This window comes from Oncorhynchus mykiss, chromosome 25 (assembly GCF_057628025.1).
Source record: "Oncorhynchus mykiss isolate SJ-2025 chromosome 25, ASM5762802v1, whole genome shotgun sequence".
Lineage (NCBI taxonomy): Eukaryota > Metazoa > Chordata > Actinopteri > Salmoniformes > Salmonidae > Oncorhynchus > Oncorhynchus mykiss.
The window spans coordinates 89623621-89695709 of NC_143046.1; the positions used below are offsets into that span (position 1 = coordinate 89623621).

The 72089-nt window shown below is 42.7% G+C and overlaps 2 protein-coding genes across 3 annotated transcripts in view; both read left to right on the plus strand.

Annotated features, from left to right (window-relative positions):
* Positions 1-9951, plus strand: part of LOC110505947 (zinc transporter ZIP9) — a 20877-nt gene extending 10926 nt beyond the window's left edge. Inside the window, exons 6-7 of the mRNA XM_036962272.2 lie at positions 5626-5760; positions 5996-9951. Coding sequence (XP_036818167.2) covers positions 5626-5760; positions 5996-6232 — 372 coding nt within the window. The 3' untranslated portion in view covers positions 6233-9951. The remainder of the gene's footprint in view (positions 1-5625; positions 5761-5995) is intronic.
* An 11450-nt stretch (positions 9952-21401) lies between these two features.
* On the plus strand, positions 21402-45824 carry plekhd1 (pleckstrin homology and coiled-coil domain containing D1). Of its 2 annotated transcripts, none has more exons than XM_021585425.3 (12): positions 21402-21727; positions 31853-31946; positions 32061-32150; positions 34961-35037; positions 36090-36181; positions 36402-36549; positions 37350-37443; positions 37531-37721; positions 40202-40334; positions 41637-41781; positions 44276-44419; positions 44663-45824. In XM_021585425.3, exons 1-12 carry the CDS (start codon positions 21573-21575, stop codon positions 44824-44826), a joined length of 1527 nt encoding a protein of 508 aa, XP_021441100.1. In that variant the 5' UTR covers positions 21402-21572; the 3' UTR covers positions 44827-45824. The 2 variants fall into 2 exon arrangements, with proteins under 2 accessions (XP_021441100.1, XP_021441101.1); XM_021585426.3 differs by lacking the exon at positions 21402-21727 and adding an exon at positions 30504-30585.
* The last annotated feature ends 26265 nt before the right edge of the window (positions 45825-72089 follow it).

Here is a 72089-nt window from a genome sequence, read left to right on the forward strand (position 1 = left end):
AAGCCCCAGGACCAGCCTCTAACTACATGGAGGGAAAAGTGCATTCAGGACCACGGACAGAACTCTTAACGGGTATCAACAAAAACGCAAGAGAGAGAGAGAGCTCAGCATTACGTTTAAACTACTCAATCAGTGTGAGAAGTGAAGTGACCATCCTACCAATCCTCGACGATGTCATTTACAAATTAGCCTCCAATACCCTACTCAACAAATTGGATGCAACCTATGACAGTGCCATCCGTTTTGTCACTAAAGCCCCATACACTACCCACCATTGCGACCTGTACGCTCTCATTGGTTGGCCCTCGCTTCATACTCGTCGCCAAACCCACTGGCTCCATGTCATCTACAAGACCCTGCTAGTTAAAGTCCCCCCTTATCTCAGCTTACTAGTCACCATAGCATCACCCACCTGTAGCACGCGCTCCAGCAGGTATATCTCTCTGGTCACCCCCAGAACCAATTCCTCCTTTGGCCGCCTCTCTTTCCAGTTCTCTGCTGCCAATGACTGGAACGAACTACAAAAATCTCTGAAACTGGAAACACTTATCTCCCTCACTAGCTTTAAGCACCAACTGTCAGAGCAGCTCACAGATTATTGCACCTGTACATAGCCCACCTATAATTTAGCCCTATCAACTACCTCTTTCCCAACTGTATTTAATTTATTTATTTATTTTGCTCCTTTGCACCCCATTATTTTTATTTCTACTTTGCACATTCTCCCATTGCAAATCTACCATTCCAGTGTTTTACTTGCTATATTGTATTTACTTTGCCACCATGGCCTTTTTTTTGCCTTTACCTCCCTTATCTCACCTCATTTGATCACATTATATATAGACTTGTTTATACTGTATTATTGACTGTATGTTTGTTTTACTCCATGTGTAACTCTGTTGTTGTTGTATGTGTCGAACTGCTTTGCTTTATCTTGGCCAGGTCGCAATTGTAAATGAGAACTTGTTCTCAACTGGCCTAGCTGGTTAAATAAAGGTGTTCTCAACTAGCCTACCTGGTTAAATAAAGGTGTTCTCAACTAGCCTACCTGGTTAAATAAAGGTGTTCTCAACTAGCCTACCTGGTTAAATAAAGGTGTTCTCAACTAGCCTACCTGGTTAAATAAAGGTGTTCTCAACTAGCCTACCTGGTTAAATAAAGGTGTTCTCAACTAGCCTAGCTGGTTAAATAAAGGTGTTCTCAACTAGCCTACCTGGTTAAATAAAGGTGTTCTCAACTAGCCTACCTGGTTAAATAAAGGTGTTCTCAACTAGCCTAGCTGGTTAAATAAAGGTGTTCTCAACTAGCCTACCTGGTTAAATAAAGGTGTTCTCAACTGGCCTACCTGGTTAAATAAAGGTGTTCTCAACTAGCCTACCTGGTTAAATAAAGGTGTTCTCAACTAGCCTACCTGGTTAAATAAAGGTGTTCTCAACTAGCCTACCTGGTTAAATAAAGGTGTTCTCAACTAGCCTACCTGGTTAAATAAAGGTGTTCTCAACTAGCCTACCTGGTTAAATAAAGGTGTTCTCAACTAGCCTACCTGGTTAAATAAAGGTGTTCTCAACTAGCTTACCTGGTTAAATAAAGGTGTTCTCAACTGGCCTACCTGGTTAAATAAAGGTGTTCTCAACTAGCCTACCTGGTTAAATAAAGGTGTTCTCAACTAGCCTACCTGGTTAAATAAAGGTGTTCTCAACTAGCCTAGCTGGTTAAATAAAGGTGTTCTCAACTAGCCTACCTGGTTAAATAATAAATAAATAAAGAAGTCTCTGATGGGCTAGAGCAGTGAAGTCAGATATCATTTCTGACGTCACTATGCGCAGGATTGCTGAGAGGTGAGAGTCAGTAAGAGATGATCTGTGCCTTAAACTTGTTATATTTCATCACTGAAAATTTCTGTGCACGTACAACACTACCGTTCACTACCTTGTTTTCCATGAAAACGTACATCAAATGAAATGAACAGGAAATATAGTCAAGACGTTGACAAGGTTATAAATAATGACTGAGTTGAAATAATAATTGTGTCCTTCAAACTTTGTTTTAGTCAAAGAATCCTCCATTTGCAGCAATTACAGCCTTGCAGTTGTTTGGCGTTCTAGTTGTCAATTTGTTGAGGTGATCTGAAGAGATTTCACCCCATGCTTCCTGAAGCACCTCCCACCAGTTGGATTGGCTTGATGGGCACTTCTTACGTACCTTACGGTCAAGCTGCTCCCACAACAGCTCAAAAGGGTTGAGATCTGCCTCCCATTATAGACAGAATACCAGCTGACTGCTTCTTCCCTGAATAGTTGTTGCGTAGTTTGGAGCTGTGATTTGGGTCATTGTCCTGTTGTTGGAGGAAATTGGCTCCAATTAAGTGCCGTCCACAGGGCATAGCGTTGCAAAATGGAGTGATACACTTCTGTCTTCAACATCCCTTTTGCCCTGTACAAATCTCCCATTTTACCTCCACCAAAGCACCCCCAAGGTATCACATCGCCTCCAGACAGATGGCGTCAAGCAGTCCTCCAACATCTTTTCATTTTTTATGTGTCTCACGAATGTTATTCTTTGTGATCCGAACACCTCAAACTTAGATTTGTCTGTCCATTTTTCAATCTTCCTCTGTCCAGTGCCTGTGTTCCTTTGCCCATCTTAATCTTTTATTTTTATTGGCCAGTCTGAGATAAGGCTTTTTCATTTGCAACTCTGCCTAGAAGGCCAGCATCCCGGAGTCGCCTCTTCACTGTTGACGTTGAGACTGGTGTTTTGCGGGTACTATTTAATGAAGCTGCCAGTTGAGGACTTGTGAGGGGTCTGTTCCTCTGTACGCCTATGTAGATATTCCATAAGAAATCAGCCGTTTCCAGCTACAACAGTCATTTACAACATTAACAATGTCTACACTGTATTTCTGATCAATTTGATGTTATTTTAATGGACCAGACTAGTAGTGTCATCTGATAGGGAACAGACTAGTAATGTCAGAACGTGGTCTGATAGGGGACAGACTAGTAGTGTCAGAAGGTCGTCTGATAGGGAACAGACTAGTTGTGTCAGAACGTGGTCTGATAGGGAACAGACTAGTAGTGTCGGAAGGTGGGTCAGGAGGAGTAGTTTTCCCTTGAAGGCTTTGACAAGGCTGTACATCTGATGTGTAAAAAGGCCCTTCCTTCCCTTGTAGTTTGGAGTTCAGTTCATTCATGAGGCCATGATGTCCACTGGGAAGGCAAAATCAACCAACCAACCATTCTTCATCTGGCAGTTGAGGGAAATCCACCTATTCTTTTCATTTGAAAAAAACTCAGCCATCTCCGACTTCAGGTGCCACACCCTTTTAAGCACCTTCCCCAAACTTAGCCATCTCTCACGTTTGTGTGGTAGGGGAGATCTGCATTACCTGACTCTGTCTCTTCCGACAGTGAGACAAAAACTGCCTGTGGTTTAAAGATTTTGCTCATTTTCATTTGGCTTTCAAGAGGCCCAATCTGCCTGTGCAACAAGGCCCATCTGCTAGAGCAACAAGGTCATTAACCAAAAAAGCCCATTTTAAGTTGATTTGAAAACCTGGAAAACACTAGCTATTCTGTTAAGGTTGTATGGAAGTGTATATAAATGTACACAAACTTTAATTAGACTTTTAATCGGGAAAGTATTCAGACACCTATTTCCTCATGTTACGTTAGTTTTATTCAAAATATTGATTAAATAAAACATTTTCCTCATCCATCTACACACAATACCCCATAATGACATCACAATACCCCATAATGACATCACAATACCCCATAATGACATCACAATTCCCCATAATGACATCACAATAACCCATAATGACATCACACTACCCCATAATGACATCACAATACCCCATAATGACATCACAATACCCCATAATGAAAAAGCGAAAAACAGTTTTTTTTATACATTTTTGCACATTTATTACAAAGAAAAAAAACCTTATTTTCAGACTCTTTGCTATGAGACTCGAAATGGAGCTCCAGTGCGTCCTGCTTCTGATGGTGATGGGGAGTCCCATAGGGTGGCGCACAATTGGCCCAGTATTGTCCGGGTCTGGCCGTCATTGTAAATAAGAATTTATTCTTAACTGACTTGCCTAGTTAAATAAAATAATTAAAAGAAGTGTGGCAATTTGGCAGCCGGGAGAAGGGAATTATAATGATTATTTTCAGCACAACGGCCGCTTTGACCGCAAGAAATGCATATTTTTTTTAGGCCACTGGGAAATTTGAAGCACTACACACTGCCCTTACCCACCTGGATAAAAGGAATGCATATGTGAGGATGCTGTTCATCGACGACAACTCGGTCTTTAATACCATAGTGCCCTCTAAACTCACCACAAAGCTCATGGCCCCTGGGACTGGACTTCCTGTCTATGCAACTGTCCTGGATTGAACTTCCTGTCTATGCATCTGTCCTGGACTGGACTTCCTGTCTATGCAACTGTCCTGGATTGGACTTCCTGTCTATGCAACTGTCCTGGACTGGACTTCCTGTCTATGCAACTGTCCTGGACTGGACTTCCTGCCTATGCAACATTACTACCTCGACACTGATTCTCAACACGTGGGCCCCACAAGGGTGAAATCCTGTACTCCCTGTATACCCATGACACAGTTCCAACTTTTAAAAAAAATAACATTTATTTTTATTTAACTGGGAGGAGGTAGGTACTCTGACAGCGTGGTGCCAGGTCAACATCTGCACCCTCGACCTCAGCAAAACAAAGGAGAGGATTGTGGACTTCAGGAGGAACCATGTCGGGCTCGCCCCCATTCTCATCAACGGGCGTAATTCAAAAGGCAGTTTCTTGGTAACAGTTGAATAAAATGAGAGAAAATAAGAAACCCGCTATTGATAGTAACACTGCTCTTTAATAAGTTTTACATATCGGCCTCAAGGCCCTCGTCAAGCTTCTTTTTTCCCCCCTCGATGTTCCTTTGCGAACACGTCTCCGAGGAGCTGAAATATCAAACCGCACTGACGTCGTGGCGAAGAAGGCAGGACAGCGACTCCTCGAGATCAGGATGCTGAAGAAATGTGTTCTGTCCCCGAGGACCGTCGGTGTTGTTCAGGGGCTGTTGGTACAGTAACTCGCAGACCGCATGGCGCTACAGAGAGTGGAACGCTCAGCCCAACGCTCCATTGCCTGCTCACCGCCTGCCCTCCAGGACAACTACATCACCAGGTGTCGCCGGAAGGCCAAGAAGATCATCAGGGACTTCAACCACCCGAGCCAAGGCCTGTTCTCCCCGCTTCCATCACTCAGACATGGGCAGTACAGGAGCATCATGTCAGACTGGCCAATAGTTTCTTCCCTCAGACCATCAGACTGCTGAATAGCCACCACTAGGCAGCTCCCTAATCCACCTACTCTCCTGATTTACAAATCCTTATTTAACCCGTCTCCTCCCCTTCATCTACACTGATTTGAAGTGGATGTAACAGGTGACATCAATAAGGGATCATATCTTTCACCTGGATTCACCTGGTCAGTCTGTCACGGAAAGAGCAGGCGTTCTTAATGTTTGTACACACCGTCTCTATTTGTAGGTGTGTCTGTTCTCTGTAATTCCTCTCGTAATTAAACCCTGTCTCTTTCTTTCCCCCCAGGCCCCAGCAGCCTTTGGCCTGGTCTCTTTCCTGATGCATGCTGGTCTGGAGAGGAATCGGATCCGTAAACACCTGCTGGCCTTCGCCCTGGCAGCACCTGTCCTCGCCATGGTTACCTTCGTAGGACTCAGCCAGGTCAGTTGGTTGTCTATGATCTCTTCCAATATCCCACTACCTTTTCTCCCCACTACCACCTCCCCAATACCCTTTCTCCCCACTACCACCTCCCCAATACCCCTTGTCCCCACTATCACCTCCCCAATACCCCTTCTCCCCACTACCACTACCCCCCCCCCCCCCCTCCCCAATACCCAGCCAACCCCCTCCCTATTCTAACTACCCCCAATTGTTTTGTCCTCTCTACCTCCAGAGCAGTAAAGAGGCACTGTCCAACGTGAACGCCACAGGCGTGGCCATGCTGTTCTCTGCCGGGACCTTCCTGTATGTTGCCACCGTACACGTTCTGCCTGAGGTGGGCGGGACCGGACACAGCCACTCCCCCACACCGGGGAAGGAAGCAGCGAAGGGACTGAGCAAGGTGGAGGTTGGGGCTCTGGTTCTGGGCTGTCTGCTACCGCTGGTGCTGTCTGTGGGACACCACCACTAGACACACACCGCTAGTAGACACAAAGGAGACCGAGGGGAGGAGAGGAAAGGAGGGATGTAGTAATGAGAGGAAGAGTGGGTTTAGAGGGAAAGCAGCCTAACGGACATCTCTATCACACATCTCAAATGTCTTATGTACCTGTTCTGTTGATGGACTTCTGATTTGGTTGGATTGCGGTTGTTGTGTCCTCGTTGCCGGGACAACGACCTGCGGGTGGAATCGGAACCGCGCTGGACAACACAAAGGGATGATGATGATGATGTCATAACCATAGTAATAATCAAATCAAATCAAATCAAAGGACCTCCCACTTGTTCAACACTCTAAAGGAAGTGCTATCTGCTGATACTGATGACACAAGACTGCTACCATGGTTTCTGCTTCTTTTAAGCAGACATTTCTTTTTCTATTTTGGGGGGGGGTGGGGGGGGTCTCTCTAGGTAGGCTTTACATGAACTCATGTTAATGTACCTGCTTTTGTTCTGTTGCTGAGGACTGGGCTGTGAGAAATGAAGGGATAGTTGTGACATCTTGCAGTAAAAGTAAAGGTTTTAAATCAAGAGTGATTTTTCACTCTCACTTTTCAGAGCATTGTTTATGTGCTACGTTGAGCTTGCACTCTGACACACGGTGTTCTTACTGTGAGATTAAATGTAGTCTATATTCAAATTCTTGCTAGTGCAATCAGTAACTAATTAGAAGTTTACATGTGAGTAGTTGCACTTCTATGACTTGTGGCCTGATCTATAGGCTATTTATTTATCTACCGTACTGTTAAAGGACATCGGACATTTGAGAGACATGTTGTCTATAAGACTGCTGTCCACAGACTCTAGCAAACCTGTTAACTGAGGCTTATTAAAGGGGAAATCCGCAGTTCAAACGATAACCAAAGGAATCCCCGCCACCTTGTTGGGTAAACAGCTTGAAGGATGACTGTCTTGCTTCAGACTCACAATGGAAGCCCCAGGACCAGCCTCTAAATTATACACCGTAATGGAAGCCCTGGCCCCCAGGACCAGCCTCTAAATTATACACTGTAATGGAAGCCCTGGTCCCAGGATCAGCCTCTAAATTATACACTGTAATGGAAGCCCCAGGACCAGCCTCTAAATTATACACCATAATGGAAGCCCCAGGACCAGCCTCTAAATTATACACCATAATGGAAGCCCCAGGACCAGCCTCTAAATTATACACCGTAATGGAAGCCCTGGTCCCAGGATCAGCCTCTAAATTATACACTGTAATGGAAGCCCCAGGACCAGCCTCTAAATTATACACCATAATGGAAGCCCCAGGACCAGCCTCTAAATTATACACCATAATGGAAGCCCCAGGACCAGCCTCTAAATTATACACCGTAATGGAAGCCCTGGTCCCAGGACCAGCCTCTAAATTATACACCGTAATGGAAGCCCCAGGACCAGCCTCTAAATTATACACCGTAATGGAAGCCCCAGGACCAGCCTCTAAATTATACACTGTAATGGAAGCCCTGGCCCCCAGGACCAGCCTCTAAATTATACACTGTAATGGAAGCCCTGGTCCCAGGACCAGCCTCTAAATTATACACGTAATGGAAGCCCCAGGACCAGCCTCTAAATGATACACCGTAATGGAAGCCCCAGGACCAGCCTCTAAATTATACACCGTAATGGAAGCCCTGGCCCCCAGGACCAGCCTCTAAATTATACACTGTAATGGAAGCCCTGGTCCCAGGACCAGCCTCTAAATTATACACCGTAATGGAAGCCCCAGGACCAGCCTCTAAATTATACACCGTAATGGAAGCCCTGGTCCCAGGACCAGCCTCTAAATTATACACCGTAATGGAAGCCCCAGGACCAGCCTCTAAATTATACACCGTAATGGAAGCCCCAGGACCAGCCTCTAAATTATACACCGTAATGGAAGCCCTGGCCCCCAGGACCAGCCTCTAAATTATACACTGTAATGGAAGCCCTGGTCCCAGGACCAGTCTCTAAATTATACACCGTAATGGAAGCCCCAGGACCAGCCTCTAAATTATACACCGTAATGGAAGCCCCAGGACCAGCCTCTAAATTATACACCGTAATGGAAGCCCTGGCCCCCAGGACCAGCCTCTAAATTATACACTGTAATGGAAGCCCTGGTCCCAGGACCAGCCTCTAAATTATACACCGTAATGGAAGCCCCAGGACCAGCCTCTAAATTATACACCGTAATGGAAGCCCCAGGACCAGCCTCTAAATTATACACCGTAATGGAAGCCCTGGTCCCAGGACTAGCCTCTAAATTATACACCGTAATGGAAGCCCTGGCCCCAGGACCAGCCTCTAAATTATACACTGTAATGGAAGCCCTGGTCCCAGGACCATCCTCTAAATTATACACCGTAATGGAAGCCCCAGGACCAGCCTCTAAATTATACACCGTAATGGAAGCCCCAGGACCATCCTCTAAATTATACACCGTAATGGAAGCCCTGGTCCCAGGACTAGCCTCTAAATTATACACCGTAATGGAAGCCCTGGCCCCAGGACCAGCCTCTAAATTATACACTGTAATGGAAGCCCTGGTCCCAGGACCAGCCTCTATGCACCATAAAATCTAAACTTATATCAACCCATGAATTACCCTGCTTTCTTTTACGTTTGGTTTCAAATGTGGTTCTCTTCAGACCTGTTTTCCTGAGTGATTGCAGGATAGCTACTGGTCTACTTGATGGCAAGTAGACTGGGTACTGGTCTACCTGATGACAAGTAGACTGGCGACTGGTCTATTTGATGGTGGTAGACTGGGGACTGGTCTACCTGATGACAAGTAGACTGGGTACTGGTCTATTTAATGCTGGTAGACTGGTACTGGTCTATTTGATGGTGGTAGACTGGTACTGGTCTATTTGATGGTGGTAGACTGGTACTGGTCTATTTAATGGTGGTAGACTGGTACTGGTCTATTTAATGGTGGTAGACTGGTACTGGTCTATTTGATGGTGGTAGACTGGTACTGGTCTATTTGATGGTGGTAGACTGGGTACTGGTCTATTTGATGGTGGTAGACTAGTACTGGTCTATTTAATGGTGGTAGACTGGGTACTGGTCTATTTGATGGTGGTAGACTGGTACTGGTCTATTTAATGGTGGTAGACTGGTACTGGTCTATTTGATGGTGGTAGACTGGTACTGGTCTATTTAATGGTGGTAGACTGGTACTGGTCTATTTGATGGTGGTAGACTGGTACTGGTCTATTTGATGGTGGTAGACTGGGTGATTTTAGGGTACATGACATTAGGCATTGTTCCGTGAGTAGTCAGACCAATAGATGCATTATAATGAACTCTGAACTGAGGGACCAGTAATATGGAGTGTAGACCAACAGACAGTCGCCGGTAGATGTTCAGACTGATGGCTTTGTCTGGATCACCTCGTGTCTGTCTGTGAAGAGGGACTTAGTTATTTGCATTTGGGTCAAACAAAACAGCAGTTGTGACGTAATGACTTTAGATTTATTTTTTTATTTTTTTTCTGATTTGCTTTTAATTTATCTTCTGTCCTTATCAATGTTATAAAATCTCAGCAATAAGCATGTTAATTTTGTGAGCTCTGGTGTCCGTGTCTACCCACACAGAGTTATCCATTATATTGACCAGGTGGTTGAGTGGTCATCTCTAACAATTGAAAGAGATGCCACTCAATGCCCCTATTCGATCAAATAAACCACACGTAGAAAATAAGCCTTATGTTGTTTTTTAAAACCAAATTTAACACTCATTAACCTCTGTACAAAACCTCCTGGTTTAGTGAGTGAAACATTTTATACGAAACACCACCTGCTGGAGAAAACAGATTTTGGGCCCAGTTATCCCTCTCTCTTCTCTTCTTCTGTGGTTGTGGAGGTGGTTGTGCGTGCAGTACCTTCAGCTGCAGACTGTTTTTTTTTCATTCATGAGATTTCATGGAACCAAACTAAGTCTGTTCTAAAGGGATATCATCCCTACTGGTTCTTAGTGAAATAGTGGATCTCTTGAAGCTTCTTGGTTCTAGTCGAAAGACGTGTGTGTGTGTGCGCATGCGTGTGTGTGTGTGAGAGAGAGAGAGTTGAGGGGCATCAGGGGTTAGCAGTAGACATCATGCTTCGGGGATTGTCATGTGATCATTCCATAAGGAGTCAGACATTTTTCCATCTGTTGATAGTGGAAAGTTCAATCTGTTGCAAAACTGTGTTTTTATGTTTTATTTAAATAAATCAAAATGAATGGGTGCAATGTGTCCCGACTCTGATTGGTCACCTGTCCTGGCCAGATTTGGTCACCTGACCCGACTCTGATTGGTCACCTGTCCTGGCCAGATTTGGTCACCTGTCCCGACTCTGATTGGTCACCTGTCCTGGCCAGATTTGGTTCACCTGTCCTGTCCAGATTTGGTCACCTGTCCTGGCCAGATTTGGACACCTGTCCTGGCCAGATTTGGTCACCTGTCCTGGACAGATTTGGTCACCTGTCCTGGCCAGATTTGGTCACCTGTCCTGGCCAGATCAAACCCACCCCTGAGCTATCCCACAACTGGCCACGCAGGGCTCTCCAGAGGGTGGTGAGGTCTGCCCAACGCATCACCGGGGGCAAACTACCTGCCCTCCAGGACACCTACACCACCCGATGTCACAGGAAGGCCAAAAAGATCATCAAGGACATCAACCACCCGAGCCACTGCCTGTTCACCCCGCTACCATCCAAAAGGCGAGGTCAGTACAGGTGCATCAAAGCTGGGACCGAGAGACTGAAGAACAGCTTCTATCTCAGGGCCATCAGACTGTTAAACAGCCACCACTAACACAGAGAGGCTAAATAGCCATCCACTAGCGGGCTACCACCCGGTTACTAAACCTTACGTGCTGACCGTACCGCTCGTCCGCCATCGTGCACAGGTTGATTTAGTCCACCCACACCAGACGCGACCAGGACACGCGGGTTGATTTAGTCCACCCACACCAGACGCGACCAGGACACGCAGGTTGAAAGGCAGGCCCTACCTATGTGTTCTGGTGCCATAAATGTTAAGAAATTTGAAATGTTTTATACTTTTTACTTTTCATACTGAAGTATATTTTAAATCAAATGCTTTTAGAATTTGACTCAAGTAGCATTTTACTGGGTGACTTTTACTTGAGTCGTTTTCTATTAAGGTATCTTTGCTTTTACTCAAGTATGACAGTTGGGTACTTTCTCCACCGCTGTCATTAAGCCTACACATCCTCCGAGAGCAACTTCTCCCAAAAGTTTTGAGAATGACACAAATATTAATTTCCACAAAGTTTGCTGCTTCAGTGTCTTTAGATATTTTTGTCAGATGTTACTATGGAATAGTGAAGTATAATTACAAGCATTTCGTAAGTGTCAAAGGCTTTTATTGACAATTACATGAAGTTGATGCAAAGAGTCAATATTTGCAGTGTTGACCCTTCTTTTTCAAGACCTCTGCAATCCGCCCTGGCATGCTGTCAATTCACTTCTGGGCCACATCCTGACTGATGGCAGCCCATTCTGGCATAATCAATTCTTGGAGTTTGTCAGAATTTGTGGATTTTTGTTTTGTTTACCCACATCTTTAAGAATTGACAACAAGTTGTCAATGGGATTAAGGTCTGGGGAGTTTCCTGGCCATTGTTAGGGAAGATTCAGAATTTGTTGGTAACATATGTAAGATGTTTTATATTCATCAAATGTGTGTAAGTTAATTCTCATCAGAATGGTATTTTTGTGTTATTCTGTGGTGAGGGTTGCAGTATCTGTTCTATGTCAAGACTAAGTTGCATGGCCGCTGAGAGGGGAGAGGTCAAAGTGTCATCATGTGTAAACATATCTTTCACTCTCTACCTTTCCCATAGTGGGGAAAGGAAGGTTGCAGTGTCTGGAATCATTCTATGCTCCCTTTTATGTTGTTTCTATCTTAACCTATAGCCTCACCCTCCTCTCCGTGTTACGGTGCGTGAATGAGGACCCAAAAGCGAATTAACGTAAACAGAGCTTCTTTAATAACAAAACAAAACGTAGGCTCAGATGGACCGGCAGGTTCCGACAGGACAGGACAAGGTTGCAGCAAACATGACGATAGTCTGGTTCAGGCATGAACAACACAAACAAGAATCCGACAAAGACAGGAGCAGAAACAGAGAGAGATATAGAGGACTAATCAGAGGGAAAAAAGGGAACAGGTGGGAAAAGGGGTGACGAGGTAGTTAGGAGGAGACAAGGCACAGCTGGGGGAAAGAGGGGGAGAAAAGGTAACCTAACAACGACCAGCAGAGGGAGACAGGGTGAAGGGAAAGGACAGAAACAAGACACAACATGACAGTACATGACACTCCGTGAGTTTGTCCAGGAGTTTGTATTTAGAGTGGGTTGTATCTAAATGACAATTTGATATATGCCTGTTGTAATGGAGGATTGGTTTATGGTTTGGGAAAGGAGACAAAGCTGAACGATGAGTTATGTCTATGCTGTCTGACTATGTGGGTCTTTGCTATTAAAGGAACTCAGTTGCATTGTAAGGGGGCTCTCAGAGGATTCACTGGGAGACACTGAATCAATCTGAGAGTCACAGGGTTGTGATAGAGCTCATATAATTAAAGATGGACTTTTATAACTAACTCTGACTTGTGTGTGTGGTTTGCTCCCATGATTTGGTAAATAGAGGAAATTTCCACGACATTTGGCGACGAGGAGGGGATGTGAATCTTCACTCGGTGACCGTTCCTACGATCTAGGTAAATAAATCGTGCACGAGGGATCCCCTAAACTTGGGATCTCAGGGAGAACCACACTTCGGGAAACGGAGCAGATGGACCAACCTTTGATCTAAGAGGAAGCGAGCCGAGTGGATACCACATCTCGAACTGAGTTTTTTTTAAAGAAAAAGGTGAGCGAACCACACACAGATTTGAAGTAGAGTTTTTTAATTATGCCTGTTATACTCTGAGCGTGAATTCCTTTGTAAGGAAGGCACCTTGGCGGCGTAAGCAGGGCCGAGTCAGAGGAGAGTAATCTGGGGGTTTTGTGGACTCAAAAGATACTCTGCGCTGTCCGGTTGCCAGTGACCAAGAGCCCTCCTGACACTGAATTGATCACAGTGGGGATTTGGTGAGGTCTGTCGGGGTGAGGGGCCAGGGGGTCTGTGTGTTCTAGGTGAAACACAGCACTTGGTGAAGCCCTATTGGAAGAAGGACCTCATTCTGTGTGTCTGTGTGATTTGTCTAAGTGACCCTCAGATGTGGTGAATTCCAATTATTTTAAATGTGCTAGCCAGGTATGCCCTAGGTTTACTCTGTGTGAGTCGGACCGTTCTGTGTGAGCGGGGCAGGTTTACTCTGTGTGAGTCGGACCGTTCTGTGTGAGCGGGGTAGGGTTTACTCTGTGTGGGCAAACCTTTTGATGTTCTGTGTGGACGTCAGAAAAGTTCTATGTGAAAAAATCTGACCAATCCTGTGTGGATGATCCTGAAAGTTCTGTGTGAGTAACTAAGATTTCTTAAATTTTATATGGATTCTGTGAATTATTTGAAATTATGATAAATGGTATGTGTGTATAAAGTAATGCTGAAAATGATTAGATACAATTTAAACCACCCATTCGTAGACGTACGTAGGTTTTGAGTTGATATCTTAAATGGATAATTTGATAAAGATTAAGTTTTTAAGCACTGTTACAATAATCTACAAAATCTGGGAAATTGAGCTCTAGAAACTGATTAGAGTGTGTCCACTTTTGGTTATTTTACCCTAACGATGTAACTATAGAACGCATATTGGAGTATCTCCGTCTGGGTGAAACATTTCAAATTAAACTGCCCTTAAGGTCTGAACATGTTATACTTTTTCTTCCCAGTATGAGAGAAGTTGCGGGATTTATTGAATAAACTGTTTTCCATAAAGTTAAAGAGAATTCGAGGGATGCTCGATGTAATTTATAATGTTGTACAAAGCCTAAGGTTTTCCATCAAGCTAATTATCATTGCGTGATTAAAGTGATGTAGTAAAGTAATTGAAATACGTTGCATAAGTAAACATAATCTACTTTTACTGTTTCCTAGTCATTAGTGTCGATTTTTTTATTTGATTGCTAATATATTCATTTGGAATTTGAGAATCATAGCTGGAGCAATGTTTGTACTATTAAAATTGGGCTATTATTCTTCTGGGAATTACCGATAGTGACGTGTTTTGATTTTACTTTGTAAATCGGGTTTATATCCGGAGAGTTTTTGCTATTGGCAATAGCATTGTTGGTTCGGTGGTAGTATTCTCGCCTGCAACGCGGGAGGCCCGAGTTCCATTCCCAGTCACGGCGCTGGCTGAATTCAGACTTTATGACTGTAAATAATCTATTTGTATGTTTTGCCTGGAAAGTTATGGTCGCTAGTGTTTGTATAAGAGATAAATTGAACGTTTTCAATAGATTGTTTAGGTTAAATTGATAGGCTAATTCAATTTAAAACAATAACGAAGCGAATTCTGATGCAAGACGATGTCTGTTCACTAAATTATCTGCTGGAATAATGTATTGAGAATTGGGTCGTATTTAAATTACTGTATCAATAGAGAAGACAGTTACCTAAGTTAAAGACACTCTGAATGATAGCGGGGAGAGAATGGCGATAGGAAAGTGGTTACCGAAATGTTTTTCATTCTTATAGATTGACTGACGCATGTTATAATTTTGGCGCTGTGTGTGTTATTTTTAAAGAAATATGATACATTTCATAAGTGTGGAGAGCAAAGAGAAGAGGAAGTTATAAAGTTGAGGTTTTAATCTTACGATAGAGGTAAGGGAAAAACGTTGAAATGAGAGGGGTTATATTTTTGCCCAACTGGGGGAAAAAGAAGTAGGAAAGTTGAGTTGAAAGTATGTAAGAGAGTGAGTTGTTATGTTGGCTGCTCATTGTCAGGGAAAGTTGCTGGAGGAAGGTAGATTGTTGTAGAATAACGTACATTTGCGTTATTAGTTTGAATATACAATAACCTTACTCTAATTGTTTTGACCGTTGTTCAGGTCCATTTTTTTTTCTGTATTTCTAGCAGCTGATTCGCTAGGTGGGCATCATAGATTTGTGGCGTTTATATTTACTGTATTAGGCTATGAGAATTGGGAGACTGGATGTCTGAATCATAAAACATCGTAAGGATAGCTTCTGATTGTTATTGATTCTTGGTTTGATTGTTTAAGTAACACCAGTAAATTTGAGCAGGAAAGTTCATGTACTCTAAGGTTATGGTATGTTTCCATTATGTGGAACAATGTCAGGTCATTAAAGGTGATTGCTGGATTGAATAGTACGCCAACCTGTTGACAGAAGGCTGAATGGGTATGAATGTTGAAAAGCAAGATTGGGCCAAAGACTAAACTAGTATGTTAAGTGGGGGAGTATCATAGATTTTAATTATAGTGTTGTTATAGTAGTTATATAGTGTAGTCAAAACAATTTCATATGTTTTGGTAAATTAGCTAGGTTGAATTTGGTATTTGAGTTCCTTTATTATTTGCTTTTTAAAAGAAAGGTTGGAATCAAGTATGATGCCTTGGCACTTAAAATCAGATACCACCAGGAGCGTTTTACATCAGTACTTGTTTTTTGAGGAACATGCAGACTGTGTTTTATTTTATTGAGATGTAAACATGAGTCTCTGAGCAATTTTGTCATCTGAATCATTATAGTAGTGAGTTTTTGTGTAGTTTGTTATTTGCATGAATTTATCACAGTATCATCTGCATACATTGGAACTTCAGACCCTGTACAGACTAAAGGAAGATCATTAATGGATGTGCTGAACAGTATTGACCTTTGTGGATATCAGTGGGGAAAAAATTAAGTTTATTTTTATTTACGATGATGAGACAGCACCGACTTTTGAAGGATTTTAGATTTGTTTTAAAAAATCAGGATTGGTTTTTTACTAAATTTATATCAACAGATTGAAATTATTAGGTTGCTGATTAAGAGTTTTTTTTAGGAGTTGATTTAACTTGATTAAACATTGTATCATGCATATACATTGATTTGATTAAAACTTATGATTAATGATTTGAGGTACAGTGGAATTATCATTAGGTTTGGTTTATAGTTCACGTTTGAGTTTCTGAATCAATGTAGTGTAAATTAATACTAAGTGTTTTTGTGTTTTCTTCGGGAAAATTGATATTTCACTGTCTCTCTCTGGAATGTGTCCAGGGAATATACTCTTGGGGAGAGTGAGTGAAATTGGGGCACTCACCACATTGGGATTGTAATGAGTTTTTATTTTCTGACTTTTCATTACACACGCAAATTCTTTTGATAAAGGAATGTTCTGGGAACATGGAATTACGAAAATGTTTGGAACTAGTTGATTATTGTTTGCAATTTGTTTAATATAGTGAAAAACACTGCTTTGAAGGGTTTTGTATGACCTATGACCTGCTGATGACTTTCCGTTGTGGCTTGATCACCCGCATTGGAAAGTCATTTGGAAAATAAATGTATGGTAATTTGTAATACTGCTTTCAAAATAATTTGTGTAATTGGTAAATATGTTTCTTAATCCATATTTGTAATTTGGACCAGTGTGAAGAGGGCATTGCTTTTAACTAAGCTTTAAGTCTATTTTCCTATGACCATAGGGGTTAAATAATTTTTCTTTGTGGAGTGTTTTTTTTTTTCTTCTTCAGTTTAGTGATTTTAATTTGATTAGGTTAGCTGAAATTTTGTTTTACATTACTCTCATACGGAGAGATGTGTGTAAAACATGGGGGAGGATTCAGTTTTTTGAGGGTTTGAATTGAAGTTATACAACTTAAGTGATATGTGAATGAGTGTATTGTATTGTTGAGTGTATTGTATTGTTGTGTTTGTTTTGTTCTATTCCCGAGGGGTATAGGTCTAATTTCTTGATCCTTGGCTCTACGATGGAGTTGACAGTGAGATGGGGAGTATAAACCAATTTGAAAGAATAGTTTCAATAGAATGTTTTGATATTCTCTGTGAAATATGTTTAGATATGTGTGTTAAGAATAATTGGTAAAAGTAATCATTTATCATGTAGTTAATGAACTGAACTAAACTGTTGTTCTGATCTGTTCTTTCGGGGTTATCATGAAGGGTGACATCAGACGGTATCTTAATGCATGGAAGAGATCATTTGGACCGAATGGTGTATGTACCTCAAAACCCCCTCTAACTGGCTGAAGAAGAGAGACAAAGGCATTGAAGGAGGCTTTCCAAACCACTTCTACCGAGAGAAAAGAACCAAGCCAGAAATTGGTGTACAGTATCAGATCTAAGCTATCAACTGCTTTTCTTTCATGGTTCTGTCATACTGTGAGGAGTCCACTTGGAGTGATCATGGAGAAAGATCTGTTCTGACATTTTCTTATGATGCTGGTATGTTGGTTGACGAATGGACAAGACATGAGTGGTAAAGATGAGACATTGAAATTGGGACATTATCATGGGCCGTCCATTTTGAACTGTAAAGCTATTTGAAGAAAAACGAAGATGCCAGAAGATGCCGTGCCTGAGAGGGGGGGGGGTTTAATCTAACTGTGCCATTAAAATTGTTTATACTTTTGTGGTATCAGATTGATTGAAGAGGTCTACACCATGTAAATTGTAGTAATTTAGATTAAGAATGCATTGAGATACTGATCTGTATTAAAATCATGATTAAAAAAGTTAATAGTAGAATTATGGGATAATTATACTGTATGTAAATCTGCTAATATTGATGTGTGTTAAATTGAGGTTTTACTTTGAGTGATAAGACAAATTTGAATCACTGAGGAGTGCTAAATATTCTAAATATTGGTTTGATAAATAGTTGGGTTGTTACTTATGATTTGTAATATGAATGATTTCAATGACCTATTCTCTATTCCTAAGTATATTTCTGAGCATGAGTACTTAGAGGGATGTCTGTCCTATATGTTGTGAGGAGGCCTGTGTTTAGACACTGGTTCTTATGTAATTGAAAGAGCATAAATATGTTATGTTTTTATTTTCCTCAAATGGATTATTCTGTGTTATTAAAACATGTGCAAGTTTGTCTTGTAGAATAAGGGTTGTAAACTTAGTTTCAGAAGGGAGAAAGTTTACATATAAGCTAAGGTATTTGACATTGAGGGGATTTGAATGTTAAAATATTGAGTATGTTACTATTCTGATTCTTCAAAAGGAACTGAGTCCCTTGAGAGGGGAATGTTAGGGAAGATTCAGAATTTGTTGGTAACATATGTAAGATGTTTTATATTCATCAAATGTGTGTAAGTTAATTCTCATCAGAATGGTATTTTTGTGTTATTCTGTGGTGAGGGTTGCAGTATCTGTTCTATGTCAAGACTAAGTTGCATGGCCGCTGAGAGGGGAGAGGTCAAAGTGTCATCATGTGTAAACATATCTTTCACTCTCTACCTTTCCCATAGTGGGGAAAGGAAGGTTGCAGTGTCTGGAATCATTCTATGCTCCCTTTTATGTTGTTTCTATCTTAACCTATAGCCTCACCCTCCTCTCCGTGTTACGGTGCGTGAATGAGGACCCAAAAGCGAATTAACGTAAACAGAGCTTCTTTAATAACAAAACAAAACGTAGGCTCAGATGGACCGGCAGGTTCCGACAGGACAGGACAAGGTTGCAGCAAACATGACGATAGTCTGGTTCAGGCATGAACAACACAAACAAGAATCCGACAAAGACAGGAGCAGAAACAGAGAGAGATATAGAGGACTAATCAGAGGGAAAAAAGGGAACAGGTGGGAAAAGGGGTGACGAGGTAGTTAGGAGGAGACAAGGCACAGCTGGGGGAAAGAGGGGGAGAAAAGGTAACCTAACAACGACCAGCAGAGGGAGACAGGGTGAAGGGAAAGGACAGAAACAAGACACAACATGACAGTACATGACACTCCGTGAGTTTGTCCAGGAGTTTGTATTTAGAGTGGGTTGTATCTAAATGACAATTTGATATATGCCTGTTGTAATGGAGGATTGGTTTATGGTTTGGGAAAGGAGACAAAGCTGAACGATGAGTTATGTCTATGCTGTCTGACTATGTGGGTCTTTGCTATTAAAGGAACTCAGTTGCATTGTAAGGGGGCTCTCAGAGGATTCACTGGGAGACACTGAATCAATCTGAGAGTCACAGGGTTGTGATAGAGCTCATATAATTAAAGATGGACTTTTATAACTAACTCTGACTTGTGTGTGTGGTTTGCTCCCATGATTTGGTAAATAGAGGAAATTTCCACGACACCATGGACCCAAAATATTGATGTTTTGTTCCCGAGCCACTTAGTTAACACTTTCGCCTTATGGCGAAGGTGCTCCATCATGCTGGAAAAAGGCATTGTTCTTCACCAAACTGTTCCTGGAAGGTTGGGAGAAGTTGCTCTCGGAGGATGTGTTGGTGCCATTCTTTATTCATGGCTGTGTTCTTAGACAAAATTGTGAGTGAGCCCACTCCCTTGGCTGAGAAGCAACCCCACACATGAATGGTCTCAGGATGCTTTACTGTTGGCATGACACAGGACCGATGGTAGCGCTCACCTTGTCTTCTCCGGACAAGCTTTTATCCGGATGCCCCAAACAATCGGAAAGGGGATTCGTCCGAGAAAATGACTTTACCCCAGTCCTCAGCAGTCCAATCCCTGTAACTTATGCAGAATATCAGTCTGTCCCTGATGTTTTTCCTTGAGAGAAGTGGCTTCTTTGCTGTTCTTCTTTACACCAGGCCATCCTCCAAAAGTCTTCTCCTCACTGTGCGTGCAGATGTACTCACACCTGCCTGCTGCCATTCCTGAGCAAGCTCTGTACTGGTGATGCCCCGATCCCACAGCTGAATCAACTTTAGGAGACGGTCCTGGCGCTTGCTGGACTTTCTTTGGTGCCCTGAAGCCTTCTTCACAACAATTGAACCGCTCTCCTTGGAAGTTCTTGATGATTCGATAAATGGTTGATTTAGGTGCAATCTTACCGGCAGCAATATCCTTGCCTGTGAAGCCCTTTTTGTGCAAAGCAATGATGACGGCACGTGTTTCCTTGCAGGTAACCATGGTTGACAGAGGAAGAACGATGATTCCAAGCACCACCCTCCTTTTGAAGCTTTCCTGTCTGTTATTCAAACTCAATCAGCATGACAGAGTGATCTCCAGCCTTGTCCTCATCAATATCATAAAATCCACATAGCGGTCATATAGGATGGCTGCAGAGACATATAGATTTGAACATCCTGTCCATTAAAAGACATACACACACTAAATAACCATTCAGATGTATACATCTTTAACACCACAGTAAGTTTACCCATAACGTATCGTGATCTCCATTTTACTATGTAACATGCTCTTTGCTAGAATGTAGTGTAGCGTGTTCATGTCGAGCATCAGTTTACACTCCTACGAGCCCTGGTCAACAGTAGAATAGTGCCATTTGGGACACATGCCTGCCCTACTTTGTTCTCTACAGGAAGCTGCTCAGAGAGAGAGAGAGAGAGAGAGGGAGAGAGAGATGACAGGGATGTATTGACCTAGCAACAGATTTACTAAAACGAATTTCTAAAGCCTCTGTCTCTCTCTCTCTGTCTCTCTCTCTCTGTCTCTCTCTCTCTCTCTCTCTGTGTCTCTCTCTCTCTATCTCTCTCTGTCTCTCTCTCTCTCTCCTGCCCTCCCCCACTCTCTCTCTCTCTCCTGCCCTCCCCCTCTCTCTCCTGCCCTCACTCTCTCTCCTGCCCTCCTCCACTCTCTCTCTCTCCTGCCCTCCCCCACTCTCTCTCTCTCCTGCCATCACTCTCTCTCCTGCCCTCACTCTCTCTCTCTCTCTCCTGCCCTCACTCTCTCTCTCTCTCATGCCCTCACTCTCTCTCTCTCTCTCCTGCCCTCACTCTCTCTCTCTCTCTCTCCTGCCCTCACTCTCTCTCCTGCCCTCACTCTCTCTCTCCTGCCCTCCCCCACTCTCTCTCTCTCCTGCCCTCACTCTCCCTCCTGCCCTCCCCCACTCTCTCTCTCTCCTGCCCTCACTCTCTCTCCTGCCCTCACTCTCTCTCCTGCCCTCACTCTCTCTCTCTCCTGCCCTCCCTCACCCGTCTCTCTTCATCCTCTCTGCCCCTCCTCTCTGTCCAGTAGTCTGCCTCCAGCTGATGCTGATGTATTGGCAGCTTGATCATTCCACCCCGCTGAGTTTGGTATCAGGATGTGTGTGTTACTTTGTCTGTGAGTGTGTGTCGTGTCCACAACTGTGTGTGTGTGTGTGTACTTCCTAGTTCCTCATTTCTATTTTTGTTCCATTGATATTTTGTCCAACTCCACGCCCCTCTGTGGAAGGGTTAGGAGGGTTAGCGATGTTCTCCTCGTCCTCCAAACCCTCTCTCTTCTCCTACTGGACGTCCATGGATCAGACAGACTCTGAAGTGCTGGACATTAGCACCAAGGTGCAGCTGCATGGGGTGCTCTGGAAGAGGCCCTTCGGACGGTCCTCCGCCAAGTGGTCCCGCAGGTAGGGCATTATCACCTGTCTAGTTAATTCTACCTAGCAGCAGGTAGGGCATTATCACCTGCCTAGTTATTTCTACCTAGCAGCAGGTAGGGCCTGGCATGGTGACACAAGTACTGGCAGTGTATATAGAAGGGGGGAAAAAAGGACAATGTTAACTTTGGTTTACAGATGAACAACTTTAATCGTGTACTAAAAAAAGTCATTTTACACAACAGCATAGTCCCTGAGGTTAAAAAACACGAATATATATTGATTAGATAAGTGTTCATCCCCCTCGATACATGTTAGATTCACCTTTGGCAGCGACCACAGCTGTGGGTCTTTCTGGGTAAGTCTCTAAGAACATTGCACACCTGGATGGTACAAAATTTGCTAATTATTCTTTAAAAAATTCTTCAAACTCTGTCAAATTTGGTTGTTGATTATTGCTAGACAGCCATTTGTTTCCCAGTGTCTGTTGGAAAGCAGACTGAACTGGGTTTTCCCTTAGGATTTTGCCTGTGCATTTTCATCCCCAAAAAAACTCTTAACATGATGCAGCCAACACCACCATGCTTGACAATATGAAGAGTGGTATTTTAGTCATTTGTTTTTGTTTGATTTGCCCCAAACATAACGCTTTGTATTCAGGACATAACGTTCAATCAGGTTAGTATTGTGGAGTAACTACAATATGTAATGTTAAATCAGGTTAGTATTGTGGAGTAACTACAATATGTAATGTTAAATCAGGTTAGTATTGTGGAGTAACTATAATATGTAATGTTCAATCAGGTTAGTATTGTGGAGTAACTATAATATGTAATGTTCAATCAGGTTAGTATTGTTGAGTAACTACAATATGTGATGTTAAATCAGGTTAGTATTGTGGAGTAACTACAATATGTAATGTTAAATCAGGTTAGTATTGTGGAGTAACTATAATATGTAATGTTCAATCAGGTTAGTATTGTGGAGTAACTACAATATGTAATGTTCAATCAGGTTAGTATTGTTGAGTAACTACAATATGTGATGTTAAATCAGGTTAGTATTGTGGAGTAACTACAATATGTAATGTTAAATCAGGTTAGTATTGTGGAGTAACTACAATATGTAATGTTCAATCAGGTTAGTATTGTTGAGTAACTACAATATGTGATGTTAAATCAGGTTAGTATTGTGGAGTAACTACAATATGTAATGTTAAATCAGGTTAGTATTGTGGAGTAACTACAATATGTAATGTTAAATCAGGTTAGTATTGTTGAGTAACTACAATATGTAATGTTCAATCAGGTTAGTATTGTGGAGTAACTACAATATGTAATGTTCAATCAGGTTAGTATTGTGGAGTAACTACAATATGTAATGTTCAATCAGGTTAGTATTGTTGAGTAACTACAATATGTAATGTTCAATCAGGTTAGTATTGTGGAGTAACTACAATATGTAATGTTCAATCAGGTTAGTATTGTGGAGTAACTATAATATGTAATGTTCAATCAGGTTAGTATTGTGGAGTAACTACAATATGTGATGTTAAATCAGGTTAGTATTGTGGAGTAACTACAATATGTAATGTTCAATCAGGTTAGTATTGTGGAGTAACTACAATATGTAATGTTCAATCAGGTTAGTATTGTGGAGTAACTACAATATGTAATGTTCAATCAGGTTAGTATTGTGGAGTAACTACAATATGTAATGTTCAATCAGGTTAGTATTGTGGAGTAACTACAATATGTAATGTTAAATCAGGTTAGTATTGTTGAGTAACTACAATATGTGATGTTAAATCAGGTTAGTATTGTGGAGTAACTACAATATGTAATGTTAAATCAGGTTAGTATTGTGGAGTAACTATAATATGTAATGTTCAATCAGATTAGTATTGAGGAGTAACTACAATATGGTTCCATTTACTCTCTGACAACTGGGCTGCTGTGGGATCGGCCTCTTCCAAGTTCAGTACTGTCTTCGTCCCCCCATATAGAATAATCTGTTGTGCTCTACTCCTGCCATGATAAAAGCTCACAGTCAAAAAACCCTTGGCTCAGATCCATCATGATTTTCCCGCACCACATTAAGTGCTATCTATGATCAACAATCGGAACAACCGAGTCCTGTTTCTCATTGGATCCCCAACGTACCACTTAGCCTTGCACAGAATAGCACTATCGCATCGATAAAACATTCCACGCAGTATCGGCTTTAAACAAAGACGTCATAGCTGATGTGCAGATACTGCTTTACCTTCAGAAAGTATTCACACCCCTCGACTTTTTACACAGTTTGTTGTCTTACAGCCTGAATTTAAAATGGATCAAATGTAGATTTTTTTCATTTTTTTCATCACTGTCCTACCCACAATACCGCATAATGTCAAAGAAGAAATTCTGTTTTATCAAATATTTTACAAATTAATAAAAAATGAAAAGCTGAAATGTCTTGAGTCAATAAGTATTCAACCCCCCTTTTGTTATGGCAAGACTAAATAAGTTCAGGAGTAAAAATGTGCTTAACAAGTCACATAATAAGTTAAATGGACTCACACTGTGTGCAATAATAGTGTTTAACAGTATTTTTTGAATGACTACCTCATCTCTGTACCCCACACATACGATTATCTGTAAGATCCCTCAGTTTATTAAAAATGTAAAACATAAATATTATATTTACATAAGTATTCAGACCCTTTACTCAGTACTTTGTTGAAGCACCTTTTGGCAGTGATTACAGCCTCGAGTCTTCTTGGGTATGACACTACAACCGTGGCACACCTGTATTTGGGGAGTTTCTCCCATTCTTCTCTGCAGATCCTGTCAAGCTCTGTCAGGTTGGATTGGGGGGGTGTTGCTGCACCAATATTTTCAGGTCTCTCCAGAGATGTTGGATCGGGTTCAAATCCAGGCTCTGGCTCTGCCACTGAAGGACATTCAGAGACTTGTTCCGAAGCCACTCCTGCGTTGTCTTGGCTCTGTGCTTCGGGTCGTTGTCCTGTTGGATGGTGAACCTTTGCCACAGTCTGAGGTCCTGAGCGCTCTGGAGTAGGTTTTCATCAAGGATCTCTCTGTACTTTGCTCTGTTCATCTTTCCCTTGATCTTGACTAGTCTCCCAGTCCCTGCCACTGAAAAACATCCCCACAGCATGATGCTGTCACCACCATGCTTCATAGTAGGGATGGTGCCAGGTTTCCTCCAGGCGTGACAGTTGGCATACAGGGCAAATAGTTCAGTCTTGGTTTCATCAGACCAGACGATCTTGTTTCTCATGGTCTGAGAGTCTTTAGGTGCCTTTTGGCAAACTCCAAGCAGGCTGCCGTGTGCCTTTTACTGAGGAGTGGCTTCCGTCTGGCCACTCTACCATAAAGGCCTGATTAGTGGAGTGCTGCAGAGATGGTTGTCCTTCTGGAAGGTTCCCCCATCTCCACAGGGGAACTTTGGAGCTCTGTCAGAGTGACCACCGGGTTCTTTGTCACCTCTCTGACCAAGGCCCTTCTCCTCAGATTGCGCAGTTTAGCCAGGCGGCCAGCTCTAGGAAGAGTCTTGGTGGTTCCAAACTTCTTCCTTCAGTGCTGTAGACATTTTTTGGTACCCTTCCACAGATCTGTGCCTTGACAAAATTCTGTTTCTGAGCTCTACAGACAATTCCTTCGACCTCATGGCTTGGTTTTTGCTCTGACATGTACTGTCAACTGTGGGACCTTATATAGACAGGCCTTTCCAAATCATGTCCAATCAATTAAATTTACCACTGCTGGACAAGTTGTAGAAACACCTCAAGAATTATCAATGGAAACCGGATGCACCTGAGCTCAACTTCGAGTGTCATTGCAAAGGGTCTGAATACTTATGGAAATCCATTTTTTTTTAAATATAAATAAATGTGCAAAAATGTTCTGTTTTCACTTTGTCATTATGGGGTATTGTGATGTCATTATGGGGTATTGTGATGTCATTATGGGGTATTGTGATGTCATTATGGGGTATTGTGTGTAGATTGCTGAGGGTTTATTTTTATTTAATCCATTTTAAAATAAGGCTGTAACATAACAAAATGTGGAAAAAGTCAAGGGGTCTGAGTACTTTCCGAGGGCACTGTACATGTTTATTTACAGCATCAGGCTGGTTCCACCAGGCTAGGTTATAACGTGGACATGATATGGTGATCAGGCTGGTTCCTACTAGGCTAGGTTATACCCTGGACATTATGTGGTGATCAGGCTGGTTCCATCAGGCTAGGTTATACCCTAGACATTATGTGGTAAACACAGTGATCAGGCTGGTTCCATCAGGCTAGGTTATACCCTGGACATTATGTGGTAAACACAGTGATCAGGCTGGTTCCATCAGGCTAGGTTATACCCTGGACATTATGTGGTGATCAGGCTGGTTCCACCAGGCTAGGTTATACCCTGGACATTATGTGGTGATCAGGCTGGTTCCATCAGGCTAGGTTATACCCTGGACATTATGTGGTAAACACAGTGATCAGGCTGGTTCCATCAGGCTAGGTTATACCCTGGACATTATATGGTGACCAGGCTGGTAACACCAGGCTAGGTTATACCCTGGACATGATATGGTGATCAGGCTGGTTCCATCAGGCTAGGTTATACCCTGGACATGATATGGCGATCAGGCTGGTAACACCAGGCTAGGTTATACCCTGGACATGATATGGTGATCAGGCTGGTTCCATAAGGCTAGGTTATACCCTGGACATGATATGGTGATCAGGCTGGTTCCATAAGGCTAGGTTATACCCTGGACATGATATGGTGATCAGGCTGGTTCCATAAGGCTAGGTTATACCCTGGACATTATATGGTGATCAGGCTGGTTCCACCAGGCTAGGTTATACCCTGGACATTATGTGGTGATCAGGCTGGTTCCATCAGGCTAGGTTATACCCTGGACATTATGTGGTAAACACAGTGATCAGGCTGGTTCCATCAGGCTAGGTTATACCCTGGACATTATATGGTGACCAGGCTGGTAACACCAGGCTAGGTTATACCCTGGACATGATATGGTGATCAGGCTGGTTCCATCAGGCTAGGTTATACCCTGGACATGATATGGCGATCAGGCTGGTAACACCAGGCTAGGTTATACCCTGGACATGATATGGTGATCAGGCTGGTTCCATAAGGCTAGGTTATACCCTGGACATGATATGGTGATCAGGCTGGTTCCATAAGGCTAGGTTATACCCTGGACATGATATGGTGATCAGGCTGGTTCCATAAGGCTAGGTTATACCCTGGACATTATATGGTGATCAGGCTGGTTCCACCAGGCTAGGTTATACCCTGGACATTATATGGTGATCAGGCTGGTTCCCACCAGGCTAGGTTATACCCTGGACATTATATGGTGATCAGGCTGGTTCCACCAGGCTAGGTTATACCCTGGACATTATATGGTGATCAGGCTGGTTCCCACCAGGCTAGGTTATACCCTGGACATTACATGGTGATCAGGCTGGTTCCCACCAGGCTAGGTTATACCCTGGACATAATATGGTCATCAGGCTAGGTTATACCCTGGACATTATATGGTGAACACAGTGATCAGGCTGGTTCCACCAGGCTAGGTTATACCCTGGACATTATGTGGTGACCAGGCTGGTTCCCACCAGGCTAGGTTATACCCTGGACATAATATGGTCATCAGGCTAGGTTATACCCTGGACATTATATGGTGAACACAGTGATCAGGCTGGTTCCACCAGGCTAGGTTATACCCTGGACATTATATGGTGATCAGCGGTATTATATGGTCGCAACGGTACTTCTATCATAGGAGTCGAGGGAGACTGTTCACAACGGAGGAGGTGTCACAACGGTCCTTCTATCATAGGAGTCGAGGGAGACTCTGGCAACAACGGAGGAGGTGTCACAAGGATACTTCTATCATAGGAGTCGAGGGAGACTGGCAACAACAGAGGAGGTGTCACAACGGAGGTGGTGTCACAACGGAGGTGGTGTCACAACGGAGGAGGAGTCACAACGGAGGTGGTGTCACAACGGAGGAGGTGTCACAAGGATACTTCTATCATAGGAGTCGAGGGAGACTGGCAACAACAGAGGAGGTGTCACAACGGAGGTGGTGTCACAACGGTACTTCTATCATAGGAGTCGAGGGAGACTCTGGCAACAACGGAGGAGGTGTCACAAGGATACTTCTGTGGCATGACACTTTTATTCTGAGGTCTTGCCTGACAAGCTGTACAAACAGCAAGTAAAAAGTGAATGAAATTATTTTTAGTTGGTCGCTAAACCATTGCAATCACATTACCTCTGCTCCTTCTGGTAGGTCTCTGGCATCTGTTCATGACCATTGCAATCTGGCATCTGTTCATGACCATTGCAATCTGGCATCTGTTCATGACCATTGCAATCTGGCATCTGTTCATGACCATTGCAATCTGGTCATCTGTTCATGACCATTGCAATCTGGCATCTGTTCATGACCATTGCAATCTGGTCATCTGTTCATGACCATTGCAATCTGGTCATCTGTTCATGACCATTGCAATCTGGTCATCTGTTCATGACCATTGCAATCTGGTCATCTGTTCATGACCATTGCAATCTGGTCATCTGTTCATGACCATTGCAGTCACATTACCTTTGCTCCTTCTGGTCATCTGTTCATGACAAGGGGATAAATCTGGCACCCAACTGTGCACCGTCTGACAGAAAAACAGGGTTGATGATTGTCTATATCCCTCAAATATAACCAAATGCTCGAGAAATGACGTAATCTCATTTGGAAGCTACTTCTATGCTTTACAGATGTAGACTGACTGGCTCGAGATTGGAAATACAATGACGTTACTGAAGTAGGCAAATAATTAGTAGGAAACAACATTGCCATATGATGATGATGTCAAATTTATTTTTAAAGAGATGGCCATGTTGCCATTACTGTTACTAGCAAATTGCTAGCAATGCTAATGTTAGCTAGCTAAAATACGGTGGTTCCATTCATCTTAGTTAGCTGGCTAAAGTTCTACTGCATCTGAAGTCAATCTGTGGACATCACAATGATGACAAAATGTTTTCTTACTAAGTATTTTTTTCTCTTTTTTTTTAAATGTTATCGTGTTTCCAAGCCAAATCCGAGTATTGAGACAGGCTAACGTCAGCTATCTAGGTAGCTAGCTATTTAGGTAACTCTAGCTAGCTAACGGCAGCTATGCTAACGATGATAGTGATAATGATTATCAAAATAAATACAGAACAAAAATATAAACGCAACATGCAACATTTTCAAAGATTTTACTGAGTTACAGTTCATGTGAGGAAATCAGTCAATTGAAATAAATAGATTAGGCCCTAATCTACGACTGAGCAGAGGTGCAGGCGTGGGTGGAGCCAGGCCCAGACAATCAGAATCAGTTTTTCCCCACAAAATGGCTTTATTACAGACAGAATTACTCCTGAGCACCCCCCTCCCCCAGGGGATCCCGCTGGTGAAGAAGCCAGATGTGGAGATCCTGGGCTGACGTGGTTACACATGGTCTGCGGTTGTGAGGCCGGTTGAACATACTGCCAAATTCTCTAAAACAACGTTGGAGGCGGTTTATGGTAGAGAAATGAACATTCCTGCAGTCAGCATGCCAATTGCACACACCCTCAAAACTTGAGACATCTGTGGCATTGTGTTGTGTAACAAAACTTAACATTTTAGTGGCCTTTTATTGTCCCCCAGCACAAGGTGCACCTGTGTAATGATCATGCTGTTTAATCAGATTCTTGATATGCCACACCTGTCAGGTGGATTATTGTGGCAAAGGAGAAATGCGCACTAACAGGGAGGTAAACAAATTTGTGCAGAAAATTTGAGAGAACTAAGCTTTTTGTGCATATTGAACATTTCTGCGATCTTTTATTTCAGCTCATGAAACATGTGACCAACACTTTACATGTTGTGTTTACATTTTTGTTCAGTATAGCTACATAACCAGCCCTTTTCTATCCCCTACCCCCCTGTCTCCTACACCCAGGCTGCTGTGGTCAGAGAGAGGTCGTAAATTCCTGGAGGAGATTATCTCCTCATGGCCACAGTATAGAGACAGAGTGAGTTTTCATAGAGAGAACAAAGGAATTTCTTCCACCTCACAGAACTTGAGGTCCGAACAACATTTATGTTCTGGAGAAGGTATAAAAGATCGGTGAAGAATCCAGCTACGAACTGGTCCGTTTGGTACAATTTTGTGAAACACATGGGAGACGATACGGCCACATTACCATAATGTTGTTTATACAATAGCTTCAGATATGAGGCTTACATCTAATTGTTGTACAGGATGAATGAGGAAGGATTAAACTATTTGTGAAATTATGGGATGCTATGTAATTATGTAATGTGAGACAATTTTATTTCTGTGTAAAGTTTCACTTAAGTCACTGGCACGCCTCCATGAACACAGTTAGGACCTGGCGTCATGAGACAGCCTTTTTCTGCTCTTCCAAATAAAACTCCCACCTTGAGAATTTCTCAACAGACCATGTTTCTCTCAATTACGAGAGGACAAAGGTTGCAGACCAGCTTACCTCGATAACGAGAGGGGCAAGGTTTGAGTAGATGGCAGAATCTTTTAAACATCCAACGTGGTTAAACTCTTAGACTATCGATACCGACAGAATAAGAACAAGTCTTTGATATGAATTACTAGTCTGCAGCTAGGAATCCGGTCTCATTGAACGCGAAGACCGACAACCGCCGAAACATCTATTCTATAACGATATGAATGAATGTCACTCTGAACTACCCATTCTAACCACGACAGAGAGAGAGAGAGGGCGGACAGACTCTCCAGCAGAAACAAACTTTTCAACGGCGATCCCGACGACACACTGAGCGTAAATATATGTATTGATTGCAATTGTTCCCGAATGAGTGAGCGTTCATGTGCAAAGGATTAGCATTTCAATTGTTATAATTATCAACTGTGTGTCGTCTTCTCAGTCGACCACCACTTCCCTTTTGTAGACCAAGCCGCGATGCCGGTTTAGCCCACTAGGGAAACTCCGTTATCATTTCCTTGTAACCATCTACTGTTTATTTATGCATTTCTGTGAATTACTTAGTAAATAAATGATGTAAGACAATTGATGTATGGATGACTCATAGTGAAGACTGGGTTCGTGCAGATAACCAACAATTTACAACGTTTGGAATGAGACTAACGTGAGGTAAAGAATAATTAATTCATCAGAAGACTAAGTTATCAGATATTAAAATATCTGAAGAGTTATATTAGGAAAATTATAACTTTGTAATCTGAATATTTTCCTTGGTGCCCCGACTTCCCAGTTAATTACATTTGCCTGATTAGTTCATCACGAAATGCTAATTACAGAGAATCTTTGATAAAAACTATAAGTCTTCAGTTAATGATCGTAAAGACACGACAGAGTTAAACCTCTGTCAGACTCTGCTGGTATGACTTGGTGGCGTGGGTTAGCTAGTAAACCTCTGTCAGACTCTGCTGGTATGACTTGGTGTTGTGGGTTAGCTAGTAAACCTCTGTCAGACTCTGCTAGTATGACTTGGGGGCGTGGGTTAGCTAGTAAACCTCTGTCAGACTCTGCTGGTATGACTTGGTGGCGTGGGTTATCTAGTAAACCTCTGTCAGACTTTGCTGGTATGACTTGGTGGTGTGGGTTAGCTAGTAAACCTCTGTCAGACTCTGCTAGTATGACTTGGTGTTGTGGGTTAGCTAGTAAACCTCTGTCAGACTCTGCTAGTATGACTTGGGGGCGTGGGTTAGCTAGTAAACCTCTGTCAGACTCTGCTGGTATGACTTGGTGGCGTGGGTTATCTAGTAAACCTCTGTCAGACTCTGCTAGTATGACTTGGTGTTGTGGGTTAGCTAGTAAACCTCGGTCAGACTCTGCTGGTATGACTTGGTGGCGTGGGTTATCTAGGCTGGTGCTTGCCTGGTTGTTTTTTTTACCTACAGTACATAGTTATCCAGAATGATCCAGTCAGGATGCAGTCTATGGGCCTCTGCTTGCCTGTCTGTTTGTCTGTCTCTTTTTTTTTAGCCCAGTGTTGCCGTACCTCATTCTCCTCCTCCTAGATTCTCCTCCTGACACTTTCCTGACACTTTCTCCATCCTCCTAGATTCTTCATCATCAAAGACAGTTTCCTGCTCTACTATGCGGAGAATGAGAAGAGAAGCTTTGAGACCAACAAACACTTCAACATCCACCCCAAGGTGAGCTTTACTCAACATGGATGCATGCTATATATATAAATATATATATATATACCACATACCACAACTATGAGAAGTTGATGCATTATGTTGTATTCATCCTGTCTGTCCCAGGGTGTGATCCCCTTAGGAGGCTGTGTTGTGGATCCGAAGGAAGACCAGGGCATGCCATTCGCCATGGTTATAAATCATGACGACTTCACTGTAAGCACTTAGACAATAATATAAACTTTTTAATAATAGATACTTGAAATCTGCATCTCTGTATTTATCAGGCAGTTACTGTATATCTCATGTGATAATGCATGCTACTGTATATCTCATGTGATAATGCATACCACTGTATATCTCATGCGATAATGCAGAGTACTGTATTTCTCATGTGATAATGTATGCTACTTTGTATCTCATGTGATAATGCACACTACTGTATATCTCATGTGATAATGTATGCTACTGTGTATCCCATGTGATAATGCACACCACTGTATATCTCGTGATAATGTGTGGTACTGTGTATCTCATGGGATAATGTGTGGTATTGTGTATCTCATGTGATAATGCATGCTGCTGTATATCTCATGTGATAATGCACACCACTGTATAGCTCATGTGATAATGCATGCAACTGTATATCTTGTGTGATAATGCATACCACTGTATATCTTTTGTGATAATGCATAGTACTGTATTTCTCATGTAATAACGCGTGCTACTGTATATCTCATGTGATAATGTATATTACCGTATATCTCATGTGATAATGCGTGCTACTGTATCATGTGATAATGCACGCTACTGTATATCTCATGTGATAATGCGTGCTACTGTATATCTCGTAATAATGCACACTACTGTATCTCATATGATAATGCATGTTACTGTATATCTCATGTGATAATGCATTATATTGTATATCTCATGTGATAATGCATGTAACTGTATATCTCATGTGATAATGCACATTACTGTATGTCTCATGTGATAATGCATGCTACTGTATAGCTCATGTGATAATTCATGCTACTGTATATCTCATGTGATAATGCATGCTACTGTATATCTCATGTGATAATGTGCATTACCGTATATCATGTGATAATGCATGCTACTGTGTATCTCATGTGATAATGTATGTTACTGTATATCTCATGTGATAATGCATGCTACTGTATATCTCATGTGATAATGCACACCACTGTATATATCATGTGATAATGCATGCTAGTGTATATCTCATGTAATAATGCACACTACTGTATCTCATGCGATAATGTGCATTTCTGTATATCCCATGTGATAATGCATGCTACTGTGTATCTCATGTGATAATGTATGTTACTGTATATCTCATGTGATAATGCGTGCTACTCTACATCTCATGTAATAATGCACACCACTGTATCTCATACAAGCATTTCGCTACACTCGCATTAACATCTGCTAACCATGTGTATGTGACAAATAAAATTTGATTTGATTTGATAATGCATGTTACTGTATATCTCATGTGATAATGCATAATATTGTGTATCTCATGTGATAATGCACGTTACTGTATATCTCATGTGATAATGCGCGCTACTGTATCGTGTGATAATGCACCCTACTGTATATCTCATGTGATAATGCATGCTACCGTATATCTCATGTAATAATGCACACTACTGTATATCTCATGTTATAATGCGTGCTACTGTATATCTCATGTAATAATGCACACTACTGTATCTCATGTGATAATGCGTGTTACTGTATATCTCATGTGATAATGCATTATATTGTATATCTCATGTGATAATGCATGTAACTGTATATCTCATGTGATAATGCACATTACTGTATGTCTCATGTGATAATGCATGCTACTGTATAGCTCATGTGATAATGCATGCTACTGTATATCTCATGTGATAATGCATGCTACTGTACATCTCATGTGATAATGTGCATTACCGTATATCATGTGATAATGCATGCTACTGTGTATCTCATGTGATAATGTATGTTACTGTATATCTCATGTGATAATGCATGCTACTGTATATCTCATGTGATAATGCACGCAACTGTATATCTCATGTGATAATGCGCGCTACTGTATCGTGTGATAATGCACCCTACTGTATATCTCATGTGACAATGCATGCTACCGTATATCTCATGTAATAATGCACACTACTGTATATCTCATGTGATAATGCGTGCTACTGTATATCTCATGTAATAATGCACACTACTGTATCTCATGTGATAATGCGTGTTACTGTATATCTCATGTGATAATGCATTATATTGTATATCTCATGTGATAATGCATGTAACTGTATATCTCATGTGATAATGCACATTACTGTATGTCTCATGTGATAATGCAAGCTACTGTATAGCTCATGTGATAATGCATGCTACTGTATATCTCATGTGATAATGCATGCTACTGTATATCTCATGTGATAATGTGCATTACCGTATATAATGTGATAATGTATGCTACTGTGTATCTCATGTGATAATGTATGTTACTGTATATCTCATGTGATAATGCATGCTACTGTATATCTCATGTGATAATGCATGCTACTGTATATCTCATGTGATAATCGCGCTACTGTTTGTGATGTGATCTTTTTTTAAATTACATTTCTTTGTAATTTAGCAGACTCTTATTCAGGGCATATGTTTTCATACTGTTTTGTTGTTGTTCGTACTGGTCCACTGTGGGAATCGAACCAACAACCCTGGCATTGTAAGTGTCATGCCCAACTGAGCCACACGGGATTTATGCTTGATGTGAAGATAATGTATGCTAATGTATATTATCTTGTGATGATAATGTATGCTACTGTGTATTATCATGTGATGATAATGTATGCTACTGTATATATTATCTAGTGCTGATAATGTATGCTACTGTATATTATCATGTGATGATAATGTATGCTACTGTATATTATCATGTGATGATAATGTATGCTATATTATCATGTGATGATGCTCTGTTGCTCCCTCAGGGTAACATTGTCCTGGCTGCAGAGAATGAGGCAGAACAAAACCAGTGGCTGGAGATGCTGCAGGAGTCTGGCAGAGTGTGAGTCGCTAGTTACGACATAAAGCCTCTTTAAATCTAGCTGTTCAAACTGCCTTTTTAAATGTAACTGTAAACAAACTGAAACTACGCACTGCCTCTTTAAATCTAGCTGTACAAACTGCAACTGTAAACAAATAATGTCAAATTGATCAGAAATACAGTGAAGAGATTGTTAGTGTAGTAAATGACTATTGTAGCTGGAAATGGCAGAATTTTTTATGGAATATCTACATAGGCGTACAGAGGCCCATTATCAGCAGCCATCACTCCTGTGTTCCAATGGCACGTTGTGTTAGCTAATCCAAGTTTATAATTTTGAAAGGCTAATTGATCATTAGAAAACCCATTTGCAATTATGTTAGCACAGCTGAAAACTGTTGTCCTGATTTAAAGAAGCAATAAAACTGACCTTCTTTAGACTAGTTGAGTATCTGGAGCATCAGCATTTGTGGGTTCGATTACAGGTTCAAAATGGCCAGAAACAAAGGACTTTCTTCTGAAACTCGTCAGTCTATTCTTGGCAATTAAATCCAACTGACCACACTGCCTCTTTAAATCCAACTGACCACACTGCCTCTTTAAATCCAACTGACCACACTGCCTCTTTAAATCCAACTGACCACACTGCCTCTTTAAATCCAACTGACCACACTGCCTCTTTAAATCCATCTGACCACACTGCCTCTTTAAATCCATCTGACCACACTGCCTCTTTAAATCCAACTGACCACACTGCCTCTTTAAATCCATCTGACCACACTGCCTCTTTAAATCCAACTGACCACACTGCCTCTTTAAATCCAACTGACCACACTGCCTCATCAGGGGCAGCAGGGGTTAAGTCTATAAGTCTAACTCTAAGTAAAGGGTCCACCTTAGAGGGGGACTTTAGTCTCTTCAGATATGTATGGAGGAGCTGCACAGGTCTGCAATTGTATAGTGGAATATGTGACCTACTGTTGTGTGGTACTGGTGGTGATCATGCTGTATAAAACCTATATGGCCACATGCTGTATTAAAGCTGTTAAACACCTAGTGTCTAAAACCTCCAGCACCTGGAAGAACGCCCAACTGGGAGAAGCCATGATAGAGAGCCTGGAAGCCCAGGGACTGCAGCTGGCCAAGGAGAAGCAAGAGTACCTGGGTAAGAAGAGGGACTGTGGAGGCATGGGGAGGCAGGAGGCATGAGGCCTGGTTCAGGGGAGAGAGGAGGGAATGGGTGAGAGGGGACATGGGCAGGTATGGGTCAGGGTGGCAGGTCCGAGAGGCTGAAAGTAATTTTGTTCTTTACTTTTGATGCTTACAGTCCCACATGGAGACAATGGCCATATACAACAAGTGATCAGGCTGTTTTGTCACCCCAGATAAGCTGATGGAGGAGACAGAAGAACTGAGCCTGCAGCGAGAACAGAAGGAGCATCTGGAACGTCTGAACCTGGTTCTGGAGGAGGAGAAGCAGAAGTTTGAGGAGCTGGTGACGGAGCTTAGAGCAGAGCAGGATCAGATCAAACTGTAAGAGAGAGCTATGGAGAACACAAACTGGGATATTTACAATAATAAATACAGCAATACATAACATACAGTAATAGATAATATACAGTAATAGATAATATACAGTAATAGATAATATACAGTAATAGATAATATACAGTAATAGATCATATACAGAAATAAATAAATACAGTAATAAATACTTTTCAGAAATAAATAATATATAGTTTTAAATAATATACAGTAATAAATAATATACAGTAATAGATAAATACAGTAATAAATACTTTTCAGAAATAAATACTATACAGTTTTAAATAATATACAGTAACAAATAATGTACAATAATAACTAATATACAGTAATAAACAAAGTGATAAATAAAATACATTAATTTATATACAGTAATAATAAAATACAGTAATACGTAATATACAGTAATAATAATATACAGTAATAAATAAAATACAGTATTAAGTAATATACAGTAATAATAATATACAGTAATAATAATATACAGTAATAATAATATACAGTAATAATAATATACAGTAATAATAATATACAGTAATAATATACAGTAATAATAATATACAGTAGTCCCCACATATGAGTAAGAAAGATGCATGTAATACATTTAAAGTGCATTTAATATAAGGAATGTAGCTCGTATCTCCGTCTTTATCCACTGCGTTAACTAAACTGCTGTGAAAAGTCTTAGCCTTGAGACTCTGATCCTCAGGTCCATCTGTTGTGGGTTTGATGCTCTCAGTGTGGAGAGTGTTGCTATTACACTGTGTGGTGTACCGTGTTATTGACAGGGACTTGGACGGCACAGCACAGTCTCTGAAAGGTGTGGAGTCTGAAAAAGAGGAGCTGAACAGTTTGACAACACTTCTTCAGAAATCTATTGAGGTATTTAAAATTAATTTGAGGAGAAACACACACACACACACTCAGGTACACACACACCTTCATTACATCCATGATCTGGTCCTCCAGGAGCTGTCCCATGAGAAGCAGCGAACCCTGGAGTTGTTGAGGGAGAAGGAGCTTGAGCAGGCGGCTGAGCATCCAGAGAAGGACGAGGAGCAGGAGGTGCAGCCTGGTGACACGGGACTGCGATCGGAGCTGAGACACATTGAAGAGCAGATGAGGGAACTGCAGAGAGAGAAGGAGCAGGCTGAGGAGAGGTGAGAGGACCAGGAACATGGATCTTATTTTTGTCCAGTCTTGTGTGAAAAGTTCAAAAGTTTGTAAAAAAAAAAAACTTCTCCTACCATATAAAAGACACATGAAGCAGCCGATTGATTAGAGAGAGAGAGCGAGAGAGCGAGAGAGCGAGAGAGAGCGAGAGAGCGAGAGAGCGAGAGAGCGAGAGAGAGAGAGAGAGAGAGAGCGAGAGAGAGAGAGAGAGAGAGAGAGAGAGAGAGAGCTCAGACAGAAGATCCCGATGACACACTGAGCGTAAATATATATATTGATTGCAATTATTCCCGAATGAGTGAGCGTTCATGTGCAATTTATTAGCATTTCAATTGTTATAATTATCAATAATTATCAACTGTGTGTCGTCTTATCTCAGTTGACCCCCACTTCCCTTTTGTACATCAAGCCGCGATGCCGGTTAACCCACTAGGGCACATCCACTTTCATTTCCTTGTAACCATCTACTGTTTGTTTATGCCTTTCTGTGATGATTTAGTTAGTTAATAAATAAATTATGTAAGACAATTGATGAATGGATGACTCATAGTGAAGACTGGGTTCGTGCAGATAACCAACAATTTACGACGTTTGGAATGAGACTAACGTGAGGTAAAGAATAATTCATTCATCAGAAGACTAAGTTATCAGATATTAAAATATCTGAAGAGTTATATTAGGAAAATTCTAACTTTGTAATCTGAATATTTTCCTTGGTTCCCCGACTTCCTAGTTAATTACAGTTACACGATTAAGTAGTTTAATCACGTAATAATAATTACAGAGAATTTTTGATAAAGATTCTTCTTCAGTTTAATGATGCCAAAGACATGACAGTGTTGTATAAAAAAAAATGCAGTGTATCTGTCAATGAAGGGCCCAACTGCAGAGCTCCGCAGTGAAGCCTACTGTGGGTATCTCTCAAGGCGGAGTCACATTGAAGAGCCCCATGGTGAAGCCTATTGAGGGTTTCTCTCAATGAAGGGCCTCGCTGCAGAGCTCCGCAGTGAGGCCTACTGTGGGTATCTCTCAAGGCGGAGTCACATTGAAGAGCCCCATGGTGAAGCCTATTGAGGGTTTCTCTCAATGAAGGGCCTCGCTGCAGAGCTCCGCAGTGAGGCCTACTGTGGGTATCTCTCAAGGCAGAGTCACATTGAAGAGCCCCATGGTGAAGCCTATTGAGGGTTTCTCTCAATGAAGGGCCTCGCTGCAGAGCTCCACCGTGAAGCCTACTGTGGGTATCTCTCAAGGCGGAGTCACATTGAAGAGCCCCATGGTGAAGCCTATTGAGGGTTTCTCTCAATGAAGGGCCTCGCTGCAGAGCTCCGCAGTGAGGCCTACTGTGGGTATCTCTCAAGGCGGAGTCACATTGAAGAGCCCCATGGTGAAGCCTATTGAGGGTTTCTCTCAATGAAGGGCCTCGCTGCAGAGCTCCGCAGTGAGGCCTACTGTGGGTATCTCTCAAGGCGGAGTCACATTGAAGAGCCCCATGGTGAAGCCTATTGAGGGTTTCTCTCAATGAAGGGCCTCGCTGCAGAGCTCCACCGTGAAGCCTACTGTGGGTATCTCTCAAGGCGGAGTCACATTGAAGAGCCCCATGGTGAAGCCTATTGAGGGTTTCTCTCAATGAAGGGCCTCGCTGCAGAGCTCCACCGTGAAGCCTACTGTGGGTATCTCTCAAGGCGGAGTCACATTGAAGAGCCCCATGGTGAAGCCTATTGAGGGTTTCTCTCAATGAAGGGCCTCGCTGCAGAGCTCCACCGTGAAGCCTAATGAGGGTGTCTCTCTATCAAGTGTCCCCAATGCAGAGCTCTGCAACAAGGCCCTCTGTAATTTCCCACAGGGCATTCCCTGGAAATTAGGACCTACAGAACGACTTTCTTCTGTCCTATAACAGATCATTGCTTGTGCTTGTGTCTGATATTAACATCCCCTTGTGATACATTATCCTACCAAATTCCTTCATTAGGTAAGAGGTTGGGTAAGAGGTTGGGTAAGAGGTAAGCGATATAAATGCCCAGGGCGGAAGGCTTTTAAACACTTAGCCTAGTATTGACCTGCTGTGGATGGGGATTGGACTGCAGGATTGTGTTAGTATGCACAGTACCTTTCCTCGAACTGTGTGTCTGGCAATGTGTGTGTATGCGCGCTCTAGCTGTATGTTACTGTGTGTGTGTGTTTTGTACCTCTCCTCTGACAGACTATGTGTGTGCGTGCAAGTCGAGGGTGCACAGGACTGTGTGTTCTCTGGCTCCCCCTGCAGGCTAACGGACAATGAGCAGCGTAACACAGTTTAACATGACTGTCTGTGTTCTCTGGCTCCCCCTGCATGCTAACGGACAATGAGCAGCGTAACACAGTTTAACATGACTGTCTGTGTTCTCTGGCTCCCCCTGCATGCTAACGGACAATGAGCAGCGTAACACAGTTTAACATGACTGTCTGTGTTCTCTGGCTCCCCCTGCAGGCAAACGGAGAATGAGCAGCGTGCCACAGTTCTGCAACAGGAAAGAGAGTTCTACTCCTGTCAGTCCAGGACTCTACAGCAGTCCCTCACACAGCTCACTGTGGACAAGAAGCAAACTGAGGTGGAACTCAAGGTAAACCACACTGCCTCTCCAATGGCACCCTATTCCCTACATAGTGCACTACTTTTAACCAGAGGTACTCTAACGTTTCCAAAACTGTAAAGATATTGTCTGTGAGTATAACAGAACTGATGTTGCAGGCGAAAGCCTGAGAAAAATCCAATCCGGAAGTGCCCCATAAAAGATTTGTTCTAATTAGCCTCTACTGACTCCCCATCCCGCATGCGGGAGCGTAATCATCGCCTGACACTAATTAGCATAACGCAACGGACATAAATATCCCTAGAAAATATTCCTATTCATGAAAATCACAAGTGAAATATATTGAGACACAGTTTAGCCTTTTGTTAATTACCCTGTCATCTCAGATTTTCAAAATATGCTTTACAGCCAAAGCTAGACAAGCATTTGTGTAAGTTTATTGATAGCCTAGCATAGCATTTTGTCCAGCTAGAAGCAGGTAACTTGGTCACGGAAATCAGAAAAGCTATCAAATTAAATTGTTTACCTTTTATGAGCTTCGGATGTTTTCACTCACGAGACTCCCAGTAAGATAGCCAATGTTCCTTTTTTCCAAAAATATTATTTTTGTAGGCGAAATAGCTCCGTTTGTTCTTCACTTTTGGCTGAGAAATCGGCCGGAAATTGCAGTCACTCAGAAAAATATTCCAAATTAGCTCCATAATATCGACAGAAACATGGCAAACGTTGTTTATAATCAATCATCAAGGTGTTTTCCAAATATTTATTCGATAATATATCCGCCGAAACAATTAGTTTTTCAGTAGGACGATTGGAATAATGGCTACCTCCTGTATTTTACTCGAGAATCACTCTGGGAGCCATCATGTGACCACTTGCGCAATGTAGCCCCCTACGGGTATTCTTCAACATAAATGCGTTAAACTATGTAACAATGCTGTAGACACCTTGGGGAATACGGAGAAAAAGTAATCTGGTTCATAGCCCATTCACTGCTCAATAGGGACGCATTGGAAAACATGAGGCACTTCCAGATTGGATTTTTCTCAGGCTTTCGCCTGCAATATCAGTTCTGTTATACTCACAGACAATATTTGTACAGTTTTGGAAACTTTAGAGTGTTTTCTATCCTAAACTGTCAATTATATGCATAGTCTAGCATCTTGTTCTGACAAAATATCCCGATTACTACGGGAACGTTATTTTTCCAAAAATGAAAATACTGCCCCCTAGTCACAGAACACATAATTATCCAAAAGGCAGATCCTAGATCAGGCCTCCTACTCTGAGATGCTTTGTGAATACGGGCCCTGACCTCCTGTTGTGTCCCAGGTGGAGATTGAGTCTCGTATGGAGCTGGAGCGGAGGCTGAAGCAGGCTGAGGAGGCTCTACGGAACCTGGAGAAAGGTCTGAGCTCTCTGGAACGCTCCAAAGAGAAGGATGACAAGATGAAGGGAGACGTCAACAACCTCAGGAGTGAGTTACACTTACTGCACACACACACACACACACACACACACACACACACACACACACACACACACATATATACATTCTTCATGAGTCATAGATAAACACACAGCCATAAACACTTCTACCCACTGGTTCAGTTAACCCAGAATAATTCATAAGGGGTTCAGTTAACCCAGAATAATTCATTAAAGGGTTCAGTTAACCCAGGATAATTCATAAGGGGTTCAGTTAACCCAGGATAATTCATAAGGGGTTCAGTTAACCCAGAATAATTCATAAGGGGTTCAGTTAACCCAGGATAATTCATAAGGGGTTCAGTTAACCCAGGATAATTCATAAGGGGTTCAGTTAACCCAGGATAATTCATAAGGGGTTCAGTTAACCCAGGATAATTCATAAGGGGTTCAGTTAACCCAGAATAATTCATAAAGGGTTCAGTTAACCCAGGATAATTCATAAGGGGTTCAGTTAACCCAGGATAATTCATAAGGGGTTCAGTTAACCCAGGATAATTCATAAGGGGTTCAGTTAACCCAGGATAATTCATTAAAGGGTTCAGTTAACCCAGGATAATTCATAATGTGTGTAGTTTTCCTGCCTCCTTCTGGGTAGAACAAGTTATAGCTACAATATATTATTTCTGTCATATTTAGTGTCCTAGCAACTACTGAGTGCTGCGAGGAACATAACTACACTGAACAAAAATGTAAACGCAACAATTTAAAATATTTTACTGAGTTTACAGTAAATCAGTCAAATTGAAATGAATTCATTCGGTGCTAATCTATGGATTTCACATGATGGGGAATGCAGATATATGTCTGTTATCACAACTCAGGCTAAGACCCAGATTGAAATACAGGAGGTGGATAGTACGAGTCTGTTTTTTTTTTAGTACAGGACAGCAGAAATCAGAGTCAGGCAGGTACAGGACAGCAGGCATAGAGTTGTAATCCAAATCAGAGTCAGGACACCAGGCAGGTTCAGGTTAAGGACAGGCAGAAAGGTCAGAACTGGGAAGACGGGGAAAACCAAAAACTAGATCACAGGAAACACGGGGACACGCTGGTAGGACTTGACAGGACAAGACGATCTGGCAACAGACAAAAACAGAAAACTAAGGTATAAATACACAGGGAATAATGGGGGGAGACACCTGGTGGGGGGTGGAGACAAGCACAAAGACAGGTGAAACAGATCAGGGTGTGACACTGTTGGTCACAGGTACCTGGATCAGAAAACTAGTCAGTATCTGGTGTGACCACCATTTGCCTCATGCCTTTGCAACGCATTTCCTTCGCATAGAGTTGATCAGGCTGTTGATTGTGGCCTGTGGAATGTTGTCCCCCTCCTCTTTAATGGCTGTGTAAGTTGCTGGATATTGGCAGGAACAGGAACACTCTGTCGTACACGTCGATCCAGAGCATCCCAAACATGCTCAATGGGTGACATGTCTGGGAAGAATGCAGGCCATGGAAGAACTGGGAAATGTTCAGCTTACAGGAATTGTGTACAGATCCTTGTGACATGGGGCTGTGCATTATCATGCTGAAACATGAAGTGATGGCGTCAGATTAATGGCACAACAATGGGCCTCAGGATCTCATCATGGTATCTCTGCGCATTCAAATTGCCGTCGATAAAATGCAATTCTGTTCATTGTCCGTAGCTTTGCCCCATACCATAACCCCACCGCCACCATGGGGCACTCTGTTCACAACGTTGACATCAGCAAACAGCTCACTCACACGACGCCATACAAGCTCTCTGACATCTGCTCAATAAAGTTGAAACTGGGATTCATCCGTGAAGAACACACTTCTCCATCATGCCAGTGGCCATTGAAGCTGATCATTTTCCCACTGAAGTCGGTTATGACGCCGAACTGCAGTTAGGTCAAAACCCTGGTGAGGACGACGAACACGCAGATGAGCTTCCCTGAGACAATTCTTTGGTTGTACAAACCCTCAGTTTCATCAGCTGACCGGGTGGCTGGTCTCAAGACGATCCCGCAGGTGAAGAAGCCGTATGTGGAGGTCCTGGGCTGGCGTGGTTACATGAGGTCTACAGTTTTGAGGGCCGGTTGGACGTACTGCCAAATTGTCTAAAGTAACGTTTGGAGGCGGCTTATGGTAGAGAAATGCCAATTGCTTGCTGCACCAAAACTTGAGACATCTGTGGCATTGTGTTGTGTGACAAAACTGCACATTTTAGAGTGGCCTTTTTTTGTCCCCAACACAAAATGTGTTTAATCAGCTTCTTGATATGCCACACCTATCAGGTGTCTTATCTTGGAGAAATGAGGAGAAATGTTCACTAACAGCGATGTAAACATATTTGTGCACAAACTCTTGAGAGAAATACGTTTTTTGTGCGTGTGGAACATTTCTGGGATCTTTTATTTCATGAAACATGGGACCAACCTTTTACGTGTTGTGTTTCATTTTTGTTCAGTATAGCTACATGGGATGTGTGTGTGTGTGTGTTCTTCACCCAGAGTTCTTTGAGGAGTGTATCTGTGCTGCAGAGATCGAGGCCAAGCTCCCTTCTATAATGAAGAATGCTGTGTATCTCCACAAGGCTACAGCACGACGCATTAAGAGCTGTCGGATCCAGAGACGGGCCTCCAAACACCACTGGTGTGAGTACACACATACGCATGGAGGCTGCTGAGGTCGAGGACGGCTCGTAACAATGTCTGGACCGGAGCGAATGGAATGGCATCAAACACAGGGAAACCATGGAAACCAAATGTTTGTTGTGTTTGATACCATTCCACTAATTTCCCTCCAGCCATTACCACAACCCCCCGTCCTCCCAAATTAAGGTGCCACCAACCTCCTGTGACACACACACACAAGCACTCATGTCTTTTCCTCTGCAGTGAAACACTCCCAGTCATTCGTGGTTGCCCGTGGCGACGGCGGCAGCATGGAGGACCTGAGGGAGACTGCCCGGCGACTGACCTCCGACAGCTGCTTCAGGAAGAGCGTCTACAAGATCATCACACGCCACGACCAGGAGGCCTCCGCCAAGAAAGATGACTGACAGAGATAGGGAGGGATGGATTGCGGGACTGATTGTGTGTGTGTGTGTGTGTGTGTGTGTGTGTGTGTGTGTGTGAGTGTGAGTGTGTGAGAGAGAGAGACTGATTCCTCAATGTAATAGTGTCAAGTCCTGTCGTCTGCTCCCACGGTGTTGTAGCTGGTTCGGGATTATCTTTAGGATGTCATCTCTTCAATATGATGTCATCTCTTCAACATGATGTCATCTCTTCAACATGATGTCATCTCTTCAACATGATGTCATCTCTTCAACATGATGTCATCTCTTCAATATGATGTCATCTCTTCAACAGCCTGGTTGTGTTCAAACTGCATTACAAGACTTTTATGCAAAATAGTTTTATTCAAACAAAATTAATGTTTATTGTTAAAGATATAGCAGCTCTCTTTACTGTCCTACAGCTTGGAGGACGGTCAGAAAAATAATGCATATAGTTATTGAACCAACACGATATGACAATGTGATGGTTTACAGTACAGTACAGGCAGAAGCCTTAAACCTGACCCTGGGTAACACCATCAATCAACCATATGGTCGACACACACACTGCAAGTCGACACACACACACACTGCAGGTCGACACACACACACACACTGCAGGTCGACACACACACTGCAGGTCGACACACACACTGCAAGTCGACACACACACTGCAAGTCGACACACACACACACACACACACACTGCAGGTCGACACACACACTGCAGGTCGACACACACACACACACACACACTGCAAGTCGACACACACACACACACACACACACACACTGCAAGTCGACACACACACACTGCAAGTTGACACACACACTGCAAGTCGACACACACACTGCAGGTCGACACACACACTGCAAATCGACACACAATGTCAGAAAATGTGACTTTTATTTTTCTCGTCTTTGAGTGTTGATTGTATTTACACAGATGGCTTTGGTTCGTTTAAAAACTGTAGTTTATTTGCAGGTTGATGAAACTGCTCTATATGATATGTGTGTGTTTTTATCTGATTTGAAACCAGGTTAGCCTGGTCCCAGATCAGTTTGGGCTGTCTTGCCAACTCCTATGGTCATTACCTAGCCTGGTCCCAGATCAGTTTGTGTTGTCTTGCCAACTCCTATGGTCATTACATAGACTGGTCCCAGATCTGTTTGCTCCTTGATTGATGAAGACAGCTTGACTGTCGAAACGTTGGTATTACATTTTTGCATCTGAGCTCCTAGAGTGTGCGGCTCTCTTTTATTTTCAAGTTTTCTACTCCGCTAGCCAGCACCTCGTCTTAATAGGTGTGCATTTCTTTTTCTTCTAGATTGCTCTGTCTTCCTTGACATTGACCATAGGAGTTGGCAAGACAACACAAACAGATCTGGGACCAGGCTAGGTAATGACCATAGGAGTTGGCAAGACAACACAAACAGATCTGGGACCAGGCTAGGTAATGACCATAGGAGTTGGCAAGACAACACAAACAGATCTGGGATCAGGCTAGTTAATGACCATAGGAGTTGACAAGACAACACAAACAGATCTGGGACCAGGCTAGGTAATGACCATAGGAGTTGGCAAGACAACACAAACAGATCTGGGACCAGGCTAGTTAATGACCATAGGAGTTGGCAAGACAACACAAACCGATCTGGGACCAGGCTAGGTAATGACCACAGAAGTTGGCAAGACAGCACAAACTGATCTGGGACCATGCTAGGTAATGACCATAGGAGTTGGCAAGACAACACAAACTGATCTGGGCCCAGGCTAGGTAATGACCATAGGAGTTGGCAAGACAACACAAATAGATCTGGGACCAGGCTAGTTAATGACCATAGGAGTTGGCAAGACAACACAAACCGATCTGGGACCAGGCTAGGTAATGACCATAGGAGTTGGCAAGACAACACAAACAGATCTGGGACCAGGCTAGGTAATGACCATAGGAGTTGGCAAGACAACACAAACAGATCTGGGACCAGGCTAGGATCAATGCTACTGTCACCTGTATAATCTGTTCTCGACCAGAAAACCTAATCAGATTCACTATAAACAACATCTCACTGGAAATGATAGAAATTAACCAATATATCTCAACACATGGCCCTGTGGAAATGATTAACCAATATATCCCAACATGTGGCCCTGTGGAAAAGATTAACCAATATATCCCAAGACATGGCCCTGTGGAAATGATTAACCAATATATCTCAACACATGGCCCTGTGGAAATGATTAACCAATATATCTCAACACATGGCCCTGTGGAAATGATTAACCAATATATCCCAACACGTGGCCCTGTGGAAAAGATTAACCAATATATCCCAACACATGGCCCCGTGGAAAAGATGTCCTCATGTATTAGGGCAGCAAAACTTAATATTGTTGTAGTAACGAAACGAAATGCCTTGTTATTAAAGCTGTGTTAAACCTTGTTCTATATGGTACTATATTCTACAGCTCTATAACCCTAACCCTAAACGAGGCCTTGTTCTGGTCTGGTACTATACTCTACAGCTCTATAACCCTAAACGAGGCCTTGTTCTGGTCTGGTACTATACTCTACAGCTCTATAACCCTAACCCTAAACGAGGCCTTGTTCTGGTCTGGTACTATATGCTACAGCTCTCTAACCCTAACCCTAAACGAGGCCTTGTTCTGGTCTGGTACAATACTCTACAGCTCTCTAACCCTAAACGAGGCCTTGTTCTGGTCTGGTACTATACTCTACAGCTCTATAACCCTAACCCTAAACGAGGCCTTGTTCTGGTCTGGTACTATATTCTACAGCTCTCTAACCCTAACCCTAAACGAGGCCTTGTTCTGGTCTGGTACAATACGCTACAGCTCTCTAACCCTAAACGAGGCCTTGTTCTGGTCTGGTACTATACTCTACAGCTCTATAACCCTAACCCTAAACGAGGCCTTGTTCTGGTCTGGTACTATACTCTACAGCTCTATAACCTTAACCCTAAACGAGGCCTTGTTCTGGTCTGGTACTATACAGTAGACCCCTATATGACCGACCCCCTACATTAGAACCCTACATTAGAACCCTACATGACCCCCTACATTAGACCACTATATGACCCCCTACAAAGCATTACATGGGCTTGCTCCTACCTATCTCTCTGATTTGGTCCTGCCGTACATACCTACTCGTACGCTACGGTCACAAGACGCAGGCCTCCTAATTGTCCCTAGAATTTCTAAGCAAACAGCTGGAGGCAGGGCTTTCTCCTATAGAGCTCCATTTTTATGGAACGGTCTGCCTACCCATGTCAGAGACGCAAACTCGGTCTCAACCTTTAAGTCTCTACTGAAGACTCATCTCTTCAGTGGGTCATATGATTGAGTGTAGTCTGGCCCAGGAGTGGGAAGGTGAACGGAAAGGCTCTGGAGCAACGAACCGCCCTTGCTGTCTCTGCCTGGCCGGTTCACCTCTTTCAACTGGGATTCTCTGCCTCTAACCCTATTACAGGGGCTGAGTGACTGGCTTACTGGGGCTCTCTCATGCCGTCCCTGGAGGGGGTGCGTCACCTGAGTGGGTTGATTCACTGATGTGGTCATCCTGTCTGGGTTGACCCCCCCCCCCCCCTTGGGTTGTGCCGTGGCGGAGGTCTTTGTGGGCTATACTCGGCCTTGTCTCAGGATGGTAAGTTGGTGGTTGAAGATATCCCTCTAGTGGTGTGGGGGCTGTGCTTTGGCAAAGTGGGTGGGGTTATATCCTTCCTGTTTGGCCCTGTCCGGGGGTGTCCTCGGATGGGGCCACAGTGTCTTCTGACCCCTCCTGTCTCAGCCTCCAGTATTTATGCTGCAGTAGTTTATGTGTCGGGGGGCTAGGGTCAGTTTGTTATATCTGGAGTACTTCTCCTGTCCTATTCGGTGTCCTGTGTGAATCTAAGTGTGCGTTCTCTAATTCTCTCCTTCTCTCTTTCTTTCTCGCTCTCGGAGGACCTGAGCCCTAGCACCATGCCCCAGGAATACCTGACATGATGACTCCTTGCTGTCCCCAGTCCACCTGACTGTGCTGCTGCTCCAGTTTAAACTGTTCTGCCTTATTATTATTCGACCATGCTGGTCATTTATGAACATTTGAACATCTTGGCCATGTTCTGTTATAATCTCCACCCGGCACAGCCAGAAGAGGACTGGCCACCCCACATAGCCTGGTTCCTCTCTAGGTTTCTTCCTAGGTTTTGGCCTATCTAGGGAGTTTTTCCTAGCCACCGTGCTTCTACACCTGCATTGCTTGCTGTTTTGGGGTTTTAGGCTGGGTTTCTGTACAGCACTTTGAGATATCAGCTGATGTACGAAGGGCTATATAAATAAATTTGATTTGATTTGATTAGAACCCTACATTAGAACCCTACATGGCCCCCTACATTAGGTCAGTGTTCTGTAGGACATAGTTCTCTTGGTAACAGTAGTGTTCTGTAGGACATAGTTCTCTTGGTAACAGTAGTGTTCTGTAGGACATAGTTCTCTTGGCAACGGTAGTGTTCTGTCGGACATAGTTCTCTTGTCAACGGTAGTGTTCTGTCGGACATAGTTCTCTTGGTAACAGTAGTGTTCTGTAGGACATAGTTCTCTTGGTAACAGTAGTGTTCTGTAGGACATAGTTCTCTTGGCAACGGTAGTGTTCTGTAGGCCATAGTTCTCTTGGTAACAGTAGTGTTCTGTAGGACATAGTTCTCTTGGTAACAGTAGTGTTCTGTAGGACATAGTTATCTTGGTAACAGTAGTGTTCTGTAGGCCATAGTTCTCTTGGTAACAGTAGTGTTCTGTCGGACATAGTTCTCTTGGTAACAGTAGTGTTCTGTAGGACATAGTTCTCTTGGTAACAGTAGTGTTCTGTCGGACATAGTTCTCTTGGTAACAGTAGTGTTCTGTCGGACATAGTTCTCTTGGTAACAGTAGTGTTCTGTCGGACATAGTTCTCTTGTCAACGGTAGTGTTCTGTCGGACATAGTTCTCTTGGTAACAGTAGTGTTCTGTCGGACATAGTTCTCTTGGTAACAGTAGTGTTCTGTCGGACATAGTTCTCTTGGTAACAGTAGTGTTCTGTAGGACATAGTTCTCTTGGTAACAGTAGTGTTCTGTAGGACATAGTTCTCTTGGTAACAGTAGTGTTCTGTAGGCCATAGTTCTCTTGTCAACGGTAGTGTTCTGTAGGACATAGTTCTCTTGGTAACAGTAGTGTTCTGTAGGACATAGTTCTCTTGGTAACAGTAGTGTTCTGTAGGACATAGTTCTCTTGGTAACAGTAGTGTTCTGTAGGACATAGTTCTCTTGGTAACAGTAGTGTTCTGTAGGACATAGTTCTCTTGGTAACAGTAGTGTTCTGTAGGACATAGTTCTCTTGGTAACAGTAGTGTTCTGTCGGACATAGTTCTCTTGGTAGCAGTAGTGTTCTGTAGGACATAGTTCTCTTGGTAACAGTAGTGTTCTGTAGGACATAGTTCTCTTGGTAACAGTAGTGTTCTGTAGGACATAGTTCTCTTGGTAACAGTAGTGTTCTGTAGGACATAGTTCTCTTGGTAACAGTAGTGTTCTGTAGGCCATAGTTCTCTTGTCAACGGTAGTGTTCTGTCGGCCATAGTTCTCTTGTCAACGGTAGTGTTCTGTCGGACATAGTTCTCTTGGTAACAGTAGTGTTCTGTCGGACATAGTTCTCTTGGTAACAGTAGTGTTCTGTAGGACATAGTTCTCTTGGTAACAGTAGTGTTCTGTAGGACATAGTTCTCTTGGTAACAGTAGTGTTCTGTAGGACATAGTTCTCTTGTCAACGGTAGTGTTCTGTCGGACATAGTTCTCTTGGTAACAGTAGTGTTCTGTAGGACATAGTTCTCTTGGCAACAGTAGTGTTCTGTAGGACATAGTTCTCTTGGTAACAGTAGTGTTCTGTAGGACATAGTTCTCTTGGTAACAGTAGTGTTCTGTAGGACATAGTTCTCTTGGTAACAGTAGTGTTCTGTCGGACATAGTTCTCTTGGTAACAGTAGTGTTCTGTAGGCCATAGTTCTCTTGTCAACGGTAGTGTTCTGTCGGACATAGTTCTCTTGGTAACAGTAGTGTTCTGTAGGACATAGTTCTCTTGGCAACATTAGTGTTCTGTAGGACATAGTTCTCTTGGTAACAGTAGTGTTCTGTAGGCCATTGTAGGTGGTGGTGGGGCCAGTAGGCAGGTGGAGGAAGTCATCGGCCTTTCCACCCTCGCCAGGATCTGTAACGCATCAACACCTCATTATGACATGTAATACTGAATATAACATGATGTTCCCTTTAAATATATTTTTCTCACAGGCAGATAAAAAGCTCACGTTTGTAATTCTTCCATTTCACCTCACCTCACCTTCGGCTAGCTAAAGAACACCCTATTCCCTACATAGTGCACTACTTTTGATTAGAGCCTTATGGCACTAAATAGGGTTTGATTTGGGATGTAAACAGAGATCTGCGTTCATTGCAGTAAGCCTAGCACAGTTCTCTCTGCCAGGCCGGCCTAATGCTGCAGGGAACAGCTCACAAACCTTTTGGGCAGATTTTTCTCAGTATTTACAATGTTGATAATGGTTGGCAGGTTTTCTGTTCTGTTAAAAAGCCTGCGACTGAATAGTACAGGAGCTGAGAGCGAGCTGAGAGGGCGCTGAGAGAGAGAGAGAGAGAGAGAGAGAGAGAGAGCCACACATGTCAATATGATTATTACACTATTAGCTTTCCTTGTCTCCAATAAATCTCCTTTAGGAGTCTGCTAGCTATCGGGTTATGTCCCAAATGGCACCCTATTCCCCACATAGTGCACTACTTTTGACCAGAGTCCCATTGGCCCTGGTTAACAGTAGTGCACTATATAGAGAATAGGGGTCCTCTTGGGGCGCTAGCTAGATGAGAGAAATCTGCAGCTGTAGGCCAGTTGGGAGAAGCACACGTTCTGCTGTGTGCTGAAATGAAATGCCCTCCCTCTCTTTCCAGCCTGCCAGGCTCTAGCCTTTTTGGGGCCCTAAGCGAGATTTGGTTGGGGGGGGCGACTTCCTTTAAAGTACATTTCCTGCAAGTCAACACATTTTGCCATGGGGCATAGACAACATGTTGCAGTTTTAAAGGAAGTTTTCTCCAGTTCTACACATTTTGTCAATGGGCAGAAAAAAGGTGTAATTTTTTAACAAATTTCATGCAATTTTACTCATTTTGCCATGGGTTGGAGAGAAAATTTAAAAAGTTTAAAAATGAATTTCATGCAATTCTATGCATTTTGCCATGGCTTATGCCATGTTAATGATATCTGAGTGAGAGTTACTAACTAAATCAATTGGGCCCCCTAGAGGTCAGGGGTCAGGGCCACCTGGAGGTCAAGGGTCAGGGCCCACTGTAGGTAAGGGTCCCTGGACATGAGCCCTGCGTACCCGGTCTGTATTTGGCCATGATTACTCCAAGTTTAGATACAGTGGGGAGAACAAGTATTTGATACACTGCCAATTTTGCAGGTGTTCCTACTTACAAAGTATGTAGAGGTCTGTAATTTTTATCATAGGTACACTTCAACTGTGAGAGACGGAATCTAATCCAGAAATCTAATCCAGAATCTAATTTCTAAATCCAGAAATTCACATTATATGATTTTTAAGTAATTAATTAGTATTTGATTGCATGACATAAGTATTTGATACATCAGAAAAGCAGAACTTAAAATAAATGAACATAAATATCGGTTGTATTTGTTTGTTCTTCACTGGTTGCCCTTTTCTTGTGGCAACAGGTCACAAATCTTGCTGTTCTGATGGACACTCGGGTATTTCACCCAGTAGGTATGGGAGTTTATCAAAATTTGATTTGTTATTCGAATTCTTTGTGGGTGTGTGTAATCTAAGTTTTATATGTGTCTCTAATATGGTCATACATTGGGCAGGAGGTTAGGAAGTGCAGCTCAGTTTCCACCTCATTTTGTGGGCAGTGTGCACATAGCCTGTCTTCTCTTGAGAGCCATGTCTGCCTACGGCAGCCTTTGTTAATAGCAAGGCTATGGTCACTAAGTATGTACTGTCATGACGTTGATTGGCCTGGGGGTAAGTTTATGACAGTCATAAATTCCTCTTCCCCCCCTTTTCCTCTCTCTACCCTAATGATGTTACATTTGAAAACCCCTTGGTTAACATAGAGATTCTGGGAACATCAGAAGGTGGGGGAAATGACCTATATTCTGGCAAACCAATTGAACATATGCGGAGGTACTTAATGAATATGATGTCAGTTCGGTTGTCATCTGAGACATTCTCATCAATGATAAGATGACAAACTCTACAGTGGAAAGTCTACACATCAGAGTTATCGGATTCACATGGAATTGTTGCTCAATTTAAATGTTTGAATATGAAATTATTCGTGATGGGATGAAATGTGATTTTAGCTTCTAAAATAAGCCCTTGACGAAAATGTAACCTCCTGTTCCAAGTACGTGAGGTCTGCAGCCTCTGCGTTAAAATGACGAACATGTCAACTACAGAACTAAGCCAACCTTAGCGTGAGCTCTGGTTGCGAATGGTATAAACTTTGAACTCTTATTCACTACAGAAGTGATACCTCCTAGCCGTTGAGTTAGCGACAGCAGCTGCAAACGAGGGTTAAAAAGGAACAGACAGAGTATCCCGTCTATCACACAACGAGGTTACTACAACGTATCCAATTGACCACCAGAGACATTCTTCAAAGGACTCGGTTTGGCAACACGGCCTTCCATCTACCACCAACCTACCGAAGCTCAGCTCAGAGTAAATATTTATTGCATTTTCCTTTTCCAAATGGGCATTCATTTAGAATGCATAAGATACTGTATTTACGATAGCACAGCTTCTAGCTTTGTCCCTCAGTCTTCCCGCTCTTTCACTCAAACTCAGCCCTTTTTTTTGTGTAACCAGCTGTCATATCTGTTCCGCCTGCTAGGGACGTTTTCCTTTATGACGTAATTTGTAATCAAAGTATAATTCATTATGTGTATATGTAATTCTGTGTGATTAGTTAGCTATTTAGTAAATAAATTATTAAACCCAATTTTGTTTTGCTGATTCAACTTGTTAGCCAGGGCTCGTGAAGATAACCAATAATTTACAACTTTCAGATGAGACTGAATTAAGGTGACGATTAATATTGACTGCTATTGATGTAAAATATCACTAGGTCTTTAAGAGTTTATTCGGAAGATAACAGCTCTATAAATGTTATTTTGTGGTGCCCCGACTGACTCTCTAGTTAATTACATTTTACATGATTAGCACAATCAGGTAATATTAATTACGGAGAAAGGATTTTATAGAATAGCATGTCATATCACTTAATCCGGCATAGCCAAAGACACGACAGTATATAGTCAAATATTTCCTTAATTTTGTACCAGTCACAGTGGTCAGATGTTATGCCACTGTGTACTCTCTGTTTAGGGCCAAATAGCATTGAAGTTTGCTCTGTTTTTTTGCTTCTCTTTCTTTCCCTCTCTCCCTCACTCTCACCAACTTCTGCTAACCCTCAGCTCCGCTCAATCCCCTGGTGCTATTACCATGGTACTTCCTACATCAGAGGCCAAAGTAACCTCATTTGTATTTCTCTTTCTGTTTTAATCAGAGATTGGGGATTAGTACACAGGCCTCTAAAGCCTATTGGCTACAATGTCAGGTTGTGTTTGTGTGTGTGTGTGTGTGTGTGTGGTGTGTGTTTGGTCAAGAATATAGTGAGGAGGAATAATATTACTGAACACATGTATGTACTGGTAGGTTCTAAATAAACTCACGGACACTTAGTAAAGCTCAAACCAAGTGTATTCACCCACGTGTCGGACAGCTGCACAGACAAAGACGTGTTTCCACCAGTGGTAGTACAGTTGTTGTGAAAGCAGTGTTTTGATGGTTGCTGCAAAAAAGAGGAGGATCCCAGCTGCTACTATATGTACAGTTGAAATCGGAAGTTTACTTACACTTTGGTTGGAGTCATTAAAACTCGTTTTTCAACCATTCCACAATATTCTTGTTAATAACAAACTATAGTTTTGGCAAGTCGGTTAGGACATCTACTTTGTGCATGACACAAGTAATTTTCCAACAATTGTTTACAGACAGATTATTTCACTTATAATTCACTGTATCACAATTCCAGTGGGTCAGAAGTTTACATACACTAAGTTGACTGTGCCTTTAAACAGCTTGGAAAATTTCTGAAAATGATGTCATGGCTTAAGAAGCTTCTGATAGGCTAATTGACATAATTTGAGTTAATTGGAGGTGTACCTGTGGATGTATTTCAAGTCCTACCTTCGAACTCAGTGCCTCTTTGCTTGACATCATGGGAAAATCGAAATAAATCAGCCAAGACCTCCACAAGTCTAGTTCATCCTCCAGAGCAAGTTCCAAACGCCTGAAGGTACCATGTTCATCTGTACAAACAATAGTACGCAAGTATAAACACCATGGGACCACGCAGCTGTCATACCGCTCAGAAAGGAGACGCGTTCTGTCTCCTAGAGATGAACGTACTTTGGTGCGAAAAGTGCAAATCAATTTGCTGCAGTAGGAACTGGTACACATCACAAAATAAATGGCATCATGAGGGAGGGAAATGATGTGGATATGGTAGTGGAGGTGGAGATGGTATCCAGTCTGCAAGGACTTTAAGGATATTTCCTCTGCCTTCCGGATGGGGTGGAGGATGGCCAATGTGGAGAGTGATGGGCCCTCCTAAACCCCCAGCCATTGAGAGCTGCTGTAGTCCGGGTGACTGGGCTCTGCATGGAACTTTTGGATATGGTGGAGGTCATAGAGGCAATTGTTCTGGGGAAGGAAGAGGGTTTGGAGGCTGATGTGGGGAAGGAAGAGGGTTTGGAGGCTGATCTGGGGAAGGAAGAGGGTTTGGAGGCTGATCTGGGGAAGAAAGAGGGTTTGGACGCTGATCTGAGGAAGGAAGATGGATGGAGGCTGGTCTGGGGAAGGTAGAGGGTTTGCAGGCTGATCTAGGGAAGTGTACGAGGCTTTAGTGCTGCTGGGAACCTTCCTGACTACCGGTGGTGGAACCGAGACAGGACGGGGTGCCTTGGTTAGCTCTGAGGACGAGGAGGTTTTAGGACGTTTAGGAGGACCAGGACCAGGGTAGAGACTTTTATATGATCCACAGGTTTGACCCCACAGTGGGCCGAGGCCTCCAGGGAGCGAAGACTGGTCAGGACTTAGCCACTTCCCTCTGGGGTGTCAAAGTTATACAGGTCCAGGTGCAGCCTGGGGGATTTTTCTCTGGGCTCTGGGTCGCTGCTAGGAGGCTTGAGGTCTGGATGTGCTGGGCTCGGAGGCTGGCTGATGTCTAGAGTGGGGGTTGCTGTCTCCTGACAGACTGGAGGGCTCTAAGGAGGAGGGTGGGGAAAGTCTGGAGGGGGAGGGCTCGGAGGCTGAACCTGGGTTTCTGGAGGGCTCGGAGGCTGAAGATGGGTGTGTGGAGGGGGAGGGGGAGGAGACTGTCTGGATGGGGAGAGCTCAGAGGCTAAACCTGGGTGTCTGGAGGGGGAGGAGGCTGAAGGTGGGTGTGTGGAGGGGGGGGGGCGGACTGTCTGGAGGGGGAAGACTTGGAGGCTGAACCTGGATGTCTGGAGGGGGAGGGGAGGAGGCTGAACCTGGGTGTCTGGAGGGGGAGGAGACTGAAGCTGGGTGTGTGGAGGGGGAGGCTGTAGGACTGGAGGAGGCTGAAGCTGCCTGTCTGGAGGGCTACGAAGCTGGGGCTGGGTGAATGGACTGGGAGGGCTGGACTCCTGTCCAATTGGGGGAGGGGCTGACATCCTCTTCCCCAGCCCAAAGTGTATAGATGTGGTCTCTACGTCACTGCCACCCACACCCTCACCCTCCTCTGTTGCTTTCCCTTCACCATGGTCTGGTAGTCTGGTGGGCACATAGGCCTGGTCTGGTAGTCTGGTGGGTACAGAGGCCTGGTCTGGTAGTCTGGTGGGTACAGAGGCCTGGTCTGCTAGTCTGGTGGGTACAGAGGCCTGGTCTGGTGGGTACAGAGGCCTGGTCTGATCGTCTTGTGGGTACAGAGGCCTGGTCTGGTAGTCTGGTGGGTACAGAGGCCTGGTCTGGTAGTCTGGAGGGTACAGAGGCCTGGTCTGGTAATCTGGATGGTACAGATGCCTGGTCTGCTAGTCTAGTGGGTACAGAGACCTGGTCTGATCGTCTGGTGGGTACAGAGGCCTGGTCTGGTAGTCTGGTGGGTACAGAGGCCTGGTCTACTAGTCTGGTGGGTACAGAGGCCTGGTCTGGTAATCTGGTGGGTACAGAGGTCTGGTCTGGTAGTCTGGTGGGTACAGAGGTCTGGTCTGGTAGTCTGGTGGGTACAGAGGCCTGGTCTGGTAGTCTGGTGGGTACAGAGGCCTGGTCTGGTGGGTACAGAGGCCTGGTCTGGTAGTCTGGTGGGTACAGAGGCCTGGTCTGGTAGTCTGGTGGGTACAGAGGTCTGGTCTGGTAGTCTGGTGGGTACAGAGGCCTGGTCTGGTAGTCTGGTGGGTACAGAGGCCTGGTCTGGTGGGTACAGAGGCCTGGTCTGGTAGTCTGGTGGGTACAGAGGTCTGGTGGGTACAGAGGCCTGGTCTGGTAGTCTGATGGGTACAGAGGCCTGGTCTGGTGGGTACAGAGGCCTGGTGTGGTAGTCTGGTGGGTACAGAGGTCTGGTCTGGTAGTCTGGTGGGTACAGAGGTCTGGTCTGGTGAGTGCAGAGGCCTGGTCTGGTAGTCTTTGGGCTTCAGAGGCCACCATTGGGACATCCATCTGTAGCCCTTTCCCCTTGGTCTGATCCTCTGTATCAGATGGGTCAACCATAGCTGGTCCTCTGACGGGTCAACCAATGGATGGATGGAGGGAGGGAGGGAGGGATAGAGGGTAGGTAGGGGTGGAGAGATGGAGGGGGGATGGGGGAATGATTAATGTAGAGGAATGGAGTGAATAGTAATCAGTAGGATTATAATCAGGCCATCTTTGTCCAGGGCTTAAGAGTGATGCAATCTGTCTGTCTAGGTGAGGGAATATCTAGTGCCTATTTTACATGCATGGTGCTGCTGCGTACTTATAGATTTATTTATTCTCTCTTTACATGATGCCCCTTCGGGGGAATGATGTTATAAAGCCTAGCTGATTTATAATGGGCCATGTCTGTAGACCTACCTCTACCAAAACAACTCCTATCACATCGCGTAGAGAATCTCCCATGATGACACGTTTCACACCAAACCGAAGAAGCACAAAAACACTTGTTAATACTAATGCTAGCGTACTGACTGAAGCAAAACACTCACTATCCTGCCTCTTCGCCGGTTTGTTTTTCTAAAACAAATGCTTTCTAGTTCCAAATTAGTGTGTTTAGTGAGCTCCTCCGCACCGTCACCCTGCATACTACCTGGTGACGGAGGAAAGACTGGCCGCTGTTAGGCCCAGCGATGGAAAATCGCGTCACAACACGTCACCAGACCCCTCAGCGACGCGACACAGACTGTACTATAAACTATACTAAATATACTCACGTCACCAAATAATTTATTAAAACACACTGTTTTGCACTGAATGTCTACAGTAGCCTCAGAAGCACTCTGTAGGGTAGCACCATGGTGTAGCCGGAGAACAGCTAGCTTCCATCCTCCTCTGGGTACATTGACTTCAATACAAAACCCAGGAGGCTAATGGTTCTCACTCCCTTCCATAGACTTACACAGTAATAATAACAACTTCCGGAGGACGTCACCCAACCTATAAGAGCTCATGCAGCATGAACTGACATGTTGTCCAACCAATCAAAGAATCAGATAATTAATCTAGTACTAAAAGCATAAGCTACAGCTAGTTAGCACTGCAGTGCATAAAATGTGTTGTATAGTTGACTCAAAGAGAGAGAAAGACAATAGTTGAACAGTTTTGAACAAATAAAAAAAAATTAAATGAAGGAGAAGCAAGTCAGATTGAGAGATAGCTATATTTAGTGGTCTTTTTTTTCACTTTCACTTACTTAGCTAGCGAATGCAGCTAGTTAGTTTAGCCTACTCAAACATCCAGCTTAAACAAATCAAATCAAATCAAATTGTATTTGTCACATACACATGGTTAGCAGAGAGGGATGCTATGTTACCTAGCTGGCTATGGTTCTCCAACACGGGAAGTATTCCAAGTCAAGGTAAGCTTTTGGTTTAATTCATTTACTGCCACTGGGGCCCGCTGGTAACTGCTTGCTGTACACTGTACTGGCTGATCGTAGCGGGTTTAATAACATCTTAGTTCTAGTAGCTGATGTTGACTATGATGTTAGCTAATATGGTGACAAAAAATGTAGGCTGTGTGTAAGCACTTAGCAGTTACAATATGAAGGTTTGGCTTGGATTTTATTTTCTGGGATCATGCTATTTGTATGTGGCTGCTATGACAGTGAACTGTGTTTGCGGGTGATCAGGGGTGTATTCATTCCGTCGATTCTGTTGAAAAAAAAAAGTTCTTATTAAAAGGAAGCACATGGAACGAAATGGGGATAAACATACCTGAATTTGTCCAATAGAAACTCTCGTTTGCAACTGACCTGAACCTGTTGACATCTAACTCTGACCAACTCAACAATTTATGTAATATCTAGAATCTTACTCAGGTTGTTGTAACCAGGTTGAATGAAAAGTGTCTTCTAAAATCCTCTTTGATTAATCTTGTTTTAACCAACACTCCACATCGTTTTAATGCTTCTGGTCTAAACACAGAAGTGATCACTGTGATCACTAAACTATGTATCATTATGATAATAAACGGGAAACAGTTTGATACTCAAGGTTTTTTACATTATGTTTTTAATTACCATTGCCTGGAATACAGTTGCATTCATCCCTGATGTTGAATGTGCCTTTTCTTACTTTCACAAAGCATTCCAGGATATATGCAAAAATAAATGCCCCTTTCAAAGCAATACAGAATGAAGGGCAGAGACAACCCTTGGTTCTCAGATGAACTAGCTGAAATCATAAGGAAACAGAATGCTGTGTGGATTATGATTGGATGGCTTTTAAACACCTTCTGAATCAGTGTCACTATGACCTGAAATCAGACCACTACCTCTACTGCCTTCTGAATCAGGGTGAGGCTAGGACCTGAAATCAGACCACTACCTCTACTCCCTTCTGAATCAGGGTGTCACTATGACCTGAAATCAGACCACTACCTCTACTGCCTTCTGAATCAGGGTGTCACTATGACCTGAAATCAGACCACTACCTCTACTGCCTTCTGTATCAGGTTGAGGCAAGGACCTGGAATCAGACCACTACCTCTACTACCTTCTGAATCAGAGTCTGGCTATGACCTGGAATCGGACCACTACCTCTACTGCCTTCTGAATCAGGGTGAGGCTAGGACCTGAAAGCTGAAAGCAGATCACTACCTCTAATCTACTGCTGATAATATGATTAATCCTTCCACATTTTGGCAAGTAGTGAAAGGTAAACAACTGCTGGGATTGACTCACAGCTGGTAGAGAACCTCTGTTCTTAACTCTTTTCAATCAAAATGTTCTTGATGCAAGCTGATTATTTGCTATAACAGCCTCCCCTCTTCTGTGCAGGCTTTTCACTAGATGTTGGATCATTGCTGCAGGGATTTGCTTCCATTCAGAAATGAGAGCATTAGTGAGCTCAAGCACTGATGTTGGGCGATTAGGCCTGGCTCGCAGTCGGCATTCCAATTCATCCTAAAGGTGTTCGATGGGGTTGAGGTCAGGGCTTGTGTAGGCCAGTCAAGTTCCTCCACTCCGATCTCAACAAACCATTTCTGTATGGACCTCACTTTGTGCACAGGGGTATTGTCATGCTGAAATGGGAAAGGGCCTTTATTTATTTTTGTATTAACACATCCACCAAGCCCCCTCTTCGGATGACACATATCTTGTTTGATTTTTACAGCTTTATGCTGCACATACAGTACATACATTTTACCTGGCGTTTTACATTACGTTTTACATGATGTTTTACATGCATAATTGTTCATTTTTTATTTAACCTTTATTTAACGAGGCAAGTCAGTTAAGAACACATTCTTATTTACAATGACGGCCTACCCCCGGCCAAACCCAGATGATGCTGGGCCAATTGTGCAATGCCCTACGGGACTCCCAATCCCGGCCAGATGTGATACAGCATGGATGGGACTTTTATATACAGCAATCACAAAACAATAATTAATTACCAAACATGAACTCTTTAATCCCGCCCCTCAGCCACTCTCAGCCCATCCCACCTATCACCATAGACCTCAGCTCTTTAATCCCGCCCCTCAGCCTCTCTCAGCCCATCCCACCTATCACCATAGACCTCAGCTCTTTAATCCCACCCCCTCATCCCCTCTCAGCCCATCCCACCTATCACCATAGACCTCAGCTCTTTAAACCCGCCCCCTCAGCCACTCTCAGCCCATCCCACCTATCACCATAGACCTCAGCTCTTTAATCCCACCCCCTCAGCCCCTCTCAGCCCATCCCACCTATCACCATAGACCACCCTCATTTAGTTTCCATGTGCCATATATATATTTATTGACGGACCATGTCTTTCCAAATCGCCCAACACTGCAATTTGTAAGGATAATTTTGAGTGAATGTTTTTTTTTTTTTTTTTTAACCATTCCTGAACCAGATCAGAAACCAGCTACATACCAGAATACATTATCCAGTGATTCTGTCTCTTCTCAGTAAAATCTACCGAGCTAAGATTGTTGTATGCACAATATATATAAAGCATTCTGTTTTTGGCAAGGATTTAGTATAATAATTTAAATTGAAAGTGTTGAATCAAGTGTTGTATTTGTATCAGTTTTTATACCATGTGCCATGGAATTGGTACATTCAAAATCTCTTTCCATTTATTTTTCACCTTCATGGCGCAGCTGTAAACATTTTTGTCCTCAACTTATTCCGGTATATTTTTAAATAAACACATTACATTTTTTCTGGCTTAGCATTCCAGAGAAAATGAAATATTTTTTGCCTATACGATTTAAAAAAAAATAACTGTCTGGACTAGGCAGCGCAATTAGTAAGTAGAAAATCATAGAAAATCTTTGGAGGGAGTTGAAAGTCCGTGTTGCCCAGCAACAGCCCCAAAACATCACTGCTGTAGAGGAGATCTGCATGGAGGAATGGGCCAAAATACCAGCAACAGTGTGTGAAAACCTTGTGAAGACTTACAGAAAACATTTGACCTCTGTCATTGCCAAGGGTATATAACAAAGTATTGTGATAAACTTTTGTTATTGACCAAATACTTATTTTCCACCATAATTTGCAAATAAATAAATTAAAAATCCTAGAATGTGATTTTCTGGATTTCTTTTCCTAATTTCGTCTGTCATAGTTGAAGTGTACCTATGATAAAAATTACAGGCCTCTTTCATATTTTTAAGTGGGAGAACTTGCACAATTGGTGGCTGACTAAATACTTTTTTGCCCCACTGTAAGTGAACTATGATAGGAGCAAAGAGTGAATCGATGTGATTTTTCCTTAAACAGACTCGTAATTACCTCTCCATGGTTGCAGATTCTTTTTTTATTTTTGCTAACTTTCTATTAAAATGTATTTGAAGTTCGTTTATGTTTTTTGAGATATGAATGCCCAGTATGTTTACTTCACCATCCGCCCATTTTATTGGTAAACTACAAGGTAGTATAAACACTGTCTTTTAACGATCCAATATATAATACACTTTTGTTTTCTAACCCCTTTATTTTCTTGTTGAATCTAATTTAAATAGCTAGCGTTTCAATGGCCATAATAAATCGATATGCAGACAATGGACAGCCTTGTTGTACTCTTCTTAAAAACTCAATACTTTCTGAAAGGTAACCATTATTTCCTATTTTACACTTGGGGCTGCTGTAACCCAAGAGATTCACCGAAATTAAAATAATCCAGGCATTTACTGTTGAAGTCAGTAGTTTACATAAACATTAGCCAAATACATTTAAACTCAGTTTTTCATAATTCATGACATTTAATCCTAGTAAACATCCCCTGTTTTAGGTCATTTAGGATCACCACTTTATTTAAGAATGTGAAATGTCAGAATAACAGTAGATCATTATTTATTTCAGCTTTTATTTATTTCATTACAATCCCAGTGCGTCAAAAGTTTACATACACTCAATTAGTATTTGGTAGCATTGCCTTTCAATTGTTTAACTTGGGTCAAACGTTTTGGCCTTCCACAAGCTTCCCACAATAAGTTGGGTGAATTTTGGCCCATTCCTCCTGACAGAGCTGATGTAACTGAGTCAGGTTTGTAGGCCTCCTTGCTCACACAGGCCTCTGCCCACAAATTTACTATAGGATTGAGGTCAGGGCTTTGTGATGGCCACTCCAATACTTTGACTTTGTTGTCCTTAAGCCATTTTGCCACAACTTTGGAATTATGCTTGGGGCCATTTGCGACCAAGCTTTAACTTCCTGACTGATGTCCTGAGATGTTGCTTCAATATATCCACATAATTTTCCTCCTCATGAAGCCATCTATTTTGTGAAGTGCACCAGTCCCTCCTGTAGAAAGGTACCCCAACAACATGATGCTGCTACCCCCATGCTTCACGGTTGGGATGGTGTTCTTCGGCTTGCAAGCATCCTCCTTTTTCCTCCAAACATAACGATGGTCATTATGGCCAAACAGTTCTATTTTTGTTTCATCAGATCAGAGGACATTTCTCCAAAAAGTACGATCTTTGTCCCCATGTGCAGTGCCAAACTGTAGTCTGGCTTTTTATTGGTGGTTTTGGAGCAGTGGCTTCTTCTAGGCTGAGCAGCATTTCAGGTTATGTCGATATAGGACTCGTTTTACTGTGGATATAGATAGTTTTGTACCTATTTCCTCCAGCATCTTCACAAGGTCCTTTGCTGTTGTTCTGGGATTGATTTACACTTACACTCATCTCTACGAGACAGAACACGTCTCCCTCCTGAGCGTGGTCCCATGTTTATACTTGCCAACTATGGTTTATACAGATGAACTTGGTACCTTCAAGCATTTGGAAATTGCTCCCAAGGATGAACCAGATTGTGGAGGTCTACAATTTTTTATTCTGAGGTCTTGACTGATTTCTTGTGATTTTCCCATGATGTCAAGCAAAGAGGCAGGTACCTCCAATTGACTCAAATGATGTCAATTAGCCTATCAGAAGCTTCTAAAGCCATGACATAATTTTCTTGAATTTTCCAAGCTGTTTAAAGGCACCGTATGAATGTAAACTTTCATCCCTCCACTGCTCCAGAGTCCAATGGCGGCGAGCCCCAAAAAAGTAAAAAATAAATAAATAATTGATTTTAAAAAACGGTTTACCTTCAAATGCCTCTCATGTCAGGAAATGACACGTGACATACACCTAGTTTCCTGAAATGAGTCACACACAGTGTGTGTTGTAGCAAAGTAGTGGCCTGATGGCTCACACTTAATGTGCTGTGAAATCTGTTATGAAATGTAATGTCATGTTTTTAATTGTAAATGACTGCCATGATTTTGCTGGATCCCAGGAAGAGTAGCTGCTGCCATGGGATGATCTAATGGGGACCCATAATAAACCCCAGGAAGACTATCTGCTGTTTTGGCAGGAACTAATGGGGATCCATAATAAACACCAGGAAGAGTAGCTGCTGTTTTGGCAGGAACTAATGGGGATCCACAATAAACCCCAGGAAGAGTAGCTGCTGCCTTGGCAGGAACTAATCTGGATCCTAAATAAATCCACTAAACCCCCAGTGTTGATATAATATAACAGGTACAGCTGTACTAAACCCCCAGTGTTGATATAATACAACAAAACACAGTTTTATTAATCAGAAACTGATAAAATGAGCACCTTTCCTCTGGAGATTTATGGTTGTAACTTGGAACAAAACAGTTTACAGTACCATCTTTGCGTTTTCGTTCGAAGGTTAACTTAGTAACTACTAAGTTAACTAGATTTTTGGAAGACTGTAGAAGACTAGTTTGCGTGGTCAGCGTGATGATGTGAAAATAGTGTGACTAATGTGGTTGTTCCATTTCTCTGGCAGTTAGTGACCCGTTAACAACATGCTTATTTTGAGCACAGAAAGGCTTCATAATTCATAAAGGTCATGTTAACTGACTAACATTATCCTCTATGGGATCTGTGTCCCTAAACCGGGACGGTTGTTGCTATCGTGCTCTAATGTGACTAGAATGACGTTGTATACAACAGCCAACTTTTCGGGACATAGACATGTCTTATACTGCTAGAAGGCTTAAATTATTGTTAATCTAACTGCAGTCTCCAATTAAAAGTAGATATTACAGTGAAAAAATACCATGCCATTATTTGAGGAGTCCACAAACAACTGACTGAGTATATTGGTTCCTGACTTCCCTGAAAAGTTGCATATCGCAGGGGCTATTCGATGATAATGCAGAACACCACAGGATATTGTTGTGCTGGTCAAGGGCAGTGAAGTCTGGGGTGAACCAAGGGCAATACCTGTTCTTAGTTCTACATTTTTTGAATGGGGCATGCTTATTTGGGGCATGCTTATCGACCTGGCCGGGATATCCTGGAATGACATTGACCTCATCCCGTCAGTAGATGATGCCTGGCTATTCTTTAAGATGGTGAGGAAGGCAATTTTAAAACTTCTTTGGGATAGGGGCAGCATTTTCACTTTTGGATGAAAAGCGTGCCCAGAGTAAACTGCCTCCTACTCAGTCCCAGATGCTACTATATGCATATTATTAGTAGATTTGGATAGAAAACACTCTAAAGTTTCTAAAACGGTTTGAATGATGTCTGTGAGTATAACAGAACTCATATGGCAGGTGAAAACCTGAGAAAAATCCAACCAGGAAGTGGGAAATCTGAGGTTTGTAGTTTTTCAAAGCTTGGCTTATCGAAAACACAGTGTCTATGGGGTCAATTTGCACTTCCTAAGGCTTCCACTAGATGTCACATTTCTTTAGAAACTTGTTTTAGGCTTCTACTATAAAGGAGGGGCTCATAATTGCTCTTTGAGTCAGTGGTCTGGCAGAGTGTCACAGACTCATGACGCGCGGTCACGAGAGAGTAAGCTCTCGTTCCATGGCTTTTCTACAGACAGTTGGAACATTATTGAACATGTATGATAAAAACATCCTAAAGATGCTTCTATACATCGTTTGATGTGTTTCTACGACCAGTAATCAAACTTTTTGGAATTTTCGTCCGACCTTGCCGCTGGAAGTTGCACTCGCGTTTCGATTTGTTTACCAACTAACAAAAGGAGATATATGGACATAAATGATGAACTTTATCGAACAAATCAAACGTTTATTGTGGAACTGGGATTCCCGACAGTGCATTCTGCTAAGATCATCAAAGGTAAGTGGATATTTATAATGCTATTTCTGACTAATGTTGACTGCGCAACATGGCGATATTTATTTTGGCTGGTTTCGGATTATTACTCAGATTAATTCATGGTATGCTTTTTCCCTAAAGTTTTTTTGAAATCAGACAAAGCAGTTGCATTAAGGAGAAGTGGATCTAAAGTTCCATGCATAACACTTGTATTTTCATCAACATTTATAATGAGTATTTCTGTAAATTGATTTGGCTCTCTGCAAAAATCACTGCATGTTTTGGAACTACTGAACATAACATGCCAATGTAAAATTACATTTTTGGATATAAATATGCACTTTATAGAACAAAACATACATGTATTGTGTAACATGAAGTCCTATGAGTGTCATCTGATGAAGATCATCAAAGGTTAGTGATTCATTTTATCTCTATTTGTGCTTTTTGTGACTCCTCTCTTTGGCTGGAAAAATGGCTGTGTATTTCTGTGACTTGGTGGTGACCTAACATAATCGTTTGTTTAGCTTTCGCTGTAAAGCATTTTTGAAATCAGACAATGTGACTGGATTAACGAGAATTTTATCTTTAAAATGAGCTTCAATGCCATACAACTCTCCTTCCGTGGCCTCCAACTGCCCTTAAATGCAAGTAAAACTAAATGCATGCAATTCAACCGATCACTGCCCGCACCTGCTCGCCCGTAAAGCATCTCAATTCTGGACGGCTCTGACTTAGAATACGTGGACAACTACAAATACCTAGGTGTCTGGTTAGACTGTACACTTTCCTTCCAGACTCACATTAAGCTTCTCCAATCCTAAATTAAATCTAGAATCGGCTTCCTATTTCGCAACAAAGCATCCTTCACTCATCCTGCCAAACATACCCTCGTAAAACTGACCATCCTACCGATCCTCGACTTCGGTGATGTCATCTATAAAATAGCCTCCAACACTCTACTCAACAAATGGGATGCAATCTATCACAGTGCCATCCGTTTTGTCACCAAAGCCCCATACACTACCCACCACTGCGACCTGTACGCTCTCGTTGGTTGGCCCTTGCTTCATAATCGTCGCCAAACCCACTGGCTACAGGTTCTACAAGGCTCTGCTAGGTAAAGCCCCGCCTTATCTAAGCTCACTGGTCACCATAGCAGCACCCACTCGTAGCACACGCTCCAGCAGGTATATCTCACTGGTCATCCCCAAAGCCAATTCCTCCTTTGGTTGTCTTTCCTTCCAGTTCTCTGCTGCCAATGACTGGAATGAACTGCAAAAATCTCTGAAGTTGGAGACTCATATCTCCCTCACTAGCTTTAAGCACCAGCTTTCAGAGCAGCTCACAGATCACTGCACCTGTACATAGCCCATCTGTAAACATCCCATCTATCTACCTACCTCATCCCCCTAATGTATTTATTTATTTTTCTTGATACTTTGCACCCCAGTATCTCTACTTGCACCTTCATCTTCTGCACATATACCATTCCAGTGTTTAATTGCTATATTGTAATTACTTTGCCACCATGGCCTATTTATTGCCTTAACTCCCTTATCTTACCTAATTTGCACTCACTGTTTATAGACTTTTTGTTTTCTTTTTTTGTACTGTATAATTGACTATGTTTTGTTTATTCCATGTGTAACTCTGTGTTGTTGTATGTGTCAACTTACTATGCTTAATCATGGTCAGGTCGCAGTTGCAAATGAGAACTTGTTCTCAACTAGCCTACCTAGTTAAATAAAGGTGAAATAAATTTAAGATGGTGAGGAAAGCACTTTTGAAGAGTAACCAGGCACCTTCTACTGACAGGATGAGGTCAATATCCTTCAAGGATCCCCGGGCCAAGTCGATTAGAAAGGCCTGATCGCTGAAATATTTTGGGAGCGTTTGACAGTGATGAGAGGTGGTTGTTTGACTGCGGACTCATTACGCATGCAGGCAATGAGGCAGTGATCGCTGAGATCCTGGTTGAAGACTGCAGAGGTGTATTGAGAGGGCAAGTTGGTCAGGATGATATCTAAGAGGGTGCCCTTGTTTAAGGATTTAGGGTTGTACCAGGTAGGTTCCTTGATCATTTGTTTGAGATTGAGGGCATTTAGCTTAGATTGTAGGATGGCCGGGGTGTTAAATGTCCCAGTTTAGGTCACCTAACAGTACGAACTCTGAAGATAGATGGGGGGCGATCAATTCACATATGGTGTACAGGGCACTGCTGGGGGCTGAAGGGGGTCTATAACAACAAGCGGCAACGGTGAGAGACTTGTTTCTGGAAAGGTGGAATTTTAAAAGTAGAAGCTCGAATTGTTTGTGCACAGACCTGGATAGTAGGATAGAACTCTGCAGTCTATCTCTGCAGATTTCAACTCTGCCCCCTTTGGCAGTTCTATCTTGTCGGAAAATGTTATGGTTAGGGATGGAAATTTCAGGATTTTTGGTGGCCTTCCTAAGACAAGATTCAGACACGGCTAGGACATCCGGGTCAAACTTAGGGAGGAGGCTTCTAATGTTAACATGCATGAAACCAAGGCTTTTACGCTTTTACCAAGGCTTTTACGGTTACAGAAGGCTGCAGGGCCTGGGTTAACCTCGACATCACCAGAGGAACAGATGAGGAGTAGGATAAGGGTACGGCTAAAGGCTATAAGAACTGGTTGTCTAGTGCGTTCGGAACAGAGAGTAAAAGGAGCAGACATCTGGGTGCGATAGAATAGATTCAAAGCATAATGTACAGACAAAGGTATGGTAGGATGTGGATACAGTGGAGGTAAACCTAGGCATTGAGTGACGATGAGAGAGGTTTTGTCTCTAGAGGCACCATTTAAGCCAGGAGAGGTCATCGTATGTGTGAGAGGTGGAACTAAAGGGTTAGCTAAGGTATATTGAGCAGGGCTGAAGGCTCTACAGTGAAATAAGACAATAATCACTAACCAAAACAGAAATAGACAAGGCATTAGGGATAGGCATGTGTAGCCGAGTGATCATAAGGTCCAGTGAGTAGCTAGGCGAGCTGGAGACACGGTAACAGCTAGCAGGCTATGGCTAGCAGGCTAGCAGATGGGGCTTGCGGGCGACATCGCAACCGAAGAGCCTGTAGAAACCCCCTCGTACGGTTACGTCGGCAGACCAGTCGTGATGGATCGGCGGGGCTCCATGTCGGCAGTAAAAGGGCAGCATCTTTGGCAGCGGCGCCATGCAATGCACCCTGGACTGAAGAGACAGACAAATAGGAGAAATGTGCAGGAGAAATTACACGTTAAATTACACATCTCTCCAGGTAGGAATAGCGCAAAAAAATATGATCAATGGCTCATTTTAGAGAAGACATTCTCCTGAGTGATGACATCAGCCAGTATTGTAATCGGACATGTATGATACACGTTTTAGTGATCTACAATTAATATTCCTATTAACTTCCAGTGTAGTCTGAGAGACTTTACCACAGTACTACTGAGAGAGACTTTACCACAGTACTACGTCATACTGAGAGAGACTTTACCACAGTACTACGTCATACTGAGAGAGTCTTTACCACAGTACTACGTCATACTGAGAGAGACTTTACCACAGTACTACTGAGAGAGACTTTACCACAGTACTACTGAGAGAGACTTTACCACAGTACAACGCCATACTGAGAGAGACTTTACCACAGTACTACTGAGAAAGACTTTACCACAGTACTACTGAGAGAGACTTTACCACAGTACTACTGAGAGAGACTTTACCACAGTACTACTGAGAGAGACTTTACCACAGTATTACGTCATACTGAGAGAGACTTTACCACAGTACTACTGAGAGAGACTTTACCACAGTACTACGTCATACTGAGAGAGACTTTGACACAGTACTACTGAGAGAGACTTTACCACAGTACTACGTCATACTGAGAGAGACTTTACCACAGTACTACTGAGAGAGACTTTACCACTGTACTACTGAGAGAGACTTTACCACAGTACTACGTCATACTGAGATAGACTTTACCACAGTACTACGTCCTACTGAGAGAGACTTTACCACAGTACTACTGAGAGAGACTTTACCACTGTACTACTGAGAGAGACTTTACCACAGTACTACGTCATACTGAGATAGACTTTACCACAATACTACTGAGAGAGACTTTACCACAGTACTACGTCATACTGAGATAACTTTACCACAATACTACTGAGAGAGAATTTACCACAGTACTACGTCATACTGAGATAGACTTTACCACAATACTACTGAGAGAGACTTTACCACAGTACTAGGTCATACTGAGAGAGACTTTACCACAGTACTACTGAGAGAGACTTTACCACAGTACTACGTCATACTGAGAGAGACTTTACCACAGTACTACCGAGAGAGACTTTACCACAGTACTACCGAGAGAGACTTTACCACAGTACTACTGAGAGAGACTTTACCACAGTACTACTGAGAGAGACTTTACCACAGTACTACGTCATACTGAGAGAGACTTTAACACAGTACTACCGAGAGAGACTTTACCACAGTACTACGTCATACTGAGAGAGACTTTACCATAGTATTACGTCATACTGAGAGAGACTTTACCACAGTACTACGTCATACTGAGAGAGACTTTAACACAGTACTACTGAGAGAGACTTTACCACAGTACTACGTCATACTGAGAGAGACTTTACCACAGTACTACCGACCGAATTTCTTACTGATAAAAATAACACAACATTCAAAATGGGTGAATATTATCCTTTAACCATTAATCAACTACCTCCAGATATCAGTGCATCAAATCTCCCTCTCTGCTCTACTAAACCCTGCTTCCTGTCCCACATAGACTCCTCCTGCAGGGTTCATCTCAGGTCTCTGATGTTTTAGATGTTCTCATAAGGAGGCAGCATCCCTCTATAAGATCACTGAGATGAGTTGATGAGAAGCCACCTCTAATTCATGTGGAGTGGTTTGTCTGTCTCATTATTTCTGTCTCCTTAACAGTGAGTCAACATGATCAGAATTCTTATCTCCATCACCATGGGTTACACAGCCTGGGCTGCAGGTATTCAGATCATTGATTTCATCAACTAATAATATCCTCATTTGATTGTTTTGATGTTTCACCTCTCTCTCTCTCTCTCTCTCTCTGTCTCTCTCTCTACAGGTTCCTCTCCGAGTAACCAGGTTTACCAGAGTCCTGCATCCCTGTACAAGAAACAGGGAAAGTCGGCTAAGATGGTGTGTTCACATAGTATATCAGGCTATGATCGCGTCCTCTGGTACAAGCAATCCAACTACACAGAATTTGTGTATTTAGGATACATGCTTTTGAAATCAGGGTATCCTGAGGCTGGATTTGATATAGAAGGAGATGCTAATGCAGGTGGTACCAGCACCTTAACCATCAAACAACTAACTCCAAATAGCAGTGCTGTGTATTACTGTGCTGCTAGTTTACACAGTGCATCAGATCTCCCTCTCTGCTCTACAAAAACCTCCTCCCTGGTGTACTGTAGACTAATCACACCTGTATTAACATCACACTGTATCTGACTCTGATTCAATGCCAAAACACTCACCAGCTGGTCTAACAGAAAGGGGAGGTTCCCTCTGATATACAGGAGACCATAATACAGTATGGTATGATATCATGTCTTTCCTGTAGGTGGAGTTACAGCTCAACTAATCCATGTGGACTCCAGACACAACCAAAAGAGAGAGCCAAGAGCCAGAAATCTTGCTTGTTTGTAGGTGACCAAATACTTATTTTCCACCAGAATTTGCAAATAAATTCATAAAAAAATCCTACAATGTGATTTTCTAGATTTTTTTTCTCATTTTGTCTGTCATAGTTGAAGTGTACCTATGATGAAAATGACAGGCCTCTCTCATCTTTTTAAGTGGGAGAACT

Coding starts and splice junctions, on each gene's coding strand:
- plekhd1 (XM_021585425.3), top strand. CDS start 21,573: ATGTTCTCCTCGTCCTCCAAACCCTCTCTCTTCTCCTACTGGACGTCC. Junction 36,182..36,401: donor GGAGAAGCAAGAGTACCTGG/GTAAGAAGAGGG, acceptor TTGTCACCCCAG/ATAAGCTGATGGAGGAGACA. Junction 37,722..40,201: donor AAGGAGCAGGCTGAGGAGAG/GTGAGAGGACCA, acceptor CTCCCCCTGCAG/GCAAACGGAGAATGAGCAGC.